The sequence below is a fragment of the Lactuca saligna genome, chromosome 8 (assembly GCF_052625555.1).
Source record: "Lactuca saligna cultivar CGN05327 chromosome 8, ASM5262555v1, whole genome shotgun sequence".
Lineage (NCBI taxonomy): Eukaryota > Viridiplantae > Streptophyta > Magnoliopsida > Asterales > Asteraceae > Lactuca > Lactuca saligna.
Window position 1 is genome coordinate 161,381,320 of NC_136424.1, and position 62,880 is coordinate 161,444,199.

General features: G+C 38.2%; 1 protein-coding gene across 1 annotated transcript; it reads left to right on the top strand.

Annotated features, from left to right (window-relative positions):
* The first annotated feature begins 36,812 nt into the window (after nucleotides 1-36,812).
* Nucleotides 36,813-38,695, top strand: LOC145008366 (uncharacterized). The gene is made up of 5 exons (XM_078966990.1): nucleotides 36,813-36,965; nucleotides 37,069-37,219; nucleotides 37,332-37,686; nucleotides 37,770-38,084; nucleotides 38,387-38,695. The coding sequence occupies exons 2-3, from the start codon at nucleotides 37,078-37,080 to the stop codon at nucleotides 37,676-37,678; spliced, it is 489 nt and encodes a 162-aa protein (XP_078823116.1). The 5' UTR covers nucleotides 36,813-36,965; nucleotides 37,069-37,077; the 3' UTR covers nucleotides 37,679-37,686; nucleotides 37,770-38,084; nucleotides 38,387-38,695.
* The last annotated feature ends 24,185 nt before the right edge of the window (nucleotides 38,696-62,880 follow it).

Here is a 62,880-nt window from a genome sequence, read left to right on the forward strand (position 1 = left end):
GGTTCGGGGATGGGATTTGCTGACCCGCCCCGAACCCGCCCCGTTGCCATTCCTAATTATATCATTATTGGTCCATGATCTTGTTGTTAACTTACCCATCGAACCGTGACCATTAGTTGTAACTTGGGATTTCATACTTGGGATTAGATGCTGGAAGCTTAAAGGGGTAAGTGATCATGGCCAGGTAGTTTTCATGAAGAATTATGCATGCAATACTAACAACTGTAGGATATACTATAACAAAGGATGTTCTTAGCCTTGCGGTCAATACCGCCGAGAGGATCACACTTGATCATGTTTGAACCGTTAAGATGAAGCACTGGTGCTTGTCCCCGAGTAGAATTTATATTCGGTCTCTTTATATCACCATATCTTTTTTGCGATTTTTTTAGGATTTTAGAGAGTCTTTTAACCCACATTAGGGCATTTTCTTTATGTATGAAAAATCAAAGTTTGAAAAGGAGCTTACATATTTACGCTCCACACATGGTCATTTTCACACTTAGACCATCCGGATTATTATTGCTGCCCATTCGGTTCCACTTACATACTTTTGGGAACCAAAATTTTGAGTCAAAAAGTTCTCTTGATAAAAAATAAAAAATTTCAATTCTTAGTATATTACCTTCAAGTATGTGTTATCATATTGATACCTCAATATGTTAGTTTAAAAAAAAACTGAAATAAACTTAGATAGGTGACCGATTCAATTATTGAACAAATTTCCCTAGATTTTGGTCACCCGGCGTTTGATATTCATTTATTTAGGATTGTCTTATTGTATTTAGATTGAGTTGTTTCTTTTTGCAAATTGGTGATGTTAGAGAGGTTTTTGAGTTAGATACTACGAGAGGTTCGGGTCAACGCTAAGTGAACTGATTCCTACTACGGTGCCCGAGCGATTAAACCCAATTACACATGAGAATAGCCGGCAGACGTGAGAGCACACAACTTTCGTTAAGTCAACCATCATTCTCTTATTGATTTACATCAAACTCTTATTTTTATTGAAATTGTTTATTTAAATCTTAGTTTAATTCTAGTTTATTTCAAGTTTTTCGAAAGACCAATCCCCCGATTTTTAATTTATTGTCATTTTACAAAGAGATTTTTCATAGAGTTATAAAATTGAACCAATCTCCGTGGATTCGATCCCTTTACCAGTATACACTATTTTATTGTGTAATATTTAGGGTTATTAATTTTGTTGGCCTCGACAACCACCACTTAGGCTCCCAAGTCCATTTGGAAATCTTCCGTTGTTGCCATTAGACCTTAACCAACGACACCACCTTGTTGCACAAGGCTTTCGTCGCCCTATCAAAGATCGCCAATGGCCTCTCAACATAATTTAGGCGATCATCAACCTGAATATCATCCAAAGGGATAACCATTGAATCATGATATGCACACTTCTGAAGTTGAGAAACATAGAAGGTGTTGTGGATTTGACTGAGCTCATCAAGCAAATCCAGTCGGTATGCAACCTTACCTACTCGAGCGGTAATCCTGAAGGGACCAATAAATCGGGGGGTCCAACTTACCCCACTTCCAAAACCGAATGACACATTTCCAAGGTGACACCTCCAGAAGAACCAAGTCCCCCACCTGAAACATGAGGTCTAGACATCACTAGCCTGCATAACTCTTATGCCGGTGTTGCGCGACCCAACAAACCATGGTCTTGCACCTTCTCCTATACAACATCTCAAAAGGTGGGCAATCAATACTAGCATGACAATTGATATTGTAAGAGAACTCGACCAGTGGAATGTAAATATCCTAACTCCCTCCAAAATCTAACATGCACGCTTGGAGCTTATCTTCGAGTGTTTGAATCGTATGCTCGCTACGTCCATCAGTCTAGGGGTAGTATGTTGTACTAAAGTGAAAATGAGTACCAAACTCTTCATGAAACTTCCTTGAAAACCTAGAGATCAAACGAACATATCGGTCTGAACCTTTGAAACTGGCACCCCGTGCCAGACCACCACCTCCCAAATGTAAATGTTGGCCAACTTCTCATCAGATACACTCTCGCCAATAGGTATAAAGTGCAAACTCTTTGACAGTCTATCCACAATGACCCAAATAGAATCAACTCCATGCGTCGTCCTTCGAAACTTCGTGATAAAATCCATTGTGATATCTTCCCACTTCTACATGGGAATAGGTAATGGTTGCATCTTGCCGTGGGGTCTCTGATGTTCGGCCTAGAGTTTCCTATAAGTCAGGCACCACTCTGCAAACCATCGATTTGACTTATGAGCCTCTTATATAACTGTCTGTCTCACCCCACCAGTAGTCGGAACCCAAACTGGAAAACTCTACCACAATGAGTCAATAATCATCGACTGTCTCTGACAAATAAAGGAATTTGTCCCATGATTCGTTATGCTTTCCAATTCTCCTTTGTCAATCCCTCCACCTAAGTCTTATTGATTAAATCCAACAAAGAAGAAATGATAACCATCCTCAAACATACATCTCCAATATGTGTGCTCACTGTCTTGCAGCTCAAGGCATCAACCACCTCATTAGGCTTCCCAAGGTGGTACATGATCTCGCAATCATAATCTTTTACCACATCCAACCGTCTCCTCTGTCGCATATTCGAATTCAGCTGATCCATTAGGTACCTCAAACTCTTTTGGTCAGTGTAGATAGTACACCTAACCCCATACATATAGTGCCTCTAAATCATGGGTAGGGTAATTGGCCTCATGAGGCTTCAACTGCCTTGAAGTGTAAGCAATCACATAAGCCCTCTACATAAGAACAACTCACAAACCCAATATATAAGTGTTACATTAAACTAGATGTGGCAATGGGTTAACCTGGGTTAGGTTCGGGTTCAACCCATTTAATAATTGGGTTGAAAATTTTCAACCCAACCCAACATGTTGATGCTCCCATTTTGTGACAACTGCCAATTCAGGTCATTCTTGGACTCATGCATCTTTATAATAACCATTCATGCACAACATGCCATGACCTAGTAGTATAAATTAGGTCAAAATTCTTGCATAAACTAGGATCCAACTAAGGTCTAGGACTAATATACTTGATACTTACAATTCTAGTAAGTTGCTTAGCTACAATAGGAAATGCCAATACTATAATTAGAATAAAGCTTCAAGCTTTGTTATAATTGAAATAGGGTATAAAACTCTAAAAATAAATCAAAACATTCTAATTATACTTCAACATGTTGTTGAATATCAAACAATATTCCAAAAACCCTAAAGAGCCAAAAATCCAAAGTTATAAATTATAAAGCTTAAAAACTTTATAAAATTTGGCTATAAACTTCCTAATATCAAATTTTATTAATCAAATTATGGATTATACCAATGAACTAGAAATATAAATTACAAGTATTAATCATAAATTATTTGTTGAAAACAAGATTTTTAAATAAATCAAATTGCTTAATAAACATTTTATAAAAATGAATGTTTTTATATAAAATATAGGAGGGAAGTTTATAAAGTTTAAAATTTAGGAGAGAGGAGGCCAAAATGCATGCAAAAACCGGCCATCACCTCTCCCCATGCCCTCTCTCTTCCCCAAAACACAATCATTAAGCTTAAACCCTTACTCCACCTCTTCCCTCTTCACTCTCTCACTTCACTCTCTTCACACACTTCACTCCCTTCTTCCCTCTCTCTAAACTCACGAAAATCCTCTCATTTCTCTGCAAAATTTCGAGATTGTGAAGCCCTTGAAGTGTTCTTACTTCTCTCAAGGTCAAAACCAAGGTAAACAACAACATCTTCTTCCATAGTTTCATGGTTAAACCTCTTTTTCTTCTTAGTCTTCTCTACTTTTCGGATTCTATGCCTTTCCATGGCTAGAAATCTTTATTCTCCCCTTGTGGTTTGTATATTCTCACCATAACACAATGCATGTGTTAGAGATGGTGAAAATCCGGGATCAAACCCATGCAAGGAGTGGAAAAGATGCACATATGATCATGTGACATCAAAATCTAATATTTCATGTTCTTCTCCATTTCTTTTGTGTTCATGCATGACCAAAAGCATTTAAACCATTTATAGTACATCTTGGATGCTCATTCATTCCATGCATGTGTTAGAAATCGGACTTTACCAAAGGCATGCATGATGTTCTTGTTGAAATACCCTAATAATACACACAAACAAACATGCAATCTGCCAGATTACTTTGTTCGACTTTGAATGGACATAACTCAGTCATTTCTTAACCAAATCATGATATTCTTTTTGTATTGGTTAGTTCCACGAGTTAACTTTCAAACCCAACTGGTCTCACTGTAAAATATTAAATATCCGATTTTTGGCAGATTTTACAAAAAGGTTGCGCATACAGCTCTTTTTCTGTGATCACTATTTTTATCTTGCTTAAACAATGGCCTTAAACCCAACCATAAATCTGAGGAAAAATAATTTAGAAACTTAACATATCTAGTGAATGATGGTTGAAATTTCGTGGCTTAAAACCTTACTGAATGGGCTACACAAATTCATGAACTTCAGCCACATTTACACTTCATGCATTATTGCATGCAACTTTTCTTAAATTGTTTGAAATCATTACCCTCATTTCTCTTCTGAATAAATTTTTTTACATTTTTCCTTTTGAAAGCCCTTGCATGCATGAGATAATCTGGAAAATTTCAAGAGCTTTTGTTATTTCTTTGATTTATTAGAATTATTGCTAAAACCAAGGGCATAAATCACATAAAATACTTCCAGAGGTCAATAAATCCTAAATAAATTCATGGATGATCCTTATGGAGAATAATGACCCCTCACCAAATTTAAGCAATTTTTGTTACTGTTTCATATGATTTCTAATTTTCTTTTATTTAGGACATGATAAATTACAAAACCACTTTATAGGATGTGAAAATTGTATCTAACAATTTTTGCATACCTTACCTGTGATGGGTGACTCCAAAAAATAATTTCAAGATTTTCCATCATGTTTTACTATTTTTCCCAATTTTTAGTAATTATAATGGTCTAAAAATGGAAGAAATAGTTTTGATTATCCAAAATTCATGAAAACTTACCAGGATATAATATTATAGAGTAGGAGGTTACATAAAAATTTTGAATATTTTTCTCTACTGTAAACTATTTTTCTCTTATTTTCTAAAGTTAATTGCACTAAAATACACTTAAATATACATAAATACCCAAAACCAGTTTATACATTATGAAAACCACTTTTGATATTTTTCCCAGGATATTTATACTGTAAATGATGTTACAAAAATTTATGGTGATTTATTTTAACTGTTTAATATTATTTCTTTAATTAATGACTATTTAAAGGAATAAAGCAAAGAAAAATAGAAATACCCACTGAAAAATATCTTTTATATTTTTCCCAGCCTATTTATGTATAATAACAATTAAATAAAAAGTGTGGGTAATTTTGGAAACTGTTTTCTATTTATTTCAATTTTTATTGAAATAAATGCTCAAAAATCATAAAATATAATTAAACAGCTTGAAAATCCACTTTTATAATTTTCCCAGCTTAGTATTGTGTAATAACAGTTAAATAAAAGTTTGAGAATTTTTATCCCTCGAATGCTATTTTCGTGAATTTATGTTGTAATAAGGACTTAAAAATTTGGAAAGTTTATATTCCAAGGTTGTAATTAATCGCCCGATATATAAAATTTCATTACTTCAGAAAAAGTGTAACTAATTGATATAAAATCCAATATTAAAACATAAATTGGCATTTCCCTATATGTAGAGTTTAGTATATTAGCATTAAATATCGACATGGAAACTCACTAGTGCGTGTGTTTGATGTCGTAGGATCCCGGTAGTAAGACGTTGGTGCATCCCGAAGTACCGCTTGTGTCTACACAAAACATCGTGAGTATTCACGCACTCCCCTATTTTCGGTTTTTATGTTTTGGGGTGGAAAAGCATGTCCAGAAAAACTACTATTTGCATGTTGTATTTAAATTGAATTGTATCAAACATGATTGCTATTGTATTGCTATGTTTCTTTATGTATGTCTATGCAACACGGAACATGAGAACTTATCGTACTAAGGCCCTTCCCTTATCTCTAACCATTAACTCTTTGAGCCAATGGTCGTTATGGATAACGCTATTAGGAATTGACAACTCCTCACTCGCCCGAATCGCTGGAGTGCATGATACCATATTCATCTATGGAACGATAAGCATAGATCTCGATAGGGCTTCAGTCATAGGTTTGGTTGAGACTCGTTGTTTGCTCATACACATACAAACTCGTTTCTCGTTATAGCAATAAACTTGTATTCATTAATAGCAATCAACTTGTTTATAATTGAAGCAATGTACTTGTATTTACGAAAAGCCTTATTGTACGCTCGATTTTTATAAACTTGTGATACTCACCAACTATTTTCATAGTTGACGCTCGTTTTACATGCTTTTTCAGGAAGTAATTAGTATGTGGATGTAAAGATTCATCATCATAGAGCATGTTGCATCGTGTTGAAGCTATTATGAAGTTATATTTTGAACAATGTTATTTTGAAAAACTTGTATTTTGTTTCTTTTGAAGCTATGGGTTGTAAACTTTTAAATACTGCTATGGTGATGTATCTTTATCTTTTGCATTGAAACCGTTATCGCTGTCATACCTTGAGTTTCCGCTTTAGCGGGGTGTGACACATTTCCTCTCAACCAATCAGATCCCCAATCGTTGTAGATCGTTTTGAAGTGGATCCAGAACTGGCCTCCAAAGCTGCAAAGGCAAAAGGTGCTAAAAGGAAGAAAGTTGCTGATAAATCGACCGACAAAAACAAATGGTTATTTAAAAGAAGTGTGTATCATAAATCACCTTGGGATAGGCCTCTCATAACTTTCACTGACCTAAGCACTCAAACTTTCAGAGACGTATATGGTGATAGGTCAAGAATCATATCGTGGGGATTGCATGACACGCAGGACATGTTTATGGTAAGAAGGAAGAGCGGGAATAAAGAATTATACAAGGATGCTCATGATTTCCACTCCTTTACCAAGGTTGATCTTATTGAGCTATCCAAAGCTCCCTTCTCAAATCCGTCAAAAAATCCCAAAGCCAGCCAATTCAAATCTTTCTTGGAAGATCAAGTGGCCAAGGGTTTTCCATCAATGAAAACTATGGAGTCTTTTGTTGAAGTCCACAAACGTGTTTTTGATCCCGAAACCAGTGAGCCTATTCGGGCGGTGATGTGACCTGCTACTGCTCAAGTCAAACACATCTCTGTTCCTCAAAATTGTCCTGATGGATCTCTACACTCTATGCATTATTAGGTGTATGATGAAACATAAGATGTTGCTGTTATTAAGCTCAAAGAAGATTGCATTCGCTTGTATGACAAAAGGGATCTACTCCAGTTTGGTGAGCGGGACATTCATTAGCTTGCAAGTCATCAGATTATTGTTGCTAATGGGCTATTTGAGCCTGCTGCAAAGGAGTATACAAGGATGGTGGCTACAATTATCGACAAGAGAATATGGAATGGAGCTATGGGGAGATCCGATGTGTTGGTTGTTGACAAAGACTAAATCCAAGCCTGCTCCAAACCAAGGGGGAGATTGAAGGGTCATGTAAATGGTTTGGGCTAGGCTTTGCATGTGATTTTTTTTGGTCTTATGTCTGTAATTACACATTTATGTCGGTTTTTATTTTGTACTGTTCACGATCGTAAACACGTTTACGGCCGTAAACGTGTTTACGGCAGCAAACTATGTTTACTGTCCCGGCAAGTATAAATAGTCTAGGAGTTGGTCTTTCGTATGGTTCGATGCTCTAGATTTTACGGACGGTCTTTGAGTTGTACCTGACGGTTCAAGTGTTTAATCGTGTGCAAGCTCAATTCATTCATCTTATTGCTATTATTCTCGACTTGTGATTATTTGATTACTAGTGAAAGATCCAGATTCGGACATAACAACGAGCCATACATATCATTCATATATCATAATCAATAAAGGTGATATGTGTCGCACATAGTCTTGCCATTATGCCACGATCCACCTCGTGGTCTTCCTTACCAAGCTGGGGGCCACAACCATGGGTCTTACAGACAAGTGCCTGGAGCCACCTCCAGGTATTCCATGCAAGCATCACAAATACAAGTAGCATACAATCTACTCTACTTAACTACTTAGCATACAGTGTGCCAGGCGCCGCCTCCTGGTCTTTTATATATAATGCCAAGGGCTAACCCTCAGGCCTTCCTACAATATATAAACCAAATGGGCTAGCATTGATGCATTTGACCCATAGAACAGTGAGGAAACTCACCTCGAAGGCAGAAGCTCACTGCACGAAATCCCTAGTTGTTTCCCTGACGATTTCCCAAACTAACAATCACCAAAAAAATATCCAATTAGCAACTAAATTCCAAACCGTGATCCATAATCCAAACCTGTGGTAAAATGACCATTTTACCCCTGGCACAAACAGACTCACAACCAAACCCTAAGCCCAAAAACCAGTAAGGCCTGAAACTATAAGATCCATAAAAGCCCATTAATGACCCAATTATCCTAATTGGGCCCAACACCATATGGGCCTTACCCAAAACCAAATCGTTTTTTAAAAGAAGTGTGGATCATAAATCACTTTGGGATAGGCCTCTCATAACTTTCACTGACCTAAGCACTCAAACTTTCAGAGACGTATATGGTGATAGGTCAGGAATCATATCGTGGGGATTTCATGACACGTAGGACATGTTTATGGTAAGAAGGAAGAGCGGGAATAAAGAATTATACAAGGATGCTCATGATTTCCACTCCTTTACCAAGGTTGATCTTATTGAGCTATACAAAGCTCCCTTCTCAAATCCATCAAAAAATCCCAAAGCCAGCCAATTCAAATCTTTCTTGGAAGATCAAGTGGCCAAGGGTTTTCCATCAATGAAAACTGTGGAGTCTTTTGTTGAAGTCCACAAACGTGTTTTTGATCCCGAAACCAGCGAGCCTATTCGGGTAGTGATGTGACCTGCTACTGCTCAAGTCAAACACATCTCTGTTCCTCAAAATTGTCCTGATGGATCTCTACACTCTATGCATTATTAGGTGTATGATGAAACATCAAATGTTGCTGTTATTAAGCTCAAAGAAGATTGCATTCGCTTGTATGACAAAAGGGATCTACTCTAGTTTGGTGAGCGGGACATTCATCAGCTTGCAAGTCATCAGATTATTGTTGCTAATGGGCTATTTGAGCCTGCTGCAAAGGAGTATACAAGGATGGTGGCTACAATTATCGATAAGAGAATATGGAATGGATCTATGGGGAGATCCGATGTGTTGGTTGTTGACAAAGACTAAATCCAAGCCTGCTCCAAACCAAGGGGGAGATTGAAGTGGTTTGGGCTAGGCTTTGCATGTGATTTTTTTGGTCTTATGTCTGTAATTGCACTTTTATGTCGGTTTTTATTTTGTATTGTTCACGACCGTAAACATGTTTACGGCAGCAAACTATGTTTACGGTCCTGGCAAGTATAAATAGTCTAGGAGTTGGTCTTTTGTATGGTTCGATGCTCTAGATTTTACGGCCGGTCTTTGAGTTGTACCTGACGGTTCAAGTGTTTAATCGTGTGCAAGCTCAATTCATTCATCTTATTGCTATTATTCTCGACTTGTGATTATTTGATTACTAGTGAAAGATCCAGATTCGGACCTAACAACGAGCCATACATATCATTCATATATCATAATCAATAAAGGTGATATGTGTCGCACATAGTCTTGCCATTATGCCACGATCCGCCTCGTGGTCTTCCTTACCAAGCTGGAGGCCACAACCATGGGTCTTACAGACAAGTGCCTGGAGCCACCTCTAGGTATTCCATGCAAGCATCACAAATACAACTAGCATACAATCTACTCTACTTAACTACTTAGCATACAGTGTGCCAGGCGCCGCCTCCTGGTCTTTTATATATAATTCCAAGGGCTAACCCTCAGGTCTTCCTACAATATATAAACCAAATGGGCTAGCATTGGTGCATTTGACCCATAGAACAGTGAGGAAACTCACCTCGAAGGCAGAAGCTCACTGCACGAAATCCCTAGTTGTTGCCCTGACGATTTCCCAAACTAACAATCACCAAAAAAAATATCCAATTAGCAACTAAATTCCAAACCTTGATCCATAATCCAAACTTGCGGTAAAATGGCCATTTTACCCCCGGCACAAATAGACTCACAACCAAACCCTAAGCCCAAAAACCAGCAAGGCCTGAAACTATCAGATCCATAAAAGCCCATTAATGACCCAATTATCCTAATTGGGCCCAACCCCATATGGGCCTTACCCAAAACCCAATAATTCCTAGTCCAAAAATTATACTTTGATATCCCAAAGGTTCAAGTCTAATGGGCCCACGAACGTTGGGCATACTCTAGGAAACCTGGATCGCGACCAAAAGGAAGTACGTTGGTGTACCTCTAGCTACGTATGGCATAACCGCAGATATTTCAAACTCTATTTGTGACTTAACCAATTAATCACTTTGCACATAAACTTCAGGGAAGCTCAAAATAAAGCTCTTAATGCATAAAATCTGAACCTTTATGCATTTGCATGACTCAAAGGGACCCAATGACCAACTTAACCGAAAATACCCATCTTAATCCATCTAAAACATGCATGGACCATATCTAGCATTAAAGATGGCAACTTTTTGGACTTATAACCTCAGAAATGCTAAGAGTAGCAACTTAAAGCTCCTAGAGTGGTGTCCAACCACTATATCTCACTTAAGAGGTCAAAATGGGACCAAGAACCATATAATCATAGATATCAACTTCTAAAGTTCAAGTTAAGTGCTTTTTACCTTCAATGAACTGAAAATGAAGCAAGGAGTTCAGGTCCACTAGCTTTTTCTTGAACCACCACCTTGCACCAAGCCACCACTTATTGAAAAACACTAAAATCCACCCAAAATGTACATACAAGGCACACAACCCTCTTGGATGAAGCTATGACTCGATATTTAGGGTTTAAGACACTGGAGGATGACAGAAAGGTGCACACCATAGACTTAAGGTGCTTAAATAGTGATCCAACCCTTAAAATTAGGGTTTTGAGGATCCTAAATATATGTTGGGCATATGTCTCCCAACCTGTGTTTCACTTGTCCCACACTACGATGGGCATACTCATGCGCATGCCACCTTGCATGCATGAGACTGCCTTGCCAATTATTTCCATTAGCGACTAGAATTGCTAATAACTTCAAAATACCATAACTCCCTCATATTAGGCCCATTTCCAACGAACCTTATATCCACAAAAAAGGTGGCGAGAAGGCTTACGATCCTAACAACATACTCAGTCCTTAAAACCTCCCGAACAAAACCCAAAATCTATAAAAGACCGAGATATCAAATTAAGATTATACCCTTGGCTTCCGATGACACAATCGAATACTTGGATCACTTATACCATGGAAACTACCTCCAAAATAGGATAAATCATTCCTTTCTCGAAGCCCTAAGCCTCATGACAACTGATGACTGGGTCGCAACCCCAGGCAACGAAGCAAATCTGAAAACCGAGTGTTACATGAAACTTGGTGGTAATCCCCACCACAGTCTTAGTAGTTTGGAGAAGGTATTGGAACTCCATTTCCAGTGGTTGCATCTCGATCGCTGGTGCAAAATCCCTCTTGAACCTCGTAACAAACTCCTCCCAAGTCATAAGTACCACTATCGCAGACCCTACAACTCGGCTAACCTCATCTCTCAAGTCACGTGCTCAGTCCCTCAGCAGGCAGGATGCGAATCCCACATTTTCTCCTTCAGTACAAAAACTTGTCCATTGAGAATTCTCCGTGTCAGTGATCTATTGTCGACTAGTGATGGGGTCCTTAGCCCCAAAGAACTCAGGAGATCTACAAGCCTTGAACTCCTGAAATGAGGGATTATGTGCTCCTATCTAACCCGCAACAATCTCTGCTCAAAAGGACCTGAGCAATTCATCCATAAGATCTATAACCCCATCCTTGATGGTAGTATTGAACATCACAAGAGTATCATCCAATATAATGCGAATAACCTCGACTACAATGAACTCGCACAAGCTCTCATCAATTGATTTTATGCTAGAGCCAGAACTAGAACCTGCCCCTCGAGTGATCACCACCACACTCAAACTAACAAGAGACAAATTGTGACATCCCCATTTTCACAGCCAGAAAAGACCGATTTTGTTTATGCTTTATGAAAATCAGAGTACCTCTTTTAATAAAAATATTGCGGAATTTGTTCCCAGTAAAACATGATAAATACGTTATCAAAGCATTTTTGAAAAAAATATTTTTATTCATTTTAAAACATTTGGGATGTCATCGTCAATATAGAAACATAAGCATAAACAGAACTTCCATTCATTATCACTAGTGATTTATATCTCCTTAATCTCTCAGTGTAATGTGACTTCATAACAACACCTGTGATATAAATAAATTGAGTGGGTAAGGTTGGGAAACCTGGTGAGTACATAGGGTTTTCAACCCACAATAATATAATTATTATATTTAAACAATTAAGCAATCAACCCAATTACCCATTCCTATTATCTTCTTTATTCTTAAGGATCTATCATAAGAATTAGCTATTCCTCGTTGATTTATTCCTAAGGATCATCCTAAGTAATCGGCACGAAGTCCATCGTTGCCGCGGTTTACACAACAGTCACTAAGTCTGCATAGTCGCCAGCGGTTAGGCATCAAGTCTGCATGATCGCCAAGGTTTACACAACGGGCACTAAGTCTACATAGTCCCCAGGGTTTAGGCATCAAGTCTGCATGATCACCAAGGTTTAGGCACCAAGTCTGCATGGTCGCCAAGGTTTAGAGTACACCGGGTGAACACATCATTCACAATAGCTACAGGTTGCGAGCCTGCTAGTGTTCCACTAGACTGTCTAGAATAGTATGTGGTTGTCATCCTTACTTTGCTGAATGACGGGCCATCATTTGGAAAAAAGGCTTCTCACATCGTCCACCTCTCATCCTCACCTTACGGTCTATTTCACCTCTCAACTCATCATCCAACTCATACTCCATCTATTACATCTATCCACGTTTTACCCCAACATTATCGTAGATATAAAATACATATACAGTTTAAATCATTTAAAACATGTATAAAATCGTTCATCAAGCATAGACAACAAGTATTCAGAGAATATGCACACATAACACATAATTTATATAAAATACTTCATATATACATATATATATATATATATATATATGTGTGTGTGTGTGTGTGTGTGTGTGTAAGATGAAAGTAACTATGCACTCACCAGAGAATGTGGTGAATCGGTACTCGGACAACGCTTCGTTTACTTTAAAATAATTTCCTTCGATGAAACCTAGTATTATTACCACTAGATTTTAATATTTACCGTGACTAATTATTAGTCTTATTATTATTATTGTTATATAAGTGTTTAAACAATACTTTCCAGCCACTATGTACAGACAGGGGCCAGACATAAAACACCGGAGGGCGGGACCATTTTGGCGTATAGCACTTCTGAAATCCAACAACCCTATGCGGCCCTTTAAACCAGATTCCACGTACCACGAGTAGTTAAAAAGATATTATAACGACACTTATATAAGTCATAATAATAACTCAAATATTTATTATAAGTTCATAATAACAATATTAATTTTAAATATAAGCTATATTAAAATAGTGTAAGCATAACTTACTTACAAGGGGATTTTAGCTAGGAGTCGGACTCTGCAGGTGCAGAACTTCGTCGTTGAATCTTTCTAAGAAAGATTCGTGCAACGCTTCAGCGCTCACCTTACTATACTAAAAACTACAGAAAGAGAAGTCGAATCACGAGGGACCGAAATGCTTGGGGGATAAGGAGAGAAAGACTCTTGAATCAAGAGAATGATGAAAGAAATATGAGAGCCCAAGGTTCTCATTTATACTAATTGAATTTTCAAAAACTACCATCCATAATTACTTAATGACCTTTTAGTTATATAAACAACTACACACCCCTCTATAATACTATTTTAAATGGATTTAATGATATTTGTACTAAAATAATGTCGAAAGAACTCAACATTAGTTTTATAATGACCGCATCGTCGATACCTTTCTAATGATATATATATATATATATATATGTGTGTGTGTGTGTGTGTGTGTACGTATATATCATTTATACTTTATTTTAATACGTAAATATGCTATTATAATTTGTAACTCGTACATACGAACTCCGTTTTTGACGTTCTTTATATCCACGCGTAGGTGGAGACGTACTCTACAACTTTCGTTTAGACTCCGTTGGCTAATTTTGACTTTATTTTTAAAGTTATATTTTTAACAGGTCGGGACAGGATTGGTCCGTTAAAATCTCATAACTTCTTCATCCGATGTCCATTTCCATCTGTCTTTTTATCGTTACGCTACTAATAATGAGATTTTTAATTCTCGTTTAGGTTGAGTCAGCTAAAAGCCACTCGATCTAATACTTGAACTTCGGGCTGTACACCGCTAAGCCGAAACTTCGAAAAATCATAACTTCCTCATAAAAAGTCAGATTTGGGCGTTCTTTTTATGGACGCTCTTAGGTTAACATATTCTACGAATTTCATTTAGATTACTAAGGCTAAAAGAAGCTCTATCATAAATTCACTTTTTTCGTCTTCACGATGCCGTATCGGTTCCGTCGCTAAACTTCGACGGGTCATAACTTCTTCGTTATAACTTGGATTTCGGCGCTCTTTATATGTACAAAACCATTGAGACATATTCTACAACTTGGTTAAGATTATTAATTCTAAATAATCTTTTGTTGAAAAGTCATTTTCGACCCCTATTATCTCTAAATTAACTAGCCCGGATCTACGGGCGTTACACAAATATATAAACGATCAACATAAACTCAAGGGAACTCACACAATACAGGTCTTCATTGAGTCCCCATGTACGTCCTTGTCTCGAGTATAGATCATGTACTTCTAGTAGTACGAGCCCAATACTACCTTTGACACCTATTCATACCTTTCTCAAGAGTCACCCTAATTCCTATAAGTTATCACGCTAAATCTATATACTAATCCTAGGCTAAAAAAGATACATATCCTAGACTCTTCTAGGAGTTCCCACTTAACTGCTCGCAATGCCGAGAACCTCAATCAACATCGTCGATTGCCTTATGCATGCAAGTTATACACAAAAATGGAATCACATAAACTGTCAAATGATGATTCTACCTTAAGTCCACAACCAAACAAGGATTAGGAAATTAGGCTAAATCGGTCATTCTAAGGCTATGTGATCCTAATCGTATACAACTTTAAAAGCATATAATTAGCAATTAACAGAGTCGATATTAATACCAAGTAATACATAACATCCAATCCTCCTAGGGTACAAGGCATCACACAAATCAGGTAATTCTACCATATGATTCCTAAAGGTTCCCTTAGCCTTAATCTAGAATTAAATTCACATATCAAGCATATTCATCATATTACATAGATATGGGTAATTTGGGAACCACTTACGTGAGCTCGGCTGATTGCACACATCGTAACCCTTTTTACTTATTAAAAATATTTTTAGAATTTCAATTTATTTTTCTTTTGAAAAGATCATCATTTCCTCAGTTTGAGTTATGACACACCCGAAAGTGTGCCCGAATCCCTTAAACCAAGGCTCTAATACGAACTTGTAACATCCCAAAAACTACGATACAAAATTTTCATTTAAAAATAAATTTATCATTTCCTCAGTTTGAGTTATGACACACCCAAAAGTGTGCCCGAATCCATCAAACCAAGGCTCTAATACCAACTTGTAACATCCCAAAAACTGCGATACAAAATTTTCATTTAAAAAATCAATAATTTTAATCGACAAATAGACCCAAGTCGATAACAATGTATAATATCCAAAACATCAGAGTAATAGTATCCCAAAAAGTGCGTAAATCATGAGGGGAGGATGATGTACCATCACGTCGAGCTCTTCCTTTTTGTACCAGAAGTACATGAAATCATAAACATAAACTATAGGCATAAAGCTTAATGAGTTCCCCGAACCACCACATACCAAACATACTACTAGGCCTAGCCCTGGGGTATATTCCAACCTAATAAACAAATATGGGCCCAACCTTGGGCCCTCGCCTTAGGATTTATTTAAACCCGATCATACAATATTGGGCCCCACCATGGGGTTTATTTTATCCTGATCATACAATAATGGCCCCCACCTTGGGGTTTATTTCAACTCGATCATATAATAATGGGCCCCATCGTGGGGTTTATTTCAACCCGATCATACAAACATATATAAAAGTCATATGATAGCTAGCATTCTATATAATAAAATAATGGGCCAAAATTGGTGCCTTTGACCCATGGACACAGTGAGGAGACTCACCTCGCAGTCTAACGATGAGGCCCACAAGTCCATATTTTCCATCCATTTTGGGGCGACAAAGATGTACATAGATCTTCGCCCTGATTATTGGTGGCCCTGCATGAAGCGGGATGTAGCATGGTACGTTGAAAGATGCATGACTTGCAGGAAGGTCAAGCAGAGCTCCAGAGGCCTCACAGCGTGTGGAAGTGGGAGGATATTGCTATGGATTTCATCATGAAACTTCCCAGGACCGCACGGGGAGTGGATTCAATATGGGTCATCGTGGATCGGTTGACCAAGAGTGCCCACTTCATTCCGATCCAAGAGAGTATTTCGGCTGAGAAATTGGCTGAAATCTACATCAGAAAGGTAGTAGCTCGACACGGAGTACTAGTCTCCTTGATTTCTGATAGAGATGTATGGTTCACTTCCAGATTTTAGAAGAAGTTTCATGACAAGTTGGGTACTCGTTTGCACTTTAGCACGACTTTTCACCCACAGACAGATGGTCAAAGTGAGCGGACCATCCAGACTCTGGCTGATATGTTGTGGGCATACGTCCTAGACTTTGGTGGTAGCTGGGATACCTACCTTCCCTTGGCAGAGTTTTCTTATAATAATAGCTATCATGCGAGTATCGACCGTACTCCCTTCGATATGTTATATGGGAGGAAGTGCAGAACCCCGATATACTGGGGTGAGGTTGGACAGAGGATTATAAGGAGTACCGAAGTGGTACTCAAGACAATAGATACGATCCAACAGGTCCGGAGTAGGCTTTAGACTGCTCAGAGTCGGCAAAAGAGCTACACTGACAGACGTTGATTGGACCTGGAGTTCCAAGTCGGACATAGGTGTTGGATTAGTGTCTAAGTCCATAACTATTTTGGTATGTACTTAACCCGATGATGCATGGTCCTTTTGGGTTGCCTTCACCAAAGCAACTTGATAGGATGAATTATGGAGAGAAAGGATTAAATATGATTTATTAATATATGATGAGAATAATATATTAAAGGAGAAATCATATTGTTTAAATTAATATTAGTCAAGAATTAATTGGTAATTAGTTTTGTGACTAAAAGAGATTATTTAAACTTAAGGGACTGGAATTGTAATTATAAGATAATTGCAATTTGGGCTATGGATTGCCTTATATTAAGGAGTGGACGAATTCTATGGGAAAGCCCATGAGGAAATCATCCAAGGCCTTAAGGAAAGGAATATATGGGTTGCTTAGGGCTTAAGCATCCAATTTAGGGTTTCCTTGTTAGATAATCCTAATAGCCTAACTATATATACATCCCTTATGACCCAAAAACATGGCTAAGCATCCTTCTAGGGTCTCACACGTTTTAGGGCAGCCTCCATCCTCTCTCCTCTTCATCCTCTTGCTCTTGGTGTTTATGAACTATTAGAGGAGTGACATTTGTGACTCTAAGCTTTCTAAAGTCAATACACGGAGGAATTGAGATTGTTATTGCTACATAACAATCAAGGTATGATCTTAAACCTATTCTCATGTTAATATGATTACTTGAATGCTAGAATTACGGTATATAGTCTTGGATAACTTGCATGTACAATAGAGAAACCTAGATCCAAACATTAGGGTTTGTATAAGTACATAGGATGTTCTTATGACCAAAACCCATCAGTGGTATCAGAGCCTTGATTGGTTTCTATTGTATTGATGCTTTGTTTGTTTGTTCAAGCTTAAAAATTGAAATTTTGGGTTTCTGGGGGCTGAACTCCCTGAGTCCATGCAGACTCGACGAGTCCATGCCTGACTCGACGAGTTAGTCGGTCAGAAAGAAGGAAAAACGGGATTTCTTGTTGTTTTTGCTTGAGGATACTTGCCTTATCATATTAGATCAATATAAATCTGTTTTTTTTTTTTGACATATTTGAGTATGTTCTTGATCTAATTGAAGATATTTATCAATTAATAAAATATTTGTTTCCTTATGTGATAATTGATTAATTATTTTAATTAAATTGGTAAATTGTTTTGCAAGAAATCATTAAATAAATCAAATATGGATAATTATGTGATTAAATGTTAATTAGGATTATTTGTTATTTGATCCTTGTTGTTATGAAAAGTTTCATATTTTCCCCTTTAGGTTTTATAGTTTAAATTTGAACCCAAAAGTTTTGTTGTTTTGAAATTTAAATGGTTGAAACCCTAATGTTTTGAAAAAGATTTCAAAACTTGCCCTCAAGTTTTAGAATTTAAATTTTGATTAAAAGTTTAATTTTGATGTATATTTAAATTCTAACCCTAATGTTTTGAAATGTTTCAAAACTTGCCCTCAAGTTTTGGAATTTAAAAGTTGATTAAAAGGTTTAATTCGGAATGTTAAATTCTAAAACCCTAGTAATATTTTGAAAAGTTCAAATCACACCCTTGTGGTTTTATTAATTAATTAAGGTGTATAATTAAAAGAGGTTTAATAAATCCATAAAAGTTTAGGTTTACAATTTAATTGAATTAAAAGTATAAATGTTAAATTTGAACACCTAGTATTTTAAAAGTGTAAAATACACCCATATACTATATATAACATTAAAAGTCTAACATTATATATATGTATGAGTAAAAGTCAGTCTTATCGTTAGTAGGCCTCATTCACGAAACTGGTCTATAAGGGTTGTTTAAGGAAATTACCTATAATATGGCGATTGAATGGGTATCCACTCTTACCCACCGCACTCTTGACTAGTGGAGGGTCGTTAGCCGAACGGGTAGGATAGGACGAAACCTTCCATTATAAGTATGATGAAGTACAAAAGTAACTAAATGTTTTTCAAATTCCCAATCTTAGTTACTTAGGCAAAGTGAGTTGATGCAATTCCATGAAATGACACTTTGTGCCCTTGCGAAGACGTTAGTGGAGCGTGTGCAACGCCCGTAGATCCGGGCTAGTCAATTAGAGACGTTAAGCGTCAAAAATGACTTTTTTATGGAAGATTATTTTGAAGTAATAATCTTAACTAAGTTATAGAATATGTTACAAGGTTTCCGTGCATATAAAGAACGCCGAAATCCGAGTTATAACGAAGAAGTTATGACCTGTCGAAGTTTCGCGACAGAACCGGCACGACACAGCGCGACGTAAATAGTGAATTTATGTTAGAGCGATATTTAGTCTTAGCAATCTAAACGAAAGCCGTAGATTTCATTAAACCATGAGCGTGCATAAAAAGAACGTCCAAATCTGACTTCGTATGAGGAAGTTATGATTTTTCTAAGTTTCGACTTAGCGGTATGCAGCCCAAATACTCGATTTGAGACCGAGCGCTTTTTAGCCGAAACAATCTAAATGAGAATCGAAGGTCTCATTAATAGGAATAAAACAATAAAAAGATAGGCGAAAACGGAAGTCGGATAAAGAAGTTATGATTTTATAACGGAGTTTTCCTGTCCCGGCCTACTAAAAATAAATACTAAAAATAAAATCAAAATTAGCCGACGGAGTCTAAAAAAAAGTTGTAGAGGGTAGTCTCACCTACGCGGGGATATAAAGAACGTCGAAAACGGAGTTCGTATGAGGATGTTATGAATTTTTGAAGTTTATTAAATATTTTCGATATTTAATTTAATTATAAATTAACCGATATTATCCATGGGGGGAGTCACCGTTACGCCCAACGTAATGTGAAGTTACGCCCAGCGTAAATGGTCTTCCAGCCCCCTATAAAAGGGTGTCGATGGCAACCGACTTCTTTGCTCATTTCTTCCCGTTTTCTCATGTTTTTGCATCGTTTTGTGAAGATCTTCCAGATCTACCGAAGAATACTACTTCTACAAGCCGTAGTGCTGTCCGATCATCTTCTGATCAAGTGAGTGTGTAGTTACTTTCTTCTAACACATAATTATGAAGTATTTTATACGAAATACGTGTTATGTGTATAATATAAAGTTGCTTATACGTGTGAGTATGTGATCACTTTCTTCAAACATATATATATATATATATATATATATATATATATATATAAAGTATTTGCAATGAAATACGTGCTATGTGTATATATATTGTTGTTTATACGTGTGAGTATGTGATCACTTTCTTCAAACATATATATATATATATATATATATATATATATATATATTAAGTATTTGCTATGAAATACGTGCTATGTGTTTATATATTGTTGTTTATTTGAGATAAGTCTGGAATGGATGTTTTATATAGGTATTAAATGATTTAATATGTATATGTATTTTATATCTACAAATATGTTGGGTAGAACATGGGTAGATGAATTAGATGATATGTGATGATAATTAGGTGATGAGAAATAGGTGATGATAATTATGTGATGAGAAATAGGTGGTGATAGAAAGGTGATGAGAAATAGGTGATGTGAGATGAGAGGAGATACCATAACCTTGACCGGCGAGGTGGCAATTTGGCGATGTAGTCATCTACCAGAGTATAGATGGCAACCACGGACTATTCTAGATGACCCCGTGGAAACACCCTGTAGGTGATGAATTACGAGTCGAGGCGATGTTGTGGCTACGTATTCATGCGATGATACTCTAACCCTTACTATGAATTACGAGTCCAGGCGATGTTGTGGCTACGTATTCATGCGATGATAGACTAACCCTTACTATGAATTACGAGTCCAGGCGATGTTGTGGCTATGTATTCATGCGATGATAGTCTAACCCTTATTATGACTTACTAGTCCAGGCGATGTTGTGACTACGTATTCATGCGATGATCCTTAGGAAAAAGTCCTTAGGAACAAAGATACAAGGAAATCTGATGTAAGGAGATGAGAGGTAAATACGATGTAGGAGATGACCCTTAGGATAATTCCTTAGGGAAGGTACTTAAGAAATAAATGGAGATAACGGGGATGGGTAATTGGGTTGATTGTTTGATGATTTAATATATATATATATATATATATATATATATATATATGATATAATATTGTGGGTTGAAAACCCTATATGCTCACCAGGCTCCCAAGCCTGACCCACTCATTTTAATTGTATCACAGGTATCGATACGAAGCTGCTTTGCACTGAGAGATTAAAGGAGATGTAAATCATTAGTGTAATTGAATGTAAGTTCTGTTTATGCTTATATGTCTGTAACGGAACATGACATCCCGATGTTTTATTATTAAATGAAAATACATTGTCTTTGAGAAATGTTTTGATAAGTTATCATCATATCTTGTTTTGGGAACAAATTCCGCAACCGTTTTCTTTAAAAGATTACTCTGATTTTATAAAACAAAGCATAAACAAATCGGTCTTTTCTGGCCGTGAAAATGGGGATGTCACAGCGTGTGTGGTTTACCGGCACACTAAATGATTCTAAGAAAAGGTAGCAAAGCGTGACTCAATGTTTGTCATAGTTCGGTGGAGCGTGTGTGGTCTACCGGCACATCGAATAGGTGACTGTAACATGTGAGGGCACCATGTAAATTTGCATGGTTATTCACACCCGCTTTGTGATCCTCGGCATCCCAGTCACAAACAAGAGGGGCATATTGAGATTTAAACATGCCATTGAAATGTTCAATGAATCTTAAAGGATCTAGGAGTTTTCATAGATTTAAAACCTAAATTTCTTTTTCGTTTTTTCATGGTGGAAATTAGTGAATCGTCATTCACTTACCTTCAAATATTCTGCAATTAGGGTTACAACATCCCTCTCCCGAGTTGTGGAATATTGTGTTGGGTCCTAGCCTTAGTATCTCATTTGGGTGATTTACTAAGGACTCAATTAATCAACTAACTTGAATTTGTTTCTCCCGTTTTGTAGATATCTAAGTTTGACAACTATGGTCTTCCCAAATCCCGTGGAACAAGCATTCCACATGAAGATGGTATTCCACAATTCGATCAAGGAACATGAAATCATGCTTCACTTCCTCCACCTCCTCAAATTGTTCTCCCTAAAACACAAGATCAAAGAATTGAAAGGTTCAATATCACTAAAGCCCTATTGGAAATGAAACATGAAGATGGTCAACCCGTGTGTACCCACATTCTAAGAATGAAATCACACATCGATAGGTTCATTATGTTGGGTGTGTCATTTCCCGATGAGTTGGCTGTGAACTGGGTTCTGCAGTCACTCCCTGAATCATATAATGAGTTCAAAAGAAAATATTATATGATGGATCATGACGACAACCTCATTGACCTAACTTACATGCTCATTGCTGCTGAATCATAAATGATTTGGCGAAGCAATGTAGCGTATTTGTTGGGAAAGTCAACCGATCATGCTTCCGAGGACGTTCTAGGAGAAGCGACCTGCGTTTGCTGCCAAAAGAAAGGGCGTTGGATACAAGTCTGCCCAAAGAGCCTGAAGAGTCCAGAAGATAGGAGAGTCAAAGTGTATGGCTGCGCTTCAGGCAAAATCCACTATCTAACTCGATTAAGTTCCTATTCGTTGATTCATGATACATAATGTGATAAGATTGCATTTGAATGTTTTGTATGATCGATGAAATGAGAGGAAGCTTGATGAAATAGAGCAAGATGAGTCTAATCACGAAGAAATGGATCTCGAGCGCATGAATTTGAAGATTAGATTTTGAGCTGAGATAGTTATGATAGAGTTGTTAGAAATTTTCCTTTTGAAATAAATAGTTTTCAATGGATTTTGCATTGTAAGGACAAATGTTTTCCGCTGCTTTTATAAATAAAATAAATTTTCATTTGACTTATTTATTTATTTCTTTATTTCCTTGCAATGAAATCGTTATGAAAATTGGTGTTTGCATATTTCTACAACAAATGGATATGATTCTTATTTATGGTGTTTATGGAAAAGTCGAGAATTTACCAAATAGGGAGAGTTTCTCATCGCCCAAGTTTCAATTGGACAGAAATTTGGAATCACGCAACTTGGTTGCATGATGAATGAGAAATTTCATATTTGGAAATTAGACTAATTCATTGACAAAGTGTCAAGTGAAGGACTAGGAGATCGAGTACACAACGTTGCGTGTTGATCAAGTCCACCATAAGAGTAACAAAGATATTCGTCATGATTTACTAAAGGTTTAGTAAATATGATTATACTTATAAGATTAAGTGTAATTCGGAATTGATTAAAAAGGTTTAAATCAATAGCAAAACGAATAAGAAGAATCAAGTAGGCAGAAAGATAAAAGTTTCTCCATTCTAAGAAGAAGGGACAGTACCTTTTATGCTTTATGATATGTCTTTATGATTAAGAACCATATCTCAATTGATCATCTAAGTGAGTCTTAGTACAATTGTATGTCTAAGAAGAGGAATCAAGAATTGAAGAAATGGTTAAATCAAAAAGTCAATCATACTTCGTTCCAATAACAAGTCTTAAAGTTAAGATTGTGGCAATAAGTGACAAGTATTAAGAAGGTTTTTAACATTCATCAAATGTGGAAAGTTGTGATGTCTTGGATAAGACAAAGACCAACCAGGACCATTTTATGAAGTGTTATGATAAAAACTACACTAACTCTTGAGTATTTGGTTGTCAAGAAATGTTTATTGACAAGAGAATCTTATATGTCAAGGAGGGAGTCTTAATGGTCTTGAAAGGTTTCAAGAACAAATCAAATAAACCTTATCGATCATCACTAGCACACGAGTTGAGGTTTACAACCTATCGTGTTGACACTATTTTGTTTTCTATGCCATTCCAATTGAGTTAATTGTGCATATGAGTCCTATGAGTTCTCATTTGCATGAACAAAAGGCAAGGACCTTGATCAATGGAAAGTACCTTGATAGACAAAGGTGAACTGCTTAACTACTTGGAAGACATGGTGGGCAGCTGTGCTACCATAAGACAAGAAATCAAGATTAAGAAAGTTCGGTCCATATGAGTTTGAATTTGTCGTAAACTTTGGTTTTAACAAATTCACATGGATAGGAACACATACACTATTTAAATCTAAGTGTCATAAGATTTCCTCCTTCATGAAAATGATTGTGAGGAAATTCTTTCACTAAGAAAGATTTTAAAAAGATAATGATTGTAAAATTGAATTCTCGAATTCGATTATGGTTACGGTATCCCTTTCCATAATTTAAAATGTGAGCTTTGGCAATTAGTCTTAATTGTTTAGACACACATATGAACTATCTAAGGCAAAAGTGTATAAGAAGCCTTGATAAAAGATTATCAAAGCACTAAGTATTAGAAACATGGACTTAAGAAATTCAATAGGTATTTTTTTCTGAAAGTTAAGATGTTTATAAATACATGTCGAAGCTAGTGGGAGCATAAGTGTTATATTTTATAATAATCATCATGATAGTGGGAGCATAAATGTTATGATTGTATGATTATTAAGGAAGGTATTGCAAGTTGGTAATATTAATTATAGAAAACAAGAGTCATTGTTTGCAAAGTTGTAAGGATGGAATAGTTGTTTTGCTATAATTAAGGGAGAGAATATTATGCTTCATTTCAAATCTAAAGGCTTAGGTTGTGGAATGTTAATAAATTTAGTCAAAAGTACATAGTGTGTTCTTAAAATTTCGATTATGATTACGGCATTCCTCTTCACAATTCGAATTTTGAGAACATAGCAAATAAAACATTATGGCAAAAGATTGATAAAGTATCAAATCTTTATGTAAGACATTTTGCATCGTGTCCCATACGCTTCGGGTACAAGATCGATTGCAAATGCTATAATATTTGACCATTCTAAAATTTTCCAAATGTTTAGCGCATTTAGAGGGGAAAAGGACTAGAATCGGTTTTTTTGACCAAAATAATTAAACAACTATCAAAGGACAATCCAAAGTTCACCGAGGATTGATCGCTTGTGAGTAGTTGGAAGTATAGTATTGGAAAATATGGAAATGTTTCCATATTATATGGACCATATCGACATTATAATGAATAGATAAGATTCTATTAAGAATGAGTTGTCATATGGTAAGTATGGAAAGTTGTCCATATTAGGAATTGAATATTGAAAATCTATGTCTAGATTAGAAACTTTTATGCAAAAGGATGTTCAAAGGAATATACTTTGAGTGAGAGACATCACATCTATGGAATTGTCTTGTAACAATCTCCGATAGAGGACTTTGTAATTTCATTGGCAATAGTCTTTGTGACTTTGGTGCAGTGATATTACAAAAGGATCGTTGCATAAAATGTTAGAATCTAGCATATTCTATAAGTGACAAGAATTGATATTCTTACATTTATAAAATGGATTAGGGGTTGTGAAATGAGAATGATTGGAAATGTCTTCAATTTGATCTATTTCGCAAAAGTAAGAACCATATGTAAACATTGTGTGCATGCTAAGAGCATGGGACAAGTGTAATAATTCAAGTAAGAAGTTGATTACCCGAAACGACAAATAATGAGTAATCGATATGGTGATAAATAAAAGGTGTTTTATTTATGCTCAAAGGTTTGAGGCCATATGGGATTAGTATTATTCTTGTGTTTCACTTTGCATGTTTTGACTTCCTTAATAACTTAATTGATTAAGAACAGTCAAGTTATTCGAACGGGCCACAGTCGTTCATATGTTGGAAGTAGGTATGAATGAAGACTGTCGTGAATTGGTGTGTGGATTGTCTAAAAGAGTATTAGACATAAGCAAATGTTTGCTGCAACGTTCATGAGTGCTTATGAATATGAATTTGAGCATTGGATCAAACCCACGCTCACTTAGATCACTCCATGGATTGTATCACGAGTGATTGGTGAGACGATAACATCTTATATTCTTGAAACCGAGATGTGTGAGTTGTATCTTGCAAATCAGTTTCACATTGATAATATGTAAACGCACTAGTAACTTGGTATCATAAAACATATTATTGTGTGTGATTCGGTGAGTGAGTACAAGCAAGCATTGTATCAAATTTTATATGTTCCTTTTATCCAAAGTAGGATAAAAGCGATATCTTTGGGCCCCTCAATGATTTAGTGATGACAAACGTAAATGCTCGGCCGATCTAGGGCTAATTTGATTTGTTCAAATAGTCAGTTGTCATAAATCGGAAGTCGAGAAATAGTACAAAGAGAATGGTTTGAAATCATGTCTCATACGATATCTAGAATGGAGGAATATATGATCCCTTATCTAAAGGACACGCGTATCTGATAGGATCAGAGTTGACAACGGCTTTGGAAAGCTACGATTGCAGATCAGGATCTGAAGTCATACGCGTAATAGTTATTAGACTTATCCAAGTGGGAGACTGTTGGATTAGTGTCTAAGTCCATAACTATTTTGGTATGTACTTGACCCGATGGTGCATGGTCCTTTTGGGTTGCCTTCACCAAAGCAACTTGATAGGATGAATTATGGAGAGAAAGGATTAAATATGATTTATTAATATATTATGAGAATAATATATTAAAGGAGAAATCATATTGTTTAAATTAATATTAGTCAAGAATTAATTGGTAATTAGTTTTGTGACTAAAAGAGATTAATTAAAATTAAGGGACTGGAATTGTAATTATAAGATAATTGCAATTTGGGCTATGGATTGCCTTATATTAAGGAGTGGACGAATTCTATGGGAAAGCCCATGAGGAAATCGTCCAAGGCCTTAAGGAAAGGAATCTATGGGTTGCTTAGGGCTTAAGCATCCAATTTAGGGTTTCCTTGTTAGATAACCCTAATAGCCTAACTATATATACATCCCTTATGACCCAAAAACGTGACTAAGCATCCTTCTAGGGTTTCACACGTTTTAGGGCAGCCTCCATCCTCTTGCTCTTGGTGTTTGTGAACCATTAGAGGAGTGACATTTGTGACTCTAAGCTTTCTAAAGTCAATACAAGGAGGAATTGAGATTGTTATTGCTACATAACAATCAAGGTATGATCTTAAACCTATTCTCATGTTAATATGATTACTTGAATGCTAGAATTAGGTTATATAGTCTTGGATAACTTGCATGTACAATAGAGAAACCTAGATCCAAGCATTAGGGTTTGTATGAGCACATAGGATGTTCTTATGACCAAAACCCATCAATAGGTTCTCCTGAAGGTCTCACATTGGAAAGGTGTCATCTGGTTTAGGAAGCAGGACAAGTTGGGGCCCAAGTACATTGATCCTTTTAGGGTTGTAGCTCGGGTGGGCAAGGTGGCACATAGGCTGGATCTGCCAGCCGAGTTCAGTCAGATCCACAGTACCTTTCATATCTCACAGTTGCGGAAGTGCCTGGTAGATGACTTTGCGGTGGTACCTCTAGACGATATTCAGGTGGACAACAGCCTGAAATACATCGAGCGACTGGTAGCCATCCTTGACAGGAAGACAATGGATCTGAGGAACAAGAAGGTCGAGTTAGTAAAGGTGAAATGGCAGCACCGCAATGGCTCAAAATGGACCTGGGAGTCGGAGGACGAGATAAGGGAGCACTACCCCGAGCTTTTCCTAGACGCAACATACTTCGAGGATGAATTCTAAAATAAGTGGGGGAGATTTGTAACGCATGGATCCTAGTATGTATTTTAAACCATATTATTTATTTTTGCAAAGGGACTTGATGAGTTGGAGGCCCCAAACTCGTCGAGTAGAAACAGATTTTTGGACGCGGGACTTGAAGTCTACTCGACGAGTTAAGAAGCCTCAACTCAACAAGTAGGGTTTCCAGAGTGAAACCCTAATTTCCAGGGTTTGCACCCTATTTAAGCACCTTAACACTTCATTGTGGCCTCCCTCATCGCCTTCCCCAGTCCGACAAAACCCTAATTCGTGATCTTGAGCCTTTTGAGTGTGTGTGTGTGAGTGAAAAGAGAGTGATTCTTTGGTATTTCCTTGAAGGAGTGGAAGCTAGAAGTGCTTGGTTGAAGGAAGAAGCCTTAGATCCAGATATTTCTTTGTCAGAGCATCCTTATTGAGGTATAAAGTCTATACCTTGACTATTCATTTACTAGATCTCTTCATGGAGTAGATTAGGGACTTAAGGAGCCTATTTTGGAACCATTCATAGATGTAAGCATGTTTTGGAGTTATGACTTCAGATCTAGATGTCCGTGACCTTGTGAGACTCAAAGTTGCCAACTTTATTGAGTCTTGGCCCTTCTCCATGCCTTAGGTCTCTTTAGGAGTTGAGTTTTGGTGTTATTAGCATCATGGCACCATGCATGAACGTAAAGTTAGTAACTTTATGTGATATATCGACCCTATGAGGCTAGATATGTGGTTTAGAAGCATTGAAACCAACTGTAAACGACTGAATGGATTTAGACTATGGGGGAGTCGACGAGTTGTTCATGTAACTCGACGAGTTGGATCGTGGTTCCCCTACCTTTTCTGTTTTTGGGCAAACTCGTCGAGTTTAGGAGATGACTCAGCGAGTTGGACATGTTTTAGGGTTTGACAATTGAAGAACTCGATGAGTTCAAGGAGGAACTTGGCGAGTTGTGAGTGAAATGTCCCGAATCTGTATGAAGGGGAACTAGACGAGTTCATGAAAGAACTCGACGAGTAGGATTGTGATTCCAGGGTTTTATGGGTTATGGAACTCGACGAATTCATGAAAGAACTCGAATAGTAAGATTGAGATTTCAGGGTTTTATGGATCATGGAACTCGACAAGTTTATGCCAACACCCGGATAAGCTAGGTAGTATATGACTTATATGTTTATGCACTAGGATGCTATATGGTAGAACTAGGGGTGAAATAGTCCCCGATATCGGTCGAAAGGACTGAAGGGGTGGGCCAACACCCTGATATGCTAGGCAAGGTACCAGTCGAAAGGACCGAATGGGTAGGCCAACACCCTGATATGCTAGGCTAGGTACCGGTCGACAGTACCGAAGGGGTAGGACAATACCCTGATATGTTAGGCAGTTACCGGTTGAAAGAGACCGAAGTGGTAGTCCAGTACCCGGATATGTTACACAGTATGTATGTTGTATGGTATGTGGTATGATGGGGGAACTCACTAAGCTTTGTGCTTACGGTTTTTAGTTTTTGTTTCAGATCCTTCTTCTTTGAAGGGAAAGGAGCCGACACGGTAGCAGCGTATCATACACACGATTTTCCGCATATGAGATTCTTGGGATTTGTACTCTGACATTGTTACTACCTTATGACATGATTTTGAGACATATGATCTATGGTTTTTGTGAAATGAAATAACTTGATGTTGTTTTCTATAAATTGTTTTACGAATCGTTATATCAAAAACAAAAATTTTGGTCTACAATTTTGGGACGTTACACTATTGGGGATCACTTGAGTGATGTGAAGCTTGTAGGCATGACACACATCACCAATAAATGAGGGTGCCAAAAACCTTAAACTGACAATAAGAAATTGAAGGTAAACTCCCACTTGACGATCCCCGATATCTCGAATGGAAGAATCTGGAGGAACCACCGAAGGAAGGAACTCTTATGAAATCCTATACGATTTTATGATCTAATAGAGAAAATTAGAACCAACAGAGGAAGGGATTGATTTAACGAGCTTTTCCCATGAATTTTTTTATGAATTCTCGATGAAGAAAAATAGCAAAATAGGAGATGAAAGAAAACCAAAGGAGAAGTCAAATTATCCCTCTTTTAAAGGGTCAAGGGAGAACACGATACATTATAGGGATACGGGAAGTCAGAGAAAAGATAACCATTAAATGTCGTGGTCTAGTGTAATCATCACCAATGAGGATAAGTTCTCGAAACGAGGTCGTCTTGAAATATTAATTTTAACTCAATTCAAGAACCAAGTCAAAACTAAGGATGCTTAATGACGTATGTGGAAATCCAAAGGGTTTCTCCAATTCAACCTCGAAACGAAGAGACCCGGAAGACTCTACCCTAAGGGCTCGACTAAGGTAAGGAGCCCGCCTGTTTCTGATTGTCAATCCCATTAGCGTGCCCTCGGGCAAAAGACAAACGTGCAAAGCCATATAATTTGCCTATAAAGAAAAATCATGTGGACAGTAAATGTACACTAATCAACCTCAATTTGTATTTAAGCTAGTTTTCTTAAATTTCACACCGCTCAATACTTAGTATCTCATCGGAGAGGTTTCAGGGACTCCCCAGAATCGCTCTAACTTATATCTTTGTTGCTATAGCTAGCAGAATTCGGACTAAACTTCCTCTCGGAACATACAAAAAGAGATCTAGGTGAAACAACTACATATTTCCAACACACAATGTTATTTTTGAACAATTGGTATGATCAAATGGTATGGAAAGAATGGAATGTGTCATTCTATTCGAACTAAAAAAAGAATTGTTTATTTTGCTCCATGGAATTGGAATGAAATGGCTGAAGGAATATGATTCTTTCAAGATATTGTCAGCTTTCATACCTTGTAGCCACCGTTATGAAGCCTTTGTTTTCTTAATTTCTTATTGTTGTTCATTGATTGTAATGCTTAAGATGTCATTTTAGATTCTAGGGATACCTTGAATACTAGTCGTGACATAAGTTATTTCAAATTTGGGATGAGTAATAAAAGGAATTCACATAGGAGTTCCTCATCACTTTACTTGATGTGTTGAATAGGTCAGAGTCAAAGATTGAAAGCTGGAGTTTTGAGGTAAGAATAAAATAATGAAAGATAGTATGTTTGTTCATTTGTTGGATGTGAAGTTTTTAGTGAATGCAAACATTTATTTATAAGCTGAATTTATAAGAGATTATTTATTGTTTAATGCAAGCCCTAATGTTGAAATTTTGGTGAATTTTTATTTTGAAGCCGTGAACATATGTAGTGGATTAAATGTTGGTAAAACGTTTATATGTAAATGTGAATTTCTCAAACTTTTGATGGTTTTATTAGTATTAATTATTACTTTTTAAACAAAAGGGCAAAATGATCATGTTTATCATTCAGCACAATAATTTAGACGTTCTAACCAAGCAGTATGTTAAATATTTAGATCTTAAAATTTCACACATTCATAGAAATTCAAACATATTAAAACTTCAAATCTTAATAATTCTGATTAAACAATCCTTAAAAAATTAAGACCAACTCCAATGGATACACAAAAATAGTGTTTTGGTGTAAAAATGTGTTTCAATGGACCACTAAACTCAACACAAAAATGATAAAATTAAATAGTAACCTCTATATTTGATGTAACACTATTCATCACACAAAAACAACTTTTTGAATTGTTTAATACTATTTTGGTTAGTTTTATAACTTTTACAATTTTAATACAACTTTAATATTTTAATAATAGACAAAATTGCAAAAATGGTCCCTGTGGTTTGCATTTTTTCAGGAAAAAAGTCCAAACCACGAGTTTTTTGGTTTTGTGGTCCTTTTGGACTAGTTTGTTTGTGAGAATGGTCCCTATACTTAACACCCGTTAAAAAAATCCGTTAACCCCCTCATGTGCCTTGCACGTGAGGGTATTTCTATCCTTTTACTTATAGGGACCATTTTTGCATATGGAAAAATAAAACATCCTTTATATATCGTTTTCTTTTCCCAGCTTCTTCCCCAACAAATCTTCTTCCCCAACGTTCTTAACTGTTCTTCCCCAACGACTATTATCTTCCATTTCTCCTTTCCTGACTTGCAATCGAACAATGGTGGTTTGTTTTTATGGAAAGCTTGCTTTGGTGAAAACGTCTTGGACACCACTGAATCCCGGCAGGAGGTTTTATGCTTGCCCTACTAAGGATTCTGTTTGTGGGTTTATCGGGTGGGTTGACCCACCTATTTGTGCTAGGAGTAAAACCATCATACCTGGTCTTCTAAGAAACATAAATACATTGGAGGAAAGATGTAATGGGCTGGTAAGAAGTATCAACATGTTACAGGAACAGTGCAATGGACTTTTGAGCAGGAACAACATGTTGGAGGCAAGGTGTGATGCATTGAAGGATGAAGGTTTCAAGCTGAAGATGTATTTATGTGCAAGTTGGTTTATGTTTGTGATTGTTATCTTTAGTACTTGGTCTATGTAAGGGATAGGGTTAGGCAAATGTGGGGATTTTTGTTGATCAAGTGATGCAGGGTAAAAATGGTATAATTTTGTTGTAATTTGACTTCATCATGTTTGTAATGAATTCCAAAATGTGTATCAGTTGTGTTCAAAATGTGTATCAGTTGTCAGATATAAGCACATAAATAGAACCAAAATGTAACAAAAGTACATTACCAAAATACATGTCATAAATTTACCAAAATGAACATTCCATTAACCACATGAGTGGAACCAAAAACCATTACCAAGTTAAGCATACAAGTGTCTGTGCACCATACATAACCACATCATCAAACCATAACTAAAGTTTTCAAAAACAAACAGTTTTTAACAACAAGAAACTAAATAGTCATTGCACCACAACAAATAACCACAATCACTTCTTAGATTGATTCCCTCCTTGCCCTTTACAGGTCCTAGAGTTGTGTCCTTTATTCTTGCATTTGCTACAAGTAACACTAACATGTTTCCTTGATAGCTTCTGCACTCCATCATTTCTTGGCCCTTGGGAATTTTCTCCTTGCATCTCATTGACTCCATCACCTTCACTTGCCTTCTGCCTTTTGCTTAACCTTTCACCCTCACTTTGTCTTCTTTTTTTCTTAGGCCTTCCCACCTGAGTGTGATGTGGAGGAGGGATTAGCTTTGTTGGACAATTACTTTTAGGCCACATGGGTCTCCCTTTAATTGGTTCCACCTTAAATGAATAAGCTTTTTGCCATGTCTCTAGCCAATACACCTTGTGTACCCACTTGTAAATGTCAAGCTCAGCCTCAGGGTCTTTGCTCATTTCATTCAGAGTTGCAATTGCATGCCTGCAAGGTATTCCCATTAATTCCCACTTTCTGCAAGTACAGGTTTGGTTCCTAACATCCACCACATGTTGATCTTGCAATGCTGCAGTGACTTGATACTTGTTTGCCCCATTCCACCTAGCAATATATTGTGAAGCACCTTTTTTCCTTGCATCTAGGATGTTTGTTGCTGTAGGTGTTAGTGGACCTTTAGCCTTCTTCATTGCCTTCATGACATTGCATATCCTCTTCATTAGATACTCCCTAATGAACTCTAAACATGAAATTACAGGTTTGTCCCTGCCTTTCTCTATCTTCCCATTAAACACTTCACACATGTTTGAAATCAACACATCAGAAACAGCTCTTCCTGCACATTACAATAACATACAATTAATGCTGATAAATAACTGAAACACATAATCTTTACCATATGCAAACATATACAATTACCTGAGAAATGACTCCTTGCCCAATGTACAGGAGGAATTTGCTTCAACCATTGACATGCCACCTTATCATACTCACTAAACTCTTTCATCAAATGTTCAAACTCAGGAATGGTGGTTGCTGATGCACACCTCCATAAATGGTCCCTGTACTCAGTTTGCCCCCACTTCTTTCTCATATTTTCATGAATATGTCTAATACAATACCTATGCTCAGCATTGGGAAACAATTGATCAACTGCAATTTGTAATCCCTACATGACTCAACATACAATAATTAGAATTAATTTCTTGGTAAAAAAACACAATCTAAATGATCAATTGATGAGTTTTAATTTACCTTTTGCCTGTCACTTATGAAAGTATAGTTTGAGTTGCTCCCAAGCTCCAAGTCATCCCCAAGGTTTTCTAAAAACCACTTCCAGCTAGCTGTGTTTTCAGACTCAACAATTGCATAGGCTAAGGGATAAATTCCATTGTTGGAATCTAGACCAACTGCTGTAAGAACCTGACCAGGGAATGGGCCTTTCATGAAGGCACCATCCAAACCTACTAAGTCTCTAAGACATGCTTTGAAACCTTTTCTCAGTGGACCCAAGCATACATAAATCCTTCTAAACTGCCTTGTTGGGGATGCAGGGTTGCCATTAGGACACACATCTATTTTGACTGTTGTGTCTAGGTTTGTAGCTTGAAGTTCAAGAGCATAGTCCCTCAACAACTCAAACTGTTTTGTGTAGTCCCCAGTTACATGCTTTCTTGCCATATCTTTTGCCCTAAACACCTTATCCATTGAAATACCCACCTGATAGGTCTTTTGAAAGTGATCTTGTATGGCTCTCAAAGGAATCTTCGGATCTGCCTCAACTTGATCTATGATTTTCTTGCAGATTAAAGAAGCAGTACAAGCTCTGAGTTTTCTTGTTTGTAAGCATGTATGAGTTTGGTTTAAGGTCCTTATAAACCAATCAGATTCGGGGTTTGACCTAGATGCATGTATATACCAACCACATGTTTCTTTTTGTGTCTTTACTTCTTTGCCCTTGCTTTTTGAAGTGGTAGGTTTAGTCCCCACTTGACCTTTATTGAGGACAGGTACAACTCCTCTGCACTGTGCCCTAAGCCTTTGACTGTCATTTTTTTTTAAGAATAGATTCCTTCTTGTTTCTAGTGCGTGCACATCAATTAACTCCTTTAATTCTTTTTTACTTTTAAACTTTTGCCCCACTGAGAATGACTGTATATGTACTGACCCAAGGTTGCACCTTTTTTCTTTCCCCAAATTTCTTATGAGAGCTCTTCTTTCTCTGTCTTGGTCTGATCCTTCATCCAATGATTCGAACTCCTCATTGTTGATCACTTCCATATCTTCAGGTTCATGACCATCATTAATACATGCTCCTTCAACATCACTTTCAACATTTAGAAAGAAGTCTGCCATGTCCACATCAACATCTTCTATATTGTTCTCCTCATCCATTATGTCATCCACTTTATCTTCATTTTCTGATTGTTTCCCATCATGATCATCACCTTCATCCTTTTCATACTCTTCATCACTCTCTTCAGATTCAACATCCCCTTCATACTCTTCAACATACTCATCACTTCCATTTAAATTTTCCATAAGGTTGTCAAAAAGTTCATTATATTGTTCATCATCATTAATGGGTGGGGTGTTGTAGCATCCATCAATATGGTCATTATCATGAACCCCAATCATCTCATCCCCTACATTAGCAATATTTGAAGTAAATGGATTGTAGCATCCTTCAACAACAGTTGCAGCCTCATGAACCTCCTTAACACCTTCATTAGTGTTTTCCTTCTCTTTTAAATCATCAATATCCTCTAAATTAAGCCTCTTGCTACAAGAACCTTCCTCTCTTTTTGAATTCCCAACTCTACCCCTTCTATACTCTGGAGAGAATGCATCAGTTTTACTCCCAAAAAGAATCAAAGACATGTACTCACCAATTGGTTCATCATTGACATGGTTCATATTTCTCAATGGAGATTCTACATGAACTTCAGCCTCATATTTAGCCCCTTGATCATCATTTTCTGGTAATTCCTCAATGACAACTTTACCCTTTGCATTTGGAGACATGAAGTATGTGAGTAGATTTGTCTTCCCATGTTCTGTGTACACTTCAATCAACTTGTTATTTTGAATAAATTTAGAAAGATTGATAACATCCTGATCATTCCCTAAAGCTTTAAGACCAAATTGAAAGTCACCATTGGGTATCCTGAAATGGTAGTATATCACTGGGGATTCAACACTCAATTCAATCATCCGTGGGTCTGGGTAACCTAGGTCAAGCATTATGGCATCAAGTTCATGTACAGAAAACTCATCTATGTCCACATAATCAACATAACGCACTTCACCTCCAGTATACTTTATGTCAGGTAACTTAGTAAACTTCCCACCATGATGAAGCTTAATACTAAACCATGTGGGTGCACCCGCTACAAGTCAAAATTGTACATGATAACAAAGTCAAAATTTGGCGGATTTTAGTATAAATCAAGGGTAAAATGAAAAATAGGAATGTTTAAGAAAACAGAGCAACTTACCATATAAGGATGATACGTCGACAACTTCATTTTTTGGTCTGATCTGCCACATTACGTACACCATTTCGACTTTAAAGTATGGCCTTGTCTCCTTTTGCTTCGATTAGGTTCTTTCGATAACGACTTTTTTTTTTTTGCAGGTTTAATGGAGCAGAAGGAAGAAGGAGGGAGGTGGGGAGTTGACGGGTGTTTGAGATTGTAAATGAGGGATAAAAGGTAGAAGGAAGTGTTGACACTGTAAGTAAAAAGACAAAAATACCCTCACGTGCAAGGCACATGAGGGGGTTAACGGATTTTTTTTAACGGGTGTTAAGTATAGGGACCATTCTCACAAACAAACCAGTCCAAAAGGACCACAAAACCAACAAACTCGTGGTTTGGACTTTTTTCCTGAAAAAATGCAAACCACAGGGACCATTTTTGCAATTTTGTCTAGATTTTATTGAAACTATTGATTTGATACTATTGAGATTTGATATTGTTTTAGTAATATATTTATCCTTGAAATGCTTATTTCCCCGTATATTAAAATTATTGATATGATACGATTGAGATTTGATGTTGTTTTTTTTAATATATTTATCCTTCAAATGCTACAACTTGTAGACCAATGGGCCTAATTTAGTATATATTTTCACCAAAAAATCAACTATGGCGAACAGCAAGAATCGTTGACGATCACGAAACCCTTCAGATCTGCTTAAATACATATCGATGGATTCAGCCATTTCTTCCTTTCTTACCACAATACATACAGTTTTTCCATGAAACTGAAACTGTAATCTACTTCTCTTTTGATTTTAGATATTTTCAGTCACACCACATACTCATGGTGGCTTTTTTTTATGACAGTTACTAATCCTAATACTGTGATTATACAGGTGCAGGAAATGAATCCCCGAAGTGTATCTTCAATCGATGAGATGATAACCATCGTCCAAAAGCACGAAAATTCAAAAACTCCGACGACTTCATATGGTCCTCCTCCTCCACCACCGGAACCACCGCCACCATCCAATCTAGATCTACCTGGTAAACTCTTACATCAATCAAAATCAAACAATCATAAACACTTTTCGTATTTTTGGTGAAAACAGTATCCACAAAAGCCTTAATTAACGCCCATTTTGTAATTATTTTAAAGGAAATAGAGACGATATCCACAAATTCAACGTTCCTGTTGGCAAACGCCCATATCTGGTAGGGTTTGACATCAGTGAAAATTATGATACTTCACTTCACATTGCAACATCTGCAAACATCAGCAAGACAGTGGAAAAGATTGTGAAAAACCATGTGTGTCATCTCACAATGGAACAGTTAGAACTTCAGAACAAATATCACAACACTTCACTGTGTAAAGTATCAACAAATGGATATGTCAGAATCGTTAAGACTATGGTGAATAAGAATATGGTCCTATGGCATCAAGGAAGAATGCGACTCTACATTGCTTGTTTTTTTGGAATAAGCGAGTTGTGTAGAAGCTGATCTCTTTGGTAAGTATTTGTGATTCTTTTTTCACTTTGTTTAATGTATAAGTTATAACACCTTACCAGTTACCTCATTAAATATTTTGTAGATGTTGCCTTGAAAATAGTGTAATGATGCGGAGATGGGAAACACTGAATTTATAGCTGTGCTCATTCAACACTATCTAGAGTTATTATGGAAGAAAAATGATGATGAGCAAACTATATTTCATGTAGCTGTCACATACTGTGATGAAGGTATCTGCAATCTTCTGCATGAGATCGGCTCAATGAAGGATATGATAACTCCTCTCAAGGACAAGGAAGGAAACAATATGTTGCATTTAGTTAGGGAAACCGAAATAAATCGACTTCAAGATGTTTCAGAAGTTTTTCAAATGCAATATGGACTACTATGGTTCAAGGTACTTCTTTTTATCCATGAATTGAATAGATGGAGAATATCATTAAGGTTAAAAGATGAATTTTCATATATTTGTTTATTATAGCATCATACTTAATTTTTTTTTGTTATAGCTCTTTGCTTTGAAAAATCTACCCACCAATTATAGCAATCGTCTAAATACAAAGCAATTTTCAAAGTACAATGTCTTAATAAGAAAATAATTGTAACGACAATGCTATGATTGGTAGATTTTTCAAAGTAAAATGTGTTATCTGTATGGATACAAACCCATTGAAATAATGTCACTTGGTTTTTGTGTAGGAAGTAGAAGTTAATGATGGAGCGCATAGAAGAATCTACTCTCTGCAAATGAGAAGTGGATGGTGGTTGCGACACTCATAGTTTCTTTGTTTTTTCCAAGGACAAGTTTGCGAGACTTCAATATGATATTCTAATGGATGTTTATCGCTGATCACTTGTTTTTAATGTAAAAGTGTCATTTCAAGAAAAAGAATAAATGTATTTTATAAGCATTGATGCATGATGGATTCAAGGAAAGCACAAATTATTTTGCCTGTCGTATTTTTTTGGAAGCTTAAATGTATATATGCGTGCATACATGTATTTTCATTGGTGGGATTTTAGTTGTAAATTGCTTCACAAATATGTTGTAATGACTGACGATCGTCTCTTTCTTTTGTTGATTTGGATAATGGATTGAAAAATCGGTTACCAAAAAACTATAAAATTAAAAAAAGTTATATATATATATATATATATATATATATATATATATATATATATATATATATATATATATATATATATATATATATATATATATAATTTTATTTTACAAAATGGCATCACCATTTTCATGCAAAATATGATATTATTTTTGGTGAATTAAAAAAAAAAAATACTAAGTTTATAATTCTAACCGCTTGCTTGTTGAGGAGACATGCTAATGTATTAACCGAATAACCTAAGGTGTTGTCTCATGAAATTTCAATTTTGAAGATGTAGCATGCTAACATTGCATGATAACGTAGCACTTATGATAATTTTTCAAAATATAATAACTTTTGTATAATTTGGTATAATTATATATTTTATAAAATGTAGTGATTTATTATGTAACATTCTATTTTCACAACCAATTATTTTTTATTTTTATTAAGATAAAACTTTTCAATTTATAAATCCATTATTAAGAAAGCCATTTATTTCAAATTACATTTATTTAAAATTAGAGTTTTATAGAACACGTAGAATCTTCAATGATGCTGATGCGTGTGTACAGTTCCGCATTTGCCTTCCCATAAACACCAATGATACCTGTAATAATATATAACATGATAAGCATAAATCTTAGTGAGTTTCCTCCAAAGTACTTGTAATGTTCGTAGATTAGGGCTAGTCAATTTAAGGACAATAAGCATAAAAAATAACTTTTTTATGGAAGATTATTTTGAAGGAATAATCTTAACTAAGTTGTAGTATATGTTACAAGGATTTCGTACATATAAAGAACGCCGAAATCCGAGTTATAACGAAGAAGTTATGGCCTGTCGAAGTTTCGCGACAGAACCGACACTACACAGCGCGACGTAAAAAGTGAATTTATGTTGGAGCAATATTTAGCCTTAGAGATCTAAACAAAAGTCGTAGAGTTCTTTAAACCGTGAGTGTACGTAAAAAGAACGTCCAGATCTGACTTCGTATGAGGAAATTATAATTTTTCTAAGTTTCGACTTAGCGGTGTGCAACTCGAATACTCGATTTGAGATCGAGAGGTTTTTAGCCGAAACAATCTAGATGAAAATCGAAGATGTTGTTGATAGTAGTACAACGGTAAAAAGACAGACGAAAACGGACGTCGGATGAAGAAGTTATCGATTTATAACGGAGTTTTCCTGTCCCGACCTACTAAAAATAAATAATAAAAAATAAATTCGAAATCAGCCGACAAAGTCTAAACGAATGTTGTAGAGCTTAGTCTCACATACGCGTGGATATAAAGAACGTCGAAAACGGAGTTCGTATGAAGAAGATATGAATTTCTAAAGTTTTTAAATAATTAAAATATATTAATTTAAATATAAAATCGGATAATATCGGAGGCATTGACGCGTCGGTTCTATCCACCCGGTATGCCCCACGTACCTAGATGTACGCCCAGTGTACATGTCGACGGAGGATTACGCCCAACGTAATTTGGGGTTTTGCCTAGCGTAACTCGGGGTTTCAACCTCTATAAATAGAACATAAGTGCTTCCGAGTTCTTTGCTCATCTTCTTCTTTTCCCTCTCGTTTTTTAATCGTTTTTCGTGAAAGAAATATCCCGAAGCCCCGGTATCATTCCCGAGACCCGAAGCAAGTCCCGAGGCTCCGAAGATCCCGAGAAGTGAAATTCCCGAGCCGAAGCCCTGCTCGCGAGAATCCTGGTTTTTGTGAAGATCTTCCAGATCTACCAAAGAATAATACTTTTACAAGTCGTAGTGTTGTCCGGGCATCGTCTAATCAAGTGAGTGTGTGGTTACTTTCTTTTAACACATAAATATAAAGTATTAGCTATGAAATACGTGCTATGTGCTATATATTATTTATCTATTTGAGATGGGCTTGGAATTGATGTTTTTATACGGGTGTTAAATGATTCAAACTATATATGTATTTTATATCTACAAAATATGTTGGGTAGAACATGGGTAGATGAAATAGTGGCAACTATGAGACACAGTGCCTATTGTATAAACCTTGGTGACTATGGAGTTAGCGCCTATTGTATAAACCTTGGTGACTATGGAGTTAACGCTTATTGTATAAACCTTGGTGACTATGGAGTTAGCGCTTATTGTATAAACCTTGGTGACTATGGATTTAGCGCCTATTGTATAAACCTTGGCGACTATGGAGTTAGCGCATTTTGAGTAAACCTTGACGACTATGGAGTTAGCGCTTGTGGAGTGAACCTTGGTGACTATGGAGTTAGCGTCTGATAGTTATGAATTTAGTACCTGATAGATAAACTTTGGCAGCAATGGACTTCGTGTCGATTCCTTAGGTAAATCCTTGGGAACGAATGAATAAATGATAGTTATTTCTTAGGGTAAAATCTTAAGAAATAAAGAAGATAATGGGGATGGGTAGTTGGGTTGATTGCTTGATGATTAAATATGATAATTATATTATTGTGGGTTGAAAACCCTATATGCTCACCAGGCTTCCAAGCCTGACCCACTCAGTTTTCTTTGCATTACAGGTAATGGCACAAGGGTATAAGTTGGTGGACTTGACGAGAGATTTTGGATTATAGATCGGTAGTTATTAATAACTGTTGTAAGGTCTATATTATATTGTTTATGCTTTTGGTCTGTATCGGAACATGACATCCCGGGATTTTGTTATTTAATGAAAATACATTTCTTTAAAGAAATGCTTTGATAAATTCTTATCACATTTTGTTTTGGGAAAAAATTATCACACCCCTGAACCAGACGGCGGAAACGTCCGAGGGCTCTTGTGACTTAAATTGAATACCATCACAATGAATATACACGAATCATAACATAAATCATCACCATGCATTAAAATAATACAACTGATATTGTTTACATCCAATACTTTGTTTTTAAACAGTACAAATTCATAACATAATTGTCTGATAGATATCAAAAGCAAAACACCCTTACATTACTTGGTACTTATTCTTCGGTTTACCTGTTACCTGAGAATACAAGTTAATTTTGAAAAACATCAACATATGAAATGTTGGTGAGTTTATAAGCAATGTTGTGATAAAATGATTTTGTGTAGTTTGTAAAACCCAGAAAATCCGATATTTTCTAAAAAGATCGTTGTTTATGAAAAGTGTGGAGATCCGTAAATATATGTTTGTTGATATTTAAAACATGTATAAATGTTGAACCTTAGTATTAATCGCGCAAGTGAAAATGTTGAACTTCCCAGGAAAACCCGATGTTCTCCCCAATTCATAAAATGAAGTGAATTCTCAATTTTTTATACCATCACGACGAATGATTTTTGATTTCTCGCGTTACGTTGGATTAATTAGGGTTTGTGAGTCGTTATAATCATGCATTAGAAAATGACTAGTTTATAACTACAGGTTTCGAACGATCCTTAAAGGCGTCGCCCGTTACTACTCACTTAATCCAACAACCATGATTACTTTTGATTAACGTCCTAAATCTGTTTACCTTGATTTCTCGTAAGCCTAACAAACGAGGAAAAAGGGGAATACGAAGTCCCGTTATTTCCGTGAGTTATTTAGGTTGTCGGGAATGCGAAAGGCACGTTGTCCCAACTCGCATTTGATTTCTTGACCTCACTAGCAATACTAATGGGTCACTAGGGCCCAATAGCACATCATAGCCACTGAAAGTCCTTTTACATGAAATCGGGTCATAGGAGGCTCAATAGCACATAAGCATATTTCCTTTGTGCCCAAAGATCATGTTAATGGGCTAGCAAGGCCCAACAAACATGATTTGAAACATCCAAGCCCAAAGTTTGTATGTTTCCTCATCGTTGTTATCACGTATTTATTTAGATGGATTTGTTCAACGCTTGTTGTTTTGTATTGATTCGAGATCGAATCACTTCGTTTGTAACGAGATTTGTTGTTGAGAGTGTATTTGTTTTCCGTTTTGTCAGTAGTTGTGGATTTTGTATTTTTTATTAATGAATTATTTTGTTTAAAAGTGGGATTTGATCTTTTCACTACCATTCTTTTGTAAAAATAGCACTTTTGGTCCTTTTATATAGAAGAATTTCATTTTTAGTCCTTAAAACCTTTTCTTGACACTTTTCTAGTATTTATTTGATGAAAACACAACTTTAACCCAATTTTTTTTGTTGACAGCTTCAGCCCTTCCAGAATAGTGTTTCTCGGTTAGGGCCCCATTTTTCACAACTTTTACAGTTTTGGCCCAAAATCTAAAAACTTTACATTTTTGGTCATTTTTGATAGTGAAAAGCATTTTTGACTCATAAAGAGATTTTGTCATGCTAATTACCCCCTGTTTTATAGAAAGTTTCATTTCAGCCCCAAAATTTTAACCTTTTTCACATTTTTAGGCTTATTGGGCCAAAAAGCCCAAAAATTAGCCTATTAAGCTAAAAATTTACATTTTAAGTCCCTTGAAAATTTTGTATTCAGAAAAATGATTATAGAAACTGTTTTGACCCTTTTGACCTTCAAGAAACCATGATTTGTCGATTTGTATCCCAAATTTTGTATTTTTGACAATTTAAACCCAAAAATGGGTTTTATGTTAGAATGTGTTCATCATGACCTTATAAGCTATTATTCTTGACTTTTCTTGTGAAAAATAGCTTAGATTACGTTTGTTTCCTTTCTCATTGTCATAGATCTCAGGTTTACACCCTTTTTGGTAACATATTCATCACAAAACACATGAAATCACACACATACATGCATCAAATCACACATAGCATACACATACACATAGATCTACACATTTACTTGTATTCTCCCCTATAAAACACTTGAAAACCGAAAAGAAAGGGGTATGAAGCTCACCTTGATTTGTAGTTTCGGTTTTGAAGAAGATTTGGAGAAGTTTGGTGCTATTTTCGGCCCTAGCAAGTTCCTTGGATGGATCTCGAACTTAGTGGGTTCTAAGATGCAAGATCATGAAATCAAATGGATTATGAGGTGATTTTTGATAAAAAGAAGTGAGTTAGATCATAGATTTAAGCACTAACTTACCTTTAATGATGATTTTTGTGGAAGAAACTCCTTGAAAAGCTCTAAATCTTGAAATTTTGAAAAATGAATGCAAGTGTTCTTGAGAGAATTTGGAAAGAATTGGAATGAATTTTGTGAGTGTGTGTGGGTGTCTCCTCTCGGCCGAGAATCAAGAAGAAGAAGAGAGAGAGAGAGAGTTGACGTGACTATCTTAGATGCATGTTGGTCCATGCATGGAAATATGTGGTGTATTAATGAGGTGACAACCTTAAAAGTCATCTCTGATGGGTTTTGGTCATAAGATATCCTATGTGCTCATACAAACCCTAATGCTTAGATCTAGGTTTCTCTATTGTACATGCTTTGAATCCAAGACTATAAACCCTAATTCTAACATATGGAAATCGACATTAACATATAATTAGGTTTAAGAACATACCTTGATTGTTATGTAGCAATAACAATCCCAATTCCTCCTTGAATTTGCTTTGGAAGGCTTAGAGTCACAAGTGTCACTCCTCTAATGGCTCACAAACACCATAAGCAAATGGAGAAGGTATAAAGAGAGAGGTGAGAGGTTAGAATTCGTATCTAGGACCTCTTGGGAAGGGATACACGAATTCATGACCCTAGGGGTGTTTATATAGGTGTAGAGATAGGGTTTCAGTCATTATCCTTATCTAGTTGATTATCCATTAAGCAACCAATAAGATAATCCTTGAATCCTTATCATACTCGAATTCTAAGGCTTTCCAACCTTAAATTCGTCCACCATATAAATAAGATAATCCTTACCTTATTTTGTAACTATCACATGATTACAAATCAGCCCCTCTAGTTTAATTAATTACATTTGATCACAAAACTAATTCTTAATTAATTATTGACCAATATTAATTAAACAAATATGATTTCTCCTTTAATATATTATTCTTATAACATATTAATAAATCATATTATCCTCTCTCTCTTTATTCATTTCTCCAATCAAGTTGCTTTGGTGAAGGCAACCCAAAAGGACCATGCACCATCGGGTCAAGTACATACCAAAATAGTTATGGACTTAGACACTAATCCAACAGTCTCCCACTTGGATAAGTCTAACAACTATTCTACGTATGACTTCAAATCCCAATCTGCAATCGTAGCTTTCCAAAGCCGCTGTCAACTCTGATCATATCAGATACGCGTGTCCTTAGATAAGGGATCATATATTCCTCCATTCTAGATATCGTATGAGATATGATTTCAAATCATTCTCTTTGTACTACTTCTCGATTTCTGATTTATGATGACAGACTAATTGAACAAATCAAATTAGCCCTAGCCCGGCCGAGCATTTACGTATGTCATCACTAAACCATCGAGGGGCCCAAAAGATATCGCTTTTATCCTACTTTGGATAAGAGGAACGGATAAACTTTGATACAATGCTCGCTTGCACTCACTCACCGAATTACACACAACAATATGTTTTATAACACCAAGTTACTGGTGCGTTTACATATTATCAATGTGCAACCGATTCGCAAGATACAACTCACACATCTCGGTTTGAAGAATATAAGATGTTATCGTCTCACTAATCACTCGAGATAGTGATCCAAGTGAGCATGGGTTTAATCCAATGCTCAAATCATATTCATAAGCACTCATGAACGTTGCAGCAAACATTTGCTTATGTCTAATACTCTTCTAGACAATCCACACACCAATTCACGACAGTCTTCATTCATATCTACTTCCAACATATGAACGACTGTGGCCCGTTTGAATAATTCGATTATTCTTAATAAACTCAATTATTCTGGAAGTCAAAACATGCAAAGTGAAACACAAGAATAATACTAATCCCATATGGCCTCAAACCTTTGAGTATAAACAAAACACATTTTATTTATCACCATATCGATTACTCATTATTTGTCGTTTCGGGTAATCAACTTCTTACTTGAATTCCAACACTTGTCCCATGCTCCTAGCATGCACACAATGTTTACCTATGGTTCTTACTTTTGTGAAATAGACAAATTGAACACATTTCCAATCATTCTCATTTTACAACTCCAAATCCATTTTCTTAAGTGTAAGAATATCAAATTCTTGTTACTTATAGAATATACTAGATTCTAACATTTTATGTAACGATCCTTTTTGTAATGTCACTGCACCAAAGTCTCCAAGACTATTGCCAATGATATTACAAAGTCCTCCAACGGAGATTGTTACAAGACAATTCCTTAGATACGATGTCTCTCACTCAAAGTACATTCCTTTGAACATCCTTTTGCATAAAGGTTTCTAATCTAGACATATATTTTCAATATTTACTTCCCAATATGGACACGCTTCCATATTTTCCATATGACAACTAATTTCTTAATAGAATCTTATCTATTCGTAATGATGTCGATATTGTCCATCCAATATGGAAACATTTCCATAATTTCCAATACTATACTTCCAACTACTCACAAGCGACCAATCCTCGTCGAACTTTGCATTGTCCTTTGATAGTTGTTTAATTATTTTAGTCAAAACCAATTCTAGTCCCTTTTCCCTCTAAATGCACTAGACATTTGGAAAATTTTAGAATGGTTAAAAATTAAATCATTTGCAATCGATCCTATACTCGAAGCGTATGGGACACGATGCACAATGTTTTATTTGCTATGTTCTCAAAATTCGAATTGTGAAGAGGACTGCCGTAATCATAATCGAAATTTTAAGAACACACTATGTACCTTTGACTAAATTTATTAACCTAATCCTTTAGATTTGAAATGAAGCATAATATTCTCTCCCTTAATTATAGCAAAACAACTTTATAACCCTTACTACTTTGCAAGGTTTAACTCTTGTTTTCTATAATTAATATTGCCGACTATGCAATACTTGCCTTAATAATCATACAATCATAACATTTATGCTCCCACTATCATGATGATTATTGTAAAACATAACACTTATGCTCCCACTAGCTTCGACATGTATTTATAAACATCTTAACTTTCAGAAAAACAATACTTATTGAATTTCTTAAGTTCATGTTTCTAATACTTAGTGCTTTGATAATCTTTTATCAAGGCTTCTTGAACTTATACACTTTTGCCTTAGATAGTTCATATGTGTGTCTTAAAAATTAAGACTAATTGCCAAACCTCACAATTCAAATTATGGAAAGGGATGCCGTAACCATGATCGAATTCGAGAATGCAATTTTACAATCACTATCTTTTAAAATCTTTCTTAGTGAAAGCATTTTTCTCACAATCATTTTCATGAAGGAGGAAATCTTATGACACTTAGATTTAAACGGTGTATGTGTTCCTATCCATGTGAATTTGTTAAAACCAAAGTTTACGACAAATTCAAACTCATATGGATCGAACTTCCTTAATCTTGATTTCTTGCCTTATGGTAGCACAGCTGCCCATCACGTCTTCCAAGTAGTTAAGCAGCTCACCTTTTCCTATCAATGTACTTTCCATTGATCCAGGTCCTTGCCTTTTATGCATTCAAATGAGAACTCATAGGACTCACAAGCATAATTAACTCGATTGGATTGGCACAAAAACAAAATAATGTCTTCACGATAGGTTGTAAACCTCAAGTCGTGTGCTAGTGATAATCAATAAGGTTTATTTGATTTGTTCTTGAAACTTTTCAAGACTATTAAGACTCCCACTGACTCCTTGACATATACGATTCTCTTATCAAAACATTTCTTGACAAACAAATATTCAAGAGTTAGTGTAGCTTTTATCAAAACAAAAACACTTCATAATTTTGGTCTTAGTTGGTCTTTGTCTTATCTAAGACATCACAACTTTCCATAATTGATGAATGTTATAAACCTTCTTAATACTATTCACTCACATGTCACAATCTTAACTTTAAGACTTGTTATTGAAACGAAGTATGATTGACTTCTTGATTTGACCATTTCTTCAATCTTTGATTCCTCTTCTTAGACATACAATTGTACTATGATTCACTTAGAGGATCAATTGAGATGTGGTTCTTAATCATTAAGACACATTATAAAGCATAAAAGCTACTCTCCATTCTTCTTAGAATGGAGAAACTTTTATCTTTCTGCCTACTTGATTCTTCTTATTCGTTCTACTATTGATCTAAACTCTTTAATCAATTCAGAATTACACTTAATCTTGTAAGTGTAATCATATTTACTAAGCCTTTAGTAAATCATGACGAATATCTTTGTTACTCTTATGGTGGATTTGATCAACACACAACTTTGTGTACTCGATCTCCTAGTCCTTCACTTGACACTTTATCAATGAATTAGTCCAATTTCCAAATACGAAATTTCTCATTCATCGTGCATCCACGTTGCATGATTCCAAGTTTCTATCCAATTGAAACTTGGGCGATGAGAAACTCTCCCTATTTGATAAATTCTTGACATTTCCATAAATAACATAACTAAGAATCATATCCATTCGTTGTAGAAATATGTAAACATCAATTTTTCATAACGATTTCATTGCAAGGAAGTAAGCAAATAAATAAATAAGTCAAACAAAATTTATTTTATTTATATAAAAGCAGCGGAAAAACATTTGTCCTTACAATGCAAAATCTATTGAAAACTATGTAAAAAGAAAATTTCTAACAACTCTATCATAACTATCTAAGCTCAAAATCCAATCTTCAAGTCCATGAGATCGAGATCCATCTCTTGTGATTAGATTCATCTTGCTCTCTTATCAAGCTTCCTTTCTTTTCACCGATCCTTCAAAACATTCAAATGCAATCTTATCATATCATGTATTAAGAATCAATGAATAGGAACTTAATGGAGTTAGATAGTGGATTGTTACCTAAAGCGTAGTCATACTTTTGACTCTCCCATCTCTTAGATCTCTTAGGTAAATAGGGCAACTTCGTCTCCAATGCCCCTTCTCTTGGCAATAAAAGCAAATTGACTCCTTTGGAACAACACATGGAACTACTTCAGACATCGCCTTTCTTTTATGATCAAACTTTTCGATCATTGCATGTCTTTCATTGCCATTGTCTATATCCATAGAGGTCTTGAAGGCAGATTCACCAATCAACTTTGCTTTTCTATTGCACCAAACCATTGTTGATTCAGCAACAATAAGCATGTAGGTGAGATCTATAAGGGTCACATCGCGGTTCATCATATAGTACTTTATTACGAACTCACTATATGAGTTAGGAAGTGACTGAAGAACCCAATCAACAGCTATTTCCTCACAGACAATGGATCCCAACAGTGTGACTTCATCCCTAAGACGTGTGCACACACCGACTTTCCTTCTTTATGTTTACTTGCCAAAAGGGCTTGAGTGATATTGAACCTTTCAATTTTTTACAATCTTGTGGGTTAGGGAGAATAATTGGAGGAGGAGGAGGAAGTGAAGCATGATTTCTTGTTCCTCGATCGAATCGTGGAATACCATCTTCATGTGGAATACTTGTTCCACGGGATTTGAGAAGACCATAGTTGTCGAACTTTGACATCGGGAGAAAAAACGAATTCAAGTTAGTTGATTGATTGAGTCCCTGGTAAATCACCTAAATGAAATTCCAAGGCTAGGACCCAACACAATATCCTACAACTCGGGAGAGGGATGCCGTAACCCAAATTGCAGAACACTTGAAGGTAAGTGAATGACGATTCACTAATTTCCAAAACGAAAAAGAAATTTAAGTTTTAAATCTATGAAAACTCCTAGATCCTTTGAGATTCATTGAACATTTCAATGGCATGTTTAAATCTCGATATGCCCCTCTTGTTTGTGACTGGGATGCCGATGATCACAAAGCGGGTGTGAATAACCATGCAAACTACATGGTGCCCTCACATGTTACAATCACCTATTCGATGTGCCGGTAAACCACACACGCTCCACCGAACTATGACAAACATTGAGTCACCCTTTGCTACCTTTGCTTAGAACCATTTAGTGTGCCGGTAAACCACACACGCTCCACTAACGTCTTCGCAAGGGCACAAAGTGTAATTTCATGGAATTGCATCAATTCACTTTTGCCTAAGTAACTAAGATTGGGAATTTGAAAAACATTTAGTTACTTTGTATTTCATTATACTTATAATGGAAGGTTTCGTCCTATCCTACCCGTTCGGATAACGACCCTCCACTAGTCAAGAGTGCGGTGGGTAAGAGTGGATACCCATTCAATCGCCATTTTATAGGCAATTTCCTTAAACACCCCTTAAAGACCAGCTTCGTGAATGAGGCCTACTAACGGTAAGACTGACTTTTACTCATACATATATATAATATTAGACTTTTAATGTTATATATAGTATAGGGTGTATTTTATACTTTTAAAATACTATATGGTTAACTTTAACAATTACACTTTTAATCCAATTAAAAGGTTAACCTAGACTTTTATGGATTTATTAAACCTCTTTTAACTATACTCCTTAATTAATTAATAAAACCATAAGGGTGTGATTTGAACTTTTCAAAACATTACTAGGGTTTTAGAATTTAACATTTCTAATTAAACCTTTAATCAACTTTTAAATTCCAAAACTTGAGGGCAAGTTTTGAAACCTTTTTCAAAACATTAGGGTTTTAACTATTTAAATTTCAAAACTCCAAAACTTTTGGGTTCAAATTTAAACTATAAAACCTAAAGGGGAAAATATGAAACTTTTCATAACAACAAGGATCAAATAACAAATAATCTAAACTAACATTTAGTTACATAATTATCCATATTTAATTTGTTTAATGATTTCTTGCAAAACAATTTATCAATTTACTCAAAATAATTAATCAATTATCTTATAAGGAAACAATTATCTTGTTAATTGATAATTATCTTTAATTAGATCAAGAATATAGTCATATATATCATAAAATCGGATTTATATTGATCTAGCATTATAAGGTAACTATCCATATCAAAAAACAGCAAGAAATCCCGAGATAAGCATTATCTGACGCTCGAACTCGCCGAGTACCACACTGTACTCGCCGAGTTGAGGTCTACTCGCCGAGTACACTGTGGTACTCGCCGAGTTCCTCAGCCATAAAGCCCAAAAAAACGATTTTCCAGTTATACAATGCATCAATACAATTGAAACCAAGCTAGTCTCTGATACCACTGATGGGTTTTGGTCATAAGACATCCTATGTGCTCATACAAACCTAATGCTTAGATCTAGGTTTCTCTATTGTACATGCTTTGAATCCAAGACTATAAACCCTAATTCTAACATATGGAAATCGACATTAACATATAATTAGGTTTAAGAACATACCTTGATTGTTATGTAGCAATAACAATCCCAATTCCTCCTTGAATTTGCTTTGGAAGGCTTAGAGTCACAAGTGTCACTCCTCTAATGGCTCACAAACACCATAAGCAAATGGAGAAGGTATAAAGAGAGAGGTGAGAGGTTAGAATTCGTATCTAGGACCTCTTGGGAAGGGATACACGAATTCATGACCCTAGGGGTGTTTATATAGGTGTAGAGATAGGGTTTCAGTCATTATCCTTATCTAGTTGATTATCCATTAAGCAACCAATAAGATAATCCTTGAATCCTTATCATACTCGAATTCTAAGGCTTTCCAACCTTAAATTCGTCCACCATATAAATAAGATAATCCTTACCTTATTTTGTAACTATCACATGATTACAAATCAGCCCCTCTAGTTTAATTAATTACATTTGATCACAAAACTAATTCTTAATTAATTATTGACCAATATTAATTAAACAAATATGATTTCTCCTTTAATATATTATTCTTATAACATATTAATAAATCATATTATCCTCTCTCTCTTTATTCATTTCTCCAATCAAGTTGCTTTGGTGAAGGCAACCCAAAAGGACCATGCACCATCGGGTCAAGTACATACCAAAATAGTTATGGACTTAGACACTAATCCAACAAACTCTTCCTCTCCATTTGGGCCTTGTGTGCTTAAGCCCACATTATGGTTCAATTAGATAGCTTTTGGCCATAGTAAATCAAGAAATGATTTTTATGGCCTATTAGGGCTAATTAGGTTAGTTATGGCACAATAAGGTCTATTTATGTATTTTATTTCATTCTAGGACCAATATGGCCCAAAATATTTAAAATATATGGAAGTGGGTCCAATTAGAGCCCATTTAAGTGTTCTAAGTCCAAGATAGTCAAATTGGATGTAACGACCCGTTCCCGGTATGTTAATTCATTGGTAATTGTTGTGAGTTTTGCAAGAAAGACTCGGCGAGTTCATAGCCTGACTCGCCGAGTAGGGTCGCGACTGCGAGCACGCGTGAGCCGGGGACTCGGCGAGTCCATATCCTGGACTCGGCGAGTCCATCCGTCTGGGTGAAACCCTAAATCCCCGGGTTGCCCACTATTTAAACCACCTTATAGCCCCCTTTCTCGCCTCCCTCACCCTGAGAACACAGTGAGAGAACCCTAATCCTCCCTTGAGAGCTTATAAGTGTTTTGGTGCCATTTTGTGAAGGTGTGAAGAAGGAGAAGAAGAAAGAAGCAAGGAGAAGGGTTGTAGTGCAAAGATCCAAGGGCAAATCTGAGTTAATTGAGGTATTTTCGGAGTTTCCTTCTTGTTATATGCTTTAAACTTCCATTAGAGCTCTCCTAAGAGCTAGTTGATGCTTGTTCCAAGCCTTATGTTTGCATGAATGTCTTAATAAGTCGAAATATCTTTGGATCTGAATGATGGGGTGTTGTAGAGCCCAGATCTACTGTCTTTTTGGAGTTACTTTGCATATTAACCATAGATCTACCCATTTTGTGCATCTTTTAGCCTTATTTCCCTTATTTATGAGGTTGTGCACGTAAAGTTGGAAACTTTACGTGGTAAATCAGCTTATTAGACTCAGATCTATCAATTGTGTGTGTTGGATTCAAACAAAATCGAGTAAAAATCAGTTGCATGGCGGCAACTCGGCGAGTCGGGAAGAACGACTCGGCGAGTTGGGTCGCGAGTTCCCGAGTCCTTCAGTTTTATCAGTGTCGAGTGGACGAGGTGAGTTAGGGAGTGGACTCAGCGAGTTGAGAGTAGACTCAGTGATGGAGGGACTCGGCGAGTTTGTTCATACAACTTGGCGAGTCCAAGGCAATCTTCTTAGGATCAAGAACAACTCGTCGAGTTTGTTCATCCGGCTCGGTGAGTCGGATGAAGATTGTCTGAGTTCTTGGATCAAGAGGGTACTCGTCGAGTCGATGCCACACTCGACGAGTAGCAGCGTGTAGAACTGAGAAGTGAGAGTAGGACTCGGCGAGTTGGGTGGTCCAACTCGGCGAGTCAGCCCAAAGAGAGTTGACTTTGACCAAGGGTAAAAGAGTCATTTTACCCCAAGTGCAGTGTTTAGTATTTGATTGAGTGTGTTTATGGACTTGTAGCCGAGGAGATTCAGGAGCAGCAGCCGTTAGCTTCCCGAGCCACACACTCATCAGCCAGCTTACGAGGTGAGTTTCCTTTCAGTAGGAACAGGTCTAAGGCCACAATGTCGGCCCGTCCAGTTAGCAGTAGTTTCCGGACTTCGGTCCGATGTAGTAGTTGGTATGTTTGAAGCCTTCGTGGCTCAAACAGGATTTATGTGTTATGTGTTATATGTTATGTGTTCCGGGCTACGGCCCGATGCAGTATGCAGTATATGTGTTCATGCTAGTTGATATGCTATGCTATGTTCAGTCAGTCAGTTCCGGACTTCGGTCCGATGCAGGGACAAGGTCCCAGATAGTTCCGGACTTCGGTCCGATGCAGTTAGTTCCGGACTTCGGTCCGATGCAGTTAGTTCCGGACTCCGGTCCGATGCAGGGGACAAGGTCCCAGTTAGTTCCGGACTTCGGTCCGATGCAGTTAGTTCCGGACTTCGGTCCAATGCAGTTAGTTCCGGACTTTGGTCCGATGCAGGGGACAAGGTCCCAGTCAGTTCCGGACTTCGGTCCGATGCAATTTCCAGGTTTCGGCCCGATGCAGTGGGCGGGGCCCAATATGTGTTTATATGTTATTGTATGGTATGTGGTATTTTGGGGGAGCTCACTAAGCTTCGTGCTTACAGTTTCAGTTTTGGTTTCAGGTACTTCCGCAAGTAAAGGGAAGAGCTCGGGGTGATAGCATCGCACACACCACAGCTTAGCTTTTATCCTGGGGATGGTTTTAGTTGTTTTGGATTTGATGTAGTATGATACAGTTTTCCGCACAGTATTTTATTATGATCGGATACATCGCGTATGTTTTTATGTTATGATACTCATATTATGGTTTTGACTATATTGAAAAATGAAAATTTTTGGGTCGTATTCTTGGGTTGTTTCAAGTTGGTATCAGAGCCCTGGTTTGAGGGATTCGGATACACTTCCGGGTGTATCTGAACTCAAACTAAGGGAAATAAAAGATTTTAGTAAAATAAAAATGTTTTACAAAAAGAATTTTGAAAGCACTTAGAGAAAAAGAATTGTTTTTAACAAAATAGAGGTGTGTGCATGCGGTCAGCCGAGCTCAAGTAAGTACTCCCAAATTACCCATACAAGTTATTTGTTCAGTTTCAGTTTTAGTAGAACAACATGCTAGAATATGACTAAGGATCTAGGAGAATGCCTTATGTGCCTACTTATGTGTTACAGCTTTATGAGTATTGCATGCTAGGATTGAGTAGACAGCAGTAGGATAGCCTGTTTAGGTTATGCCTGATAGTATGTGCTTAGCATCCTATGCTAGTGCAGTTTCTTGTTATAAGAATAGTTTTGCTTGAGTCTGTTTCCCTTATCCGAATGCTGCTTGCTTCGTGCTTGGTGGGGTTCTGAGTAATGGGAGTTAGCCATTAGGTGAACACGCCACACCACATGTAATCAGGATTGAATAATCCCAGAGTGCTGGAACTGGCCCTATTGCGCAGCTCTTGTTTGAGTCCAACCGTTGTAGGGACGGATCTTTTACTTGAAGGATTATCTGATCCTCATCACATGTGATGGTGTTTAGGTGGTGGCTAACTGGCATTATGAGGAGACCTACGACAGCTGAGGACCAGTCGTGTTGAGCTTGAGTTTTTCCCTAGGGCAAGCCTAGGATGAGAGCAGCAGAGAATAGCAGTAGTAGAAGTGACTTGGTGGAGTCAAGGCAGTTCTTGAGGAAAGTACGGATAGATGTGGAAGGTAGTATGGGCCCGTACTACTGAAAGCAGAGGATCCGTACTCGAATCAAGGAAGGCCAAGACAAGACCAGGAAGCTAGTAGTAGTAACATGATCCCTTGAGATATTTCAGTGTTCTGATGTTGTTATGATATGTTTCAGAATGGTAGTTTTGCGTCCGAAACCAGCAGTCGGCAGCTCAGATACCGGAGGGGGATCAGGATCGGGATCAGGCCCGGAGGTCGGGCAGATAGATGAGCAGACTAGAGAGTTCCTTTCTTCTGAGGTTACTCGCATCATACTGGAGCAGACTCCTGTGATCTTCAGTTCGATCAAGGAGGGTATTTTAGAGCTGATGGATGAGAGATTGAGTACTTTCCGTGCTGAGATGGCAGCCGTGATGGGGTCGCGCACACTTACGTTCAGGGAGTTCAGGGCATGCGGAGCTCCAGACTATCATGGGGCGCGGGACCCCATAGCGAGTACCAGATGGTTGGCGGATGTGGCCAACGCTTTCCGCACTAGTAGGTGTCCCGAGGGGGACAAGGTCAGATTGGCATCCTGTCTTCTGAAGGACAGGGCACGGGACTGGTGGGAGGAGGTCGGACATGCCATCGGGGATGATGCGGCATTGGATGCCATGACCTGGGCTGATTTCTCTACCAGGTTCAGGGCGGAGTTTGCACCGGTCATTGAGGTGCAGTAGTTAGCTAGGGAGTTCCAGGACCTTACCCAGACTACCGAGACAGTGGCGGAGATCACCGCCAAGTTCAGGGAGAGGGCTCTTCTTGTTCCACAGTACGCAGCCGATGAGGAGATGAAGAAGGCCCGTTATCATGAGATGCTGCGGAGTGACATTCGCATGTTTGTGAGTCGGTCCAGTTGTAAAACGCTGGACGATATGATTGCTAGAGCCAGGGAGAGGGAGATTGATCTCGAGATGGAGAAGAAGAGGAAACCGGAGGCGGTTTCGGGTTCAGGCAGTATGGGCAAAAAGCCCAAGGTTTCAGATCACAGGTCCAGGGGTCAGCAGAGCCACGGTCGGTGTGGCAAGTGTGGGAGATTGCACGAGGGGGCGTGCAAGGCAGGGAGTTCCGGCTGCTACAAGTGCGGTCGGACTGGGCATTTGAGTAGGGATTGTACGGCCCCTGCTACTACGGCTACAGCATCAGATCTGATTTGCTTTTAGTGCAATCAGAGGGGACATAAAAAGTCCCAGTGTCCCAGTTTAGCTGCAGCAGGGAAGGTGGTTGCACCTACCCCTGCCACCTTGAGGATTACGGATGGCCGGCAGGGCCGAGTTGATGCGCCAGTGGCGAAGAGCAGGGCATTTCAGATGACAGCAGAGGAGGCGCGAGCGACTCCTGATGTGGTGACGGGGTCGTTCTCGGTGAACGGCATCCCTGCTTTGGTATTATTCGATTCAGGGGCCACCCGATCATTTGTATCGCTTACGCTTAGCAAGAGATTTAGCAGAGCTCCAGGGGAGCTGGATTGTCTATTAGAGGTTGAGATAGCAGATGATAGGACCGTGAGGGTCGGCAGAGTACATAGAGGGTGTTCCCTTCAGATATTTGATGAGCAGTTTTCAGTGGACCTGGTTCCTATTCCCCTGCGAGGGAATAAAGTTCTTGTGGGCATGGATTGGCTAAGCCCCAACGGGGCGGTGATTGATTGTGAGCTTCAGCTAGTGAGGGTTCGCACTCCCAGTGGGGGAGAGATAGTGATTCAGGGCGAGAGGCCCCAGCGAGGACCGACCTTTTGTTCCGCCGCAAGGGCGAGGCGCTATGTTCAGCAGGGTTGCGCCGGTTTTGTAGCTTACGTCTTGGATGCCCGGGATAAGGGCAAGACGGCGATTGATGATGTTCCTATTGTTCGAGACTACTCGGATGTGTTTCCCAAGGATTTGCCGGGGATACCTCCTGAGAGGCAGGTTGAGTTCAGGATCGACCTAGTTCCTGGTACGGCTCCGATAGCCAAAGCGCCGTATCGACTTGCTCCCCCTGAGATGCAGGAGTTGTCTACACAGCTTTAGGAGCTGTTAGACAAGGGTTTCATTCGGCCGAACAGTTCGCCTTGGGGAGCGCCGATCTTATTTGTGAGGAAGAAGGATGGGTCGCATCGTATGTGCATTGATTATCGGGAGTTGAACAAAGTAACGGTGAAGAACCGTTACCCACTTCCGAGGATAGATGACTTGTTTGATCAGCTTCAGGGAGCGTCTTGGTTCTCCAAGATCGATCTACGCTCCGGTTATCATTAGATGAGGGTTAGAGATGAGGATGTACAAAAGACTGCTTTCAGGACCCGGTATGGTCATTATGAGTTCGTGGTGATGCCATTTGGGCTCACCAATGCCCCAGCCGCGTTCATGGATCTCATGAACCGCGTGTGCAGACCGATGCTGGATCGGTCGGTGATAGTGTTCATAGATGACATCTTGGTATATTCCAAGACACAGGGGCAGCACGAGGAGCACCTGCGGGAGGTGTTGGAGACTTTGAGGAGGGAGAGAGTTTTTGCAAAGTTCTCCAAGTGCGAGTTCTGGTTGCGCGAGGTGCAGTTTCTTGGGCATCTCGTCAACCAGAAGGGTATTTTGGTAGATCCGGCCAAGATTGAGGTCGTGATGCAGTGGGAGGTCCCGAGGTCTCCATCTGAGATTCAGAGCTTCCTAGGGTTGGCAGGGTATTATCGGAGATTTATTCAGGACTTCTCCAAGATAGCAGTGCCGCTCACCCGACTAACCAAGAAGTCGGTGGTTTTTCGTTGGGGGCCTGAGCAGCAGGCGGCATTCGAGACTCTCAGGCAGAGATTGTGCGAGGCTCCGATCCTTACCTTGCCAGAGGGAGTAGAGGATTTCGTAGTCTATTGTGATGCTTCGATCACAGGTATGGGAGCAGTATTGATGCAGCGAGGCCATGTGGTAGCTTATGCCTCGAGACAGTTGAAGCCTCACGAGGCTAATTATCCTACCCACGACTTGGAGCTGGGGGCAGTTGTATTTGCCCTCAAGATTTGGAGACATTACCTTTATGGGGTTCGTTGTACTATATACACGGACCACAAGAGTTTGCGATATCTCATGGATCAGCCGAGTTTGAACATGAGGCAGAGGAGATGGTTGGACGTGCTGAAGGACTATGACTGTAAGATCCATTATCATCCAGGGAAGGCCAACGTGGTGGCCGACGCCCTAAGCCGCAAGGTGTCGGTGGCCCCTATCAGGGATCTGTGTATGAGGATGACTGTGATCACTCCACTGTTGGAGCGGATCAAGGAGGCTCAGATGGAGGGCCTCAAGGAGGAGAGGCAGAAGTGTGAGAGGATAGTGGGCCGAGTAGCTTCATTTGATTACGACAGTCGGGGTTTGTTGACGCTTCATGGTAGGATATGGGTACCGTACTGGGGTGGGGTACGACAAGTATTGATGGACAAGGCTCATAAGTCTCGATTTTCTATCCACCCAGGAGCGACGAAGATGTATCGAGATCTTCGACCTGATTATTGGTGGCCCTGCATGAAGCGAGACGTCGCTTGGTATGTTGAGAGATGTTTGACCTGTCGGAAGGTCAAAGCGGAGCACCAGAGACCTCACGACAAGATGCAGCCGTTAGACATTCCCGTGTGGAAATGGGAGGATATCACCATGGATTTTGTCACCAAACTCCCCAGGACCGCACGTGGAGTGGACTCGATATGGGTAGTAGTGGATCGGTTGACGAAGAGTGCCCATTTTATTCCGATTCAGGAGAGTATATTGGCGGAAAAGTTAGCCGATATCTATGTGCGGGAGATTGTGGCACGTCATGGGGTGCCGGTATCGGTGGTGTCGGACCGAGATGTTCGATTCACGTCCAGATTCTGGAAGCGGTTCCACGACGAGATGGGTACTCGTCTCCATTTCAGCACCGCTTTTCATCCTCAGACAGACGGGCAGAGCGAGAGGACGATTCAGACTCTTGAGGATATGCTTAGGGTATGTGTTCTAGATTTTGGGGGCAGTTGGGATACGTATCTTCCGTTAGCGGAATTCTCGTATAACAACAGTTATCATGCGAGCATTGATCGACCTCCTTTTGAGATGTTATATGGCAGGAAGTGCAGGACCCCGATTTGTTAGGGCGAGGTCGGTCAGCGAGTCATAGGGAGCACCGAAGTGGTGCTCAAGACGACGGAGTTGATCCAGCAGGTCCGTAGTATGCTGCAGACTGCGCAGAGTCGACAGAAGAGCTACGCCGACAGGAGGCATTCGGACTTGGAGTTCCAGGTGGGAGATATGGTTCTTCTGAAAGTCTCACCTTGGAAAGGTGTCATCAGGTTCCGGAAGAGGGGCAAGTTGGGCCCCAGATTTATTGGTCCTTTCAGGGTTTTGGCCCGGGTGGGTCGGGTTGCTTATCGGTTAGATCTTCCTGAGGAGCTTAGTCAGATACACAACACCTTCCACGTGTCGCAGTTGAGGAAGTGTTTAGTGGAGAGACGGCAGTCGTTCCCCTAGAGGATATTCAGGTTGATAGCGGCCTGAATTATATCGAGAGGCCGGTCGCGATTCTGGAACGGAAGATCAAGACCTTGAGGAACAAGGTAATCCAGCTAGTGAAGGTGCAGTGGAAGCACCGGAAGGGGTCTGAATGGATGTGGGAGGCTGAGGAGGAAATGAGAGCGCACTACCCGGAGTTATTTGCAGATCCATCCATAGCAGACTTCGAGGACGAAGTCTGAGTCAAGTGGGGGAGAATTGTAACGACCCGTTCCCGGTATGTTAATTCATTGGTAATTGTTGTGAGTTTTGCAAGAGGGACTCGGCGAGTTCATAGCCTGACTCGCCGAGTAGGGTCGCGACTGCGAGCACGTGTGAGCCGGGGACTCGGCGAGTCCATATCCTGGACTCGGTGAGTCCATCCGTCTGGGTGAAACCCTAAATCCCCGGGTTGCCCGCTATTTAAACCACCTTATAGCCCCCTTTCTCGCCTCCCTCACCCTGAGAACACAGTGAGAGAACCCTAATCCTCCCTTGAGAGCTTATAAGTGTTTTGGTGCCATTTTGTGAAGGTGTGAAGAAGGAGAAGAAGAAAGAAGCAAGGAGAAGGGTTGTAGTGCAAAGATCCAAGGGCAAATCTGAGTTAATTGAGGTATTTTCGGAGTTTCCTTCTTGTTATATGCTTTAAAATTCCATTAGAGCTCTCCTAAGAGCTAGTTGATGCTTGTTCCAAGCCTTATGTTTGCATGAATGTCTTAATAAGTCGAAATATCTTTGGATCTGAATGATGGGGTGTTGTAGAGCCCAGATCTACTGTCTTTTTGGAGTTACTTTGCATATTAACCATAGATCTACCCATTTTGTGCATCTTTTAGCCTTATTTCCCTTATTCATGAGGTTGTGCACGTAAAGTTGGAAACTTTACGTGGTAAATCAGCTTATTAGACTCAGATCTATCAATTGTATGTGTTGGATTCAAACAAAATCGAGTAAAAATCAGTTGCATGGCGGCAACTCGGCGAGTCGGGAAGAACGACTCGGCGAGTTGGGTCGCGAGTTCCCGAGTCCTTCAGTTTTATCAGTGTCGAGTGGATGAGGTGAGTTAGGGAGTGGACTCAGCGAGTTGAGAGTAGACTCAGTGATGGAGGGACTCGGCGAGTTTGTTCATACAACTCGGCGAGTCCAAGGCAATCTTCTTAGGATCAAGAACAACTCGTCGAGTTTGTTCATCCGGCTCGGCGAGTCGGATGAAGATTGTCTGAGTTCTTGGATCAAGAGGGTACTCGTCGAGTCGATGCCACACTCGACGAGTAGCAGCGTGTAGAACTGAGAAGTGAGAGTAGGACTCGGCGAGTTGGGTGGCCCAACTCGGCGAGTCAGCCCAAAGAGAGTTGACTTTGACCAAGGGTAAAAGAGTCATTTTACCCCAAGTGCAGTGTTTAGTATTTGATTGAGTGTGTTTATGGACTTGTAGCCGAGGAGATTCAGGAGCAGCAGCCGTTAGCTTCCCGAGCCACACACTCATCAGCCAGCTTACGAGGTGAGTTTCCTTTCAGTAGGAACGGGTCTAAGGCCACAATGCCGGCCCGTCCAGTTAGCAGTAGTTTCCGGACTTCGGTCCGATGTAGTAGTTGGTATGTTTGAAGCCTTCGTGGCTCAAACAGGATTTATGTGTTATGTGTTATATGTTATGTGTTCCGGGCTACGGCCCGATGCAGTATGCAGTATATGTGTTCATGCTAGTTGATATGCTATGCTATGTTCAGTCAGTCAGTTCCAGACTTCGGTCCGATGCAGGGACAAGGTCCCAGATAGTTCCGGACTTCGGTCCGATGCAGTTAGTTCCGGACTTCGGTCCGATGCAGTTAGTTCCGGACTCCGGTCCGATGCAGGGGACAAGGTCCCAGTTAGTTCCGGACTTCGGTCCGATGCAGTTAGTTCCGGACTTCGGTCCGATGCAGTTAGTTCCGGACTTTGGTCCGATGCAGGGGACAAGGTCCCAGTCAGTTCCGGACTTCGGTCCGATGCAGTTTCCGGGTTTCGGCCCGATGCAGTGGCTGGGGCCCAATATGTGTTTATATGTTATTGTATGGTATGTGGTATTTTGGGGGAGCTCACTAAGCTTCGTGCTTACAGTTTCAGTTTTGGTTTCAGGTACTTCCACAAGTAAAGGGAAGAGCTCGGGGTGATAGCATCGCACACACCACAGCTTAGCTTTTATCCTGGGGATGGTTTTAGTTGTTTTGGATTTGATGTAGTATGATACAGTTTTCCGCACAGTATTTTATTATGATCGGATACATCGCGTATGTTTTTATGTTATGATACTCATATTATGGTTTTGACTATATTGAAAAATGAAAATTTTTGGGTTGTATTCTTGGGTTGTTTCATTGGAAGCTTATCGGCTCATTAGGCCCAATAAGGAAATCTTAGTATGGAATGGACTTAAACCGGGATTTCTAGGGTTTTTAATTCTTTGTTGACTATTTGTAGTGCTTGTATGAAGTGTTTGATTGAGATTCTGTTGTTATTGAATAAGCATCCTACATGTTTTCACATTGTTGGTTCACATTTGTTATCATTGTTCAATGTTTTCAAGGCATCAAAATTCCTAGTTGTGACATCATCCCCCCGTTAGAGGGAATTTCATCCCGAAATTCTTTTGAAAGTTAGATTTGAGATTGCAAGAATAGGTGAGGATACTTTTGCTTCATCTGGTCTTTGCGTTCCCATGTGAATTCTGGCCCACGCTTCGCGTTCCACCGTACCTTCACAATCAGAATGCGACTTTGCTTAGTATGCTTCAACTCCCTGTCCATGATCTCGACTGGTTCTTCGACTAACAGGAGATTCTCCTTGATTTCTATTTCATCAAGGGGAATGACGAGAGTTTCATCGGATATGCACTTCTTTAGATTAGAAACATGGAACACGGGGTGTACACTACTGAGCTCAGCGGGTAACTGTAGTCTATAGGCCACTGGGCCAATTCGGGAAAGAATCTCGAAAGGTCCAATGTATCGTGGATTCAATTTTCCTTGCTTTCCAAAACGAATAACTCCTTTCCAGGGAGAAAATTTTAACAGCACTCGATCCCCGACCTGAAACTCCAAAGGCTTTCGTTGTTTATCAGCGTAACTCTTCTGTTGGTCGCGTGATGCTTGTAGTCGGGCTCTGATTTGAACTATCTTTTCTGTGGTTTCGCGTATGATCTCTGGTCCCGTTAACGTCTTGTCTGATGCTAGTTCCTTCGCTAGCTGGGTGTCGCCTACCTCAGCCCAACACAACAGTGATCTACACTTACGTTCGTATAGTGCCTTAAAAGGAGCAACTTTGATGCTCGAATGGTAAATGTTGTTGTATGAGAATTCAACTAAGGGTAAGTGGGTATCCCAGGACTTCCCAAAGTCTATCACACATGCGCGAAGTATGTCTTCAAGCATTTGAATGGTTCGTTCG

What these genes read in the sequence shown, in the direction of transcription:
- LOC145008366 (XM_078966990.1), top strand. Translation starts at nt 37,078, where the DNA reads ATGAATCCCCGAAGTGTATCTTCAATCGATGAGATGATAACCATCGTC. An exon ending in ATCCAATCTAGATCTACCTG is followed by an intron (nt 37,220 to 37,331) that starts GTAAACTCTTAC and finishes ATTATTTTAAAG; the next exon opens with GAAATAGAGACGATATCCAC.